Source organism: Aythya marila (assembly GCF_965140915.1).
Source record: "Aythya marila genome assembly, chromosome: 1".
Classification (NCBI taxonomy): domain Eukaryota; kingdom Metazoa; phylum Chordata; class Aves; order Anseriformes; family Anatidae; genus Aythya; species Aythya marila.
Genome location: NC_139042.1, coordinates 11,508,309 through 11,577,629, shown reverse-complemented (window position 1 = coordinate 11,577,629; position 69,321 = coordinate 11,508,309). Strand labels below are relative to the sequence as shown.

The 69,321-nt window shown below is 50.5% G+C and overlaps 1 protein-coding gene across 3 annotated transcripts; it reads right to left on the bottom strand.

Annotated features, from left to right (window-relative positions):
* Positions 1-12,234: 12,234 nt before the first annotated feature.
* On the bottom strand, positions 12,235-63,841 carry AMOTL1 (angiomotin like 1). Of its 3 annotated transcripts, XM_082777866.1 has the most exons (13): positions 63,729-63,841; positions 56,068-56,214; positions 52,941-53,838; positions 42,573-42,840; positions 36,827-36,971; positions 35,876-35,965; positions 28,949-29,094; positions 23,634-23,783; positions 20,403-20,593; positions 19,301-19,426; positions 17,193-17,419; positions 16,280-16,543; positions 12,235-14,954 (listed from the first exon to the last, which is right to left on the bottom strand). In XM_082777866.1, exons 1-13 carry the CDS (start codon positions 63,769-63,771, stop codon positions 14,851-14,853), a joined length of 2,799 nt encoding a protein of 932 aa, XP_082633992.1. In that variant the 5' UTR covers positions 63,772-63,841; the 3' UTR covers positions 12,235-14,850. The 3 variants fall into 3 exon arrangements, with proteins under 3 accessions (XP_082633992.1, XP_082633993.1, XP_082633994.1); XM_082777867.1 differs by lacking the exon at positions 19,301-19,426; XM_082777868.1 differs by lacking the exons at positions 56,068-56,214; positions 63,729-63,841 and having other exon boundaries at positions 52,941-53,610; positions 53,715-53,839.
* Between the last annotated feature and the right edge of the window lie 5,480 nt (positions 63,842-69,321).

The following is a 69,321-nucleotide window of genomic DNA, read 5'->3' as shown; positions in this document are numbered from 1 at the left end:
ATCTCCCCTCTTTCAGCTTAAAACCATTCCCCAGATGGAAAATCCCACCTGGGATCCCATCTGGGTGGCCCTGTTAGACTTTATGTTACGCATGTAGTTGGGTCTGTGAAGCATCGTGTGCTGAAGGACTGCTGGGGAGGCTGGTTGAAACCATCGTGATGTGCTTTGGAGGATGGCGCTGCACTGGAACATCTTTTTGGTTCCAAGCTTGTAGGGCTGGATTCATTTCAGATGAAGGCACACGTGAACTGACGGTGGTGACAACGATTCACGTTCCCTGAGTGCTTCAGAAATTATTCGTAGATGTTGCAAACTAGAGCTGCTTCACGCACGGCTCCTCTCCTTTCTTTACTTTTTGGTCATGGGCTTTCTAAAAACGTGTAGTTTCTCTTTCAATGCAGACGGTGAGAGAATGAATATTTTTAGAGAGTTTCAGAGCCAAAAAAAAACAAGAATAAAAGCAGATTACAGTCCTTCTCTGCATAATCCCTCTTTCTTCCAACAAGGACTGAGAGCTGGATGGTGTGTGTAGGTGTTGGGGCAGGAGATGGCACTCAGGACTCCTGGACCTTGTTTTCAGCCACCAGCCCGGGATAAGGGGCTGGTTTTCATTCCCCTGGATTGACTCACGCTGCAGGACTGCATTATGTGTGGGATCGGGATCTTCCACTTGTCAAGGCCCTCTGCCAATCCACCAGAAAATGGGCTGAACCCCATGCCACCCGGGGTGCTGGATGTCGCGCGTGTGGGAAGGGATTTGCAGAAGTGTAAATCCTTCCAGCCCTACCCCAGAAGTGAGCACTGCATCCAACCCCACACAGCCATTCTGTGCTCGCAGCTCTGTCCCGCTCCCTGTCGGGGTCATTTTAAAGGATCCAGTGTATAGAGTTAGGGTGAGGAGGAATGGGAATCCCTGAATGGCTCTGAAGAGACTGAACCCTGCAGGGCATCACCCAGCTGATGCTGTTCAGGCATTATAGGGACAAGGTGAGCTGAGAGGAGGCAGAACAAGTGAGAAGAAACCCTCTTCCAGGTCTCTTTGGGTTCCTGTCCTTTCCCAGACACACATTTGTCTGTGGAGCAGCCCCATTACCTCAGCTGTGGAGCCTGAGGGTGACTGGCCTGAGCAAGGGGGAGCTACGGCATCAAGATTTTATTAAATTACACACTGTCAAAGGCAATGGTTTTGCTTCCTTAGCACTGATCTGTCCCAAAAAGACCTGTCCCCAGCAGGAGCAGCTCTTCCCACCCCGCAGATGGAGGCAGATGAGACCAGGACACCGGGAGGCACCGAGGGGAGGTTGGGAACGGCAGCACTGGTGTGAGCGGTGTCACCCGTGGGACCGTGAGGAGCTGTCCCTGTGTCCCAGCCAAGCTCAGGAAGGATCTGATAAGGATCCTTATCAGATGAACCCATCCGGCCTCTCTTCGCAGCACTCGGCTACTGCGAAAGGTGAGCTCTGGAGCAAACCAACGCGCTCAACGCCTGAGGTGAGGGTGGCAGCGCTGGGACAGGCCCAGGGAGGCTGTGGGGTCTCCTTCTCTGGAGATGTTCAAGGCCCGTCTGTGATCTGCAGGAAAACGCTGAGCAGCTTCTGAACCTGCGGTCGGTCAAGAGGTGTCTGGAAAGGTGAACGGGAGGTTTTGAAGCTCTGATTTCTGCCCCGCGATGCTCAGCGAGCAGAAGGCTGAGGAACAAATCCTGTGGAGGCCTCAAGGCGTTGCTCTGGGTTTTGAGTGGTGGAGCGAGACCAGGATGCTCCTAAATGCTTGGAATTCCTTTTTTTTTTTTAGTGAAATGTGTTTCCTCAATGGAAATAACCATAAACCCGAGGCTTTCTTGGAATATCCCAAACATCCCAGGAGCCAGCTCTGTTCCTGCTGAGCACAGGGCAGGATCTGCCCCCACTGGCTGGAAATGGAGGTGGTGGCTCGGCTCCCGTGGGCTGCTGTGATGCCGGGGGTGGCATGGGGACAGCCCTCACCCAGCAGCTGCTCCTCCCCAGGAGAGATTTGTCAGCAAATCGAGATCTGTCCCCGAGCTGTCCTCAGGGATGCCCCAACACTTCTGCTAAGCCAGTCTCTGCCAGCAAAGGAGGGAGTCCGGGGCTTGGTTTCTGCTCCTCGCTTCAGCTCCTTTCCTTTCCTTTTGATGCCTAGATTTAAAAGACAGGCAAGGCACTGGATATGTCTTTTTTATTTTTATTTTTTTTTTCCTCTCAGCATTCAGTAAGACAGAAAATCAGTGCTAATTTAAAATCTATACCCAGACACCTCATATAAAGCTACTTCTCTTCTTTTTTCTTCTGAGCTGGGAACGGAGAGAAGCTGGGTATCTGCAGGCGATGCCTTGTGCAAGACGGCCTGAATTTTGGCACTGGGCACCATGGCAGGCTTGCAGTCCATATAGGTGCCTATAGACGGATGCAGCACCATGTCCAGTACGGCTTGGAGCAGCGCTTGCCTTCTGGCATCAGCAGCCACAGTGTGGGCCTGGTCCTTGCAGAGTCTCTGGGTTCTGCTGGGGAGCTCGGTGGTGCGAGTAGGAAGCAAAAGGGACAGTTGGTGTGGTTTGGGTGCTGCATGAGAGCCTCCAGGGCAGAGGAGGAGGAGAGACCCCCCCAGATATATGCTTATGATATCCTCTGCTTCGCTGAAGGTCTTTTATCGGTGCTGTGAGGGCTGGAAATCTGGATAAAACACCCAAGAAAAGGGACATGAAATGAGAGGAGGAGCTGTGCTACTCTCCTCCGAGACCTCCAGGCTGTTGTTTCAGCATCAGGAGCTGACCAAGACGGGGTCCTGGTACCCACCCAGCCCCCTGTCCTGCAGCTGTGCTCCCCGAACTCTTTGAGGCACTGCCCTGATGCCCGCTGTCTCATTTTCTCCCAACCACTTATTTATGCCCCTTCAGCAGGTTTCAAGCTGTGCTGCCCGAATTCTCCCACGTAATGTCCCTCGTTGCACAGTGCCTGGCTGCTCCTCAGGGTCACGGTGCCCAAGCTGACCCCTTCCCACCAGCCGAGGCTGCTCCCTCAGGGTGACTCCTCCCCGGCTGTGGGGCTGGCAGAGGGAGCCCAGTGCTCACAAAAGCAGCCCCCTGTTCCCTTCCTTCTCATTTCTGGGAAGATCCAGCTCCCAGAGCCGAGCCTTGCACTCCTGATACAGCACAGGGCAATGGCAGAGAGAGCCACCCCACGGGGGTCAGGGTGCCTCCTGCATTGACCCCCCTGCCGTGCCAGCTCCTACATCCTACAGGCTGTAGGGCACGGCGAGAAGGGTCAAGGCAAGGACATGGATTGCAAGGGAAAGAAATGAAAACAAGCCCGTTCAATATAAACTGCATGTTTTCTTGCCCCTGCTTAATTTACACGCCGCGTTTTTGCCTCCTCTCCGAGCAGCAGTGTTTATCTTGCAGGGCACAGCCCTCAGCAGCAGCAAGGAGCAGCATCAGATTTTTCTGTGCTTTGTTTAAACATTATCTCGGGCATGTGTTTTCGTTATAAAACCATCGAGCAACCGGCTCGAGAGCGATCCAGGCGTGCTCCCTGCAGGCCCTCAGCTCCCCGCGGCCATCCTTTGGTGCCCCCCGCTGCAAAACCCCTGCTCAAGGGTTTGGTGGTTTAGGAGTTTTAAGGAAAAGACAACACTGAGTCAAGCAAAACATCTCAACTTGCTGCTTCGGAAGGGTTGGGGTGGGAAAACCCACTTCCAACAAAAAAAAAAGAAGAAGAGAGCTTTCAGTTCTCCTGGAACTGCTGGCACTTAGGCAAGCTGCTGGGTCGTGGCAACACGGATATTTTGGCTCTAATAATATTTAGAATAACGTGTGTTTATGCAGCGGCCGTGTTTTGCATGAAGGTCACTTCTAGTAAGCGGGGAGCTTTCCCAGGAATAGAGCCCTTTTTCTTCAGCAAACTAGAAGAAAAGAGCAAAAGCTGTGCCTTGCCTTGAGGGCAGATGAACCGGGGGGAAGATTGGCTTTGTTGTGTTGGCTTTTGGGCAGAGCGAGCTGTATTCGGGGTGAAGGGGCTGCTGGATGCTGGGCAGCACACTGGGGGTGCTTTCTGGCCACAGAAAGGCACAGTCTGGTCCACGCAGCTCTGGAGATGCTCCACATGTGGGTCTGACCCCAAGGACCCAGCCTTTGGTGGCATCAGGAGCGTCCTCGGCCCTCCATTCCAAGAGGAATCCCCCTTGTGCTTCCGAGGTGGTAAAAGCTGTATTCAGAAGGATTCTCCCTGCAGTTTTTTAACATTTTAGCATTTCCTGGGTGGTTTTGCTCTCCGCTGACCTACACACCTGCAAAGCTCTCACCTGGGGTGGTAAGGCTGGAGCAGAGCCGTAGCACCGAGGCATTGTCCCTGGTGGCTGTGCTGGATGAAGAGAGGATTTCTTGTGGTTTCCTCCACCCCACAGCAAGGGCTGTGCCCTACCCCGCTGGGCTGGGTGCTGGGGAGCCAGGTCCTGAGGCTGCCTGGGGACACCGAGGGCCCATGTGGCGGACCCCAAACCCAGCACCTCTCCGTGTCCCCCAGCTGCTCTCCCAGGATGATTTCGCTGGCTCTGTGGATTGCAGAAGCAGCTCGTGATTTACCCACAGCAGGAGACAAGCCGAAGGGCTGATCCTCACGTCAACGCCGCCAACCCCCCAAGGAGAATGATTAAACCCACGGAGTCGTGGGCTTGCTTCCAGCCTCGCTGGCTGCCCCAGGACGTTGCTGGCTGCTCCGAGGGGTGCTGGCAGGAGCCGGGACCGACTTTGGGCCCCCAGGGGACAGCACGGATCTTGGGGTCTGGCTCTGAGCATCCTCCTCCCTGCTCCCAGCAGGGGCTGGGGATGACGGGGTGCTGCAGAGGCCGGTCCCTCTGCCCTGGGGAAGCACGGAGCAATCCTTGGGCGGATTTCTGCTGCGGCCCTGTTACACGTCAGGAGGAATTTGCAACTCCCTTTCCAGCTCTGCTCTGCCAGACAGCAAACTGCTTTGCCACGTTGCCTGTAGCAACATCTCCTGCTTGAAAATAAGAGCTGTGACCCGCGGCTGGGCCTGCTGGTGGCTGTGTGAGAAGGGCTGAGCTTGTTAATTCCTGCCATTACCACCGCCCCCGTTAATTACAGCTGCTGGGGCCCGTTTGGGTGGGATGCAGCCTGGGGAGCAGCCTCACCCAGATGGCACCGCTGCAGGCAGAGGGCACCGGGCGCAGCAGTCTGGGGCAAAGGCACAGCACGGCGATCGCAGCGGGGCTGGTTTCCCTCCTATTGCTCAAACAACTGCTTGTCTTGGCAGGGACCTTGTGGGAAGAGGCCTGCGGCATCAATAGGGAATCCTTTTTTCCTGGAAAAAAAGAAGTATAATGTACGTCAGCGTGGCCAGGGCAGCCGGGCAGGGCGGCGTGTCCCCAGGGCTCAGGCTGGAGCACGTGCTGCTGGCCTCCCGCGATGGAGCAGCTCCGTGAGGGTCGTGCTCAGCAGCTCACAAGAGCTGATGCACAAAGCACAGGGCAGGGATTTTGGGCAGAGGGTGCCCTCACAGGGGCTAAGACATGCACAAGTGGCTCAGGGGTTTCTGGGTGACTCCACTGGAGTTATTTGGGACCATGCAGGCAGCCCCACAGCTTGCAGTCACCGCGTGTATTTGCAGCTCTTGGCCCTTTCGTTCCCTGTTAATAAAGCTCTGTTGGGTTGGCGCATCCGTCGGTCCTTTATGGCCAGGGAAATGGGGACACAGAGACAAGTGCTTGCATCACAGCTTGATGCTCCATTTGAGGCTACCTCGGTTCTCCATCATGCTGATGGATCATCACCATCACCTCTCTCCAGCATTTGAAGAAAATATATATATATAGCCTGTGTTTTAGTGAACATTACCATTTTACACGAATTCAGGCTTTTTATCCCATTAAATTTCATCCTATTTCTATTATTCCACTTTATGATACCACAAATTCCACTAGCACGTAACTCATTGTGCCAATGGCATTGCCAGAAATATGAAGTGTAACCCAAGACCCATCTTTGAGTATCTCCAGTAGGCAGCTCCTTGCAGCCTGGGAAAAAAACTTTTCTGAAACGGAACACTGATCCCTTAGTCCATTTGCTACTTATCTCAGTTTCCTCTCACTAAAAGAGATTGTCTTCCCAATTTTAGCTAACAAATTCACGTGGGATGCCTTAAAAAAATCTGCTGAAATACAGAGAGGTTTGACTGAATGCCTCTCTTTTGTCTAGAAAATCAATTACTCAGGAAAGCTCACAGAGTTCTCGGGCAAGAATTTCATTTGGCAGACTTACTGTAGACAAGCAGAGCTGTAGTTGCTCAACGCATCTTTCTTGCCTTTCTTAAATTACTTTTTTCCAGTACCAGTTCTGAAAAGCCACAGATTAATTTCAATTACTTGCTGTTGGACTTGCAGTTTGATGGCCCTTTCTTCCCTGGCTCTGGGATGGAGCTAGTCCAGCTCCTCCAATTTGCACGCACTCAGCTCTTTGAGATTTTCTTTCCGTTTAGATGTGGTCATTTCCATATCCTGATGTCCCTCATCCATCTTCATTTTGTCCTGGGATTCAGCATCCTCTTTCCTCCCAAAGCCTGACACAGAACAGCCACCTCATTTGCGGGATGTAGTTTTAGTATCTTTAAGCTCCACCACATCCTGGGCAAGCAGAAGCCACATTTCTTTGTTCTTTTCTCATTTATGACTCACGAACATTTTACTAGTTGTTTTAATTTCCTTTGCAAGATCTAACACAGCTTGACTTTGGCGATCCTCATGTTACATTTCCTGACCTTTAACATAAAACTCTCTTTGCTGGTTAATCCCTTTTTCCATTCACTGCAGTCTTGTGGTTATTCCTAATTTTCTCTTTGTGGTAATTCTTCATCCAATTAAGGCTTTGGCCTTTCCCCTGAGAGTTCTCCTCTCTTGCCTGGGATATATGATCCAGATTGTTGTCAGCTCATTTGATTTCTATGACTAATTCCCTTAATTTCTCTAAATTCCCCCTCTGAAAAAGTTAGTGTCAAGCTAACTTCTTTATGATTTAAGGCACTGAGATGCCTCGAGGGCACTTGATCCAAGATATTTTCTATGACAAATTCCTCTCTAATGTCCTTACGTCTTATCAAAGACGTAAGAAAGCAAGAAAGAAAGTCTTCCCTTTTGCTGGTTTGAGGGCACTTCAGTGAGGAAACCAGCCCGTTGTGTCCAAGAGTGGCTGCATCTTGCAGCCACCAGCAATGGGACGGGAGGTCAAGGTCTTCATTAGGGACACTTCTCCCACACTTGGTGGCATCAGCTGTATGACAACAGTGCAGAAATCCCTGCCCTTATCCACACCTGACCCTAATGACCTAGAGGAAACTGCCACCCCACCCTTGTACAGGCTTTTGATGCTCCCGTTTCCTTCCCGTCACTGCTGGCACCCCCGAGACACTTCCCAGGCACAGCATTGCAGGCCGTGGCTCCTCTCACCCAGACCCGTGCTCTCGTGGGACCATGTTTCCGCACAGCCAAGACAAGGCCCACTTACTTCTCCATCCCTGCTGCTGTTTGTGTCCCTTTCATCTTTTCCCACACGATTCCCCAGCCTGACCCACACTTTTTGCCCGGTCTTCTGCAAACTCACCCTGGAAGTTGCCTTTAGAAGCACCTGGTTTGCTCGATACAACCAACCCCTTTGAGAATTACACGATCAGCTTTCCCTTTTCCATGATTCTCAATCAAACCTAAGCTCCTTCGATCACCATTTAGCTGAGGCCCCTAATTAAGGTGTCACTTTGAAGCACCTGTAGGTTCTTGCTTGGTATCTGGGCCCCATCTCTAACCCCGAGGCCAAGGACGAGGCCGATTCATTTTAATCTCCCCCTTTTCCTGCTGGCCTCCTCCTTTGCCTCTCCATTGCTCCCAATCCATGAAGTTTCCTAACTACCCCCATCTGCAGCAGTGAGAGTGAGGGGATTTTGAGACTCAAGGCTCTTGGAGAGCTAAATTCATCCTTCTTGGCACCCAGGTACAAACACAGCTGCGATGAGGCAAAGATGAAGTGAGCAGGGCAGGCCAGGCTCTCCAGCACCTTGTCTGTGCCAGGCCACAGCAGAGCTGAGTGTTTCTAAACGTGTTTCCTCCAGGGGAAGGGTTTCTCTGCCACTTGCTCCAAATCTTAATTAAGGAGAAGCACAGCAAACTGCACTGAGCTTTCATCATGGAGAGCAGGGCTCCAAGAGGAACGTTTTACCAGCAGAAGTTCCTCCCGTGGCCAGCTTTGTCTGACCAAATATACTCACACCTCCTTACCCTCTGACAACAGGCTTTCAAAAAATGCTGTGAAAAGGAAGGGTGACGAAAAAATACCTGATTTTTGGCCCTTTGAGATAGCAATTGCTGATGTCGCATGGGGTGGTGCTCCCCTACCCATGTCCCTTGTTCCCAGCCAGAGAGCTGGGGTGGAGCTGGCACGTCCCAAACATCTCCCCTGGGTAGGCCTTTGAGTGCATTTTTCACATGGGAAAAAATCTTGCCACCAGTGAAGTGTCCAAAGGGGCAGCTGACGTGTTTTGGGTCAATACTGCCAACTGCTAAAAAATGTTTGCTTTAAGGTGTATGACATTCCTGTCTGAAACCGAAATTATTCTGGTCTTCTGGAGCATTTTCAGTTCTAACCAGTCAAGTGGATGATGAGGCACGGAGGACTTCAGTGCCCAGAAGCTATGTAATAAAATAAAAAGTTTTAAAATATTGGGCAATTTCTGTGAACACAGCATCCCGTCCTCTGGATGCAGAATCCAAGTTCAATGCTCAGGCCTGGATGTTTCACCTGGGAGGGCCTGAATGGAGCTGGCAGCACCAGCCCAAATCAAATTCTTCATCTTTGAACCTTTCTTTTGCCACCTGTGATGGACTGAATTTCTTATTTGTATTCTTCCCCTTGCCCTTCTCCTTCTTCCTCTTCCTCTTTCCCTTGCCCTTCCTCCTTCCCTCATCCTCCCCTTCCCCATTCCCTTCCTTTTCTCCTTCCCCCTTCCTTTTCTCCTTCCTCTTCTTGTTTTTGTTTGTTTGTTTGTTTTGTTTTGTTTTTAATTTTCCTTCTCCTTTGCCTTTCTTCCCTTTTCTTCCTTCTTATTTTTATTATTTCTCTGACGTTGCTATTTATTGAGGATGGGAACGAGGGAGGCCAATGGGGTCGGGCGAGGCTGTAGGGCCCCGTGCAGGAGAAGAGCCATCGCAGAGATCATCATCTGGGTAACATGATAAGGAGCTCAGGGTGGCCGAAAATAGAGGCTCACCCAGCTGAAAAAAGCCCCGTGGTGGCACGGAGGGGCATTACTTAACACCTAAGTGACAGGGCCCGTACCTCTCTGCTGGATTTTGGCTCAGGTGTGCAATCTTAATATTAAATAGGGGAAATGGAGGAGTGGTGCGGTGATATCTGACAGCGTGGGCTTTCCCTGCCTCTTCTGGGAGGGTTTAATCAGAAAAAAAATAGGGGAAGCAGCAGGGTGAGAGGGATGTATGGGGGCAGGATGGGAGGAGAGCTGCAAGGATGCAGCAGTCGTGCAGGGGAGTGGGGTGGGGATGAGGACATTCACCTCGCTCATCCGCTTTGCCTACTCGTTTCTGGAGCAGCCAATAAATATAAAATAATAATAAAATAAATAAATAAAGATAAAAATAAAATAGATAATGAAAAATAAAATTGTTGTTGTTGTTGTTGTTGTTGTTGTTATTATCATCATCATCATCATCATCATCATCATCATCATCTTGAAAGTTCTCAGAATTAACCGGCCAAGGGAGCACACCCCATTTTCCTCACCACCCTCCTCTATTCCACTGCTTTATCCCAGGGGGATTTTGCCAGTGTTTGTTGATTAAAACCCCAATTAGCGACCCCACGGAGAGCCCGGCTGCCACCGTGCCCCTGGCCCCGGCCCGAGCCCAGCTGTCCCACAGGAAGTTTTGCATTCCCGCAGGGTCACCAGCTGCCCTCGCCGCTTCTGCCGAGCTTCCAGGTAATGGATATTTCAGCCTTAGATGGGGACTCGGCTGGGCTGGAGCCCGGCCACGCCAGCCTGCTGCCACCACAGCAGCCAGTGCAAAATAAATAGGGTCGCAGCAGGGTGAGGATGGAGGTGCTGCTGGTTGTGTTCCTCGCGGAGGGGTTTCTGCTCCTGGACACCCACAGCCCTGCATCTGTGGGGGCTCGTGCTGGGACCGGTGCTCTGAACTGCAAAATATTTGTGATTTTATTCATATTTCAGCTCAGTATCTCTCATTTGCTTTAGCAGGCAGTGGTGTCAGGTCCTCGGTCTCAGCTCCTGCTTTTTAGCCAAATCAGAGGATGCTCCCTGCCTGCCTGGAAAGGGACCGAAAGCAGGCGTAGGTTTTCAGACAGTCCTGCACAGACTTTTCCTCTGCCCCCCAGCAGCGGGGACTCGCTGCCCTGCTTCAAAGCAAGGCTGGCGAAGGACCAAGCATCGCGCCGCGGCAGGGCCACGCAGGGTTACTCTGGAAAATATGCACGCTGATATTTTATTCATCTGAAGCTGAAGTGGTTGGTATGAAAGAAAATACCCCGTGGGGCTTCATACCTCGAGTCAATGAATTCCTGGTCCTTTTATAGCTCAGGAATGCCGGGTGCTCTCTGTCGGTTTTACAAGGCCGCGAAGCCGCAGCTTAAGGTCTGGATAACTATTAATCACGGCGGGGACGATGACAGCTGCTCTTGTTCTGCTGAGCTTTCAGACGGGCACCGGACTTGTGCAGGCTGTGCCCTGCTCATCCCGCTGGTTTGAGACATCGCTGCCTTTGCTTTGGTCTGGGGGTTGTCAGCTTTGTGCTTGTGGGACCGCCAGTTTCGGGAGTGGTCGTGCCAGGGGTTCGAACGGGGCAGTCCCTGCAGGGCAAGCTGTTTGCTCAGCACTCTTGGAGCATGTGGGCAAGGATGGGTGCTTCCCAAATGACTGAGATCTCTGTCGTAAGAGCTACAGACCTGCAGGAAGATGGGCTTCAAGGTCCAGGCGCAAGGGGTCTCTCCTCCTGTCAGGTACCGCTGATCCACGGTGGTGCTGTGCATTTTCTGTGATAGCAGTGGCTGTGCTATCCCAAGGCTCGGTGTGATGAGCTCCTTGAAGTCCAGCTCCGAGAGTCATTTAATGACATAGGAAGTCACAGCTTTTCCTCGAGAACGCATCTCACCAGTGGCTGTGGTTGTTCCATTACACAGGGAGCAGAAAGCCCTGCTTTCGGTAACAACCCAGGACAGAAAGACGTCACAGCTGTGCAGCGCACCAAATCCAAGTGAATCCTAACAAGGTCTCCTAATTTTGGGCAGGGTTGACTCATGATTTTTGAATGCTTCTAAATGGCAATTTTGTCAACATCTTCAGCTCTTCTGAGCTCTCTCCCTGTGTGCAATAAAGCAGCGAGGACATTGTCCAATGCTTCCTTTTGGGAACACGCAGTAATCAGGGATTTTAACATTTAAACAAATCGTTTCTGGAAGTTTGCTTTTTGCACTATTTTCTTCCTGAGAGTAACACGGAAAATGTACTTATCCTGCAGACAGTGTTACAGTGATGTTCTCAGTTTTTGGCCAAAGGATTTGTGAAGGCACAACCCAAAGATGGGATAAAACCCCTCCTTGCCATATATCTTAACGCAGTGACGAGGCTTTTCCCACCTTCATACAGTTTTTGCCTCTGCTGGTTTCTTTTCTCCAGTAAGAAAACAAAGAAAAGAAAAGCAAGCTTGAAACCACAAGCTAAACCTCCAATCCTAGTGTTAAATCCTGACTCAAAGCAAGCTGAAAAGCCCCAATCTAAGCAATCACCCAATTTTTATTCCTGGTGGTAAGCAGCCAGGGCACTCCCAATACTGAGAGCTGCCGTGTCCTGCAGAGGGAGTGATCAGAGGGGTCAGACCGACCTGTGCTCACATGGGGAACATGAGGTACCACCACGTGGGTGAGCACGCTGCTGCTCAAGCTCCTGCAAACCCATGCTCACCAAAAGTGTCTTGTTAGCTTTTCAGCCTGATTTCCTTCAGATAAAGATGATCTTGCTAAAATCCTGCTCTTGCAGCTTGGCAAAGCTCTCTGCTTTACAGACTCACTGATTTCATGCCCACACCTTCTAACTGATGGCACCTACCTACCGTGGGGCCTTTCATTAGCAGCTGTGAAAAACACAGGAGATACAGCCTAAGGTCAATGAAGTACGACTTTTTCATCTTAGCACGGGGTGTGAAAAGCTCAGAAAACTGTTTAAAAAAATCCTCCTGGGGACTGAACATACTCACACTAGAGAAGCGAGGAAAGAAACGTGTTTATACATTTATTATATACAATATTAAGGCACAAGTTTCAACAGCAAAGAATGAGAAATCTTTGGCTGACCAACAATATCAATATTTGCTGTGGGTGACACATAACGTTCTTCGTTTACCCACCTATGTACAAATAACCCTCCAGCTGTACAACGCTGTACACCAACTTCTCTATACAACCAACAATAAAAAACGACAGTATTTTACAACTAGTCACCGACGTCACCTGGAATGGCTACAGCACGGTTTCTCAAAACACCACACAGGTCAAGGAGCTGGGAGAACCAGTACAGATGGAGCTGCACCGCTCTGCTGAGGGGCTGGTTTGTGGCAGCTGTGCTCCATGCACGTCCTGCCAGTGCTCAGGCTGCGGGGGGGACCCCTGCGCCTTCAGACCTTCCCTCCAGAAAAGCTGAAATCTCCTGAGGTCAGTTAAATTGAGGAGAAGGAACCTGTATGTTTATCTGAGCTGTGAATCTGAAAAATTTGCCCGCATTGTGCTTGTAATAGATGGTTTCCCCTATGTGAACACGTATGTGAGCAGCACCAGTTGGAAACGCACCTTTAGACACCCAGAACTGGAGGGCCCGTTGTCTCCACGAGGAGGAGGAGGAGTGTGATGCTCTAGCTGACTTTGAGGAGCAGAGCTGCACCGCTACGAAACACATCATGCACACTGCTCCTGCCGGACCCCTAGCTGTCTGCCTGGACAGGAATCATTAAATAGCATCATCAAAAGAAATAATACAGCCAGTCATACAACGCTGAGGGACTTCCAAGCAGCTGGGTATCCTCCTTTCTCGGAGAAAGATGGGGAAATACTCACTACTGTTTAACTCCTGTTCCTTTGCTCTGTCACCCTCCTGCCCAGCTCCCTTGTGGGAGGGTGACCGCGGTGGGTCGGGGGGTGCTGGAGCCTGCAGCCAGCCACAGCCACACACAGACCCGGCTTTTATGCAAACGTTTACAACATTTAAATTAACTTCAGAGAAAAAAAAAATAAAAATTATTTTACAAGGCATATATTAAGCAGGGTAACATCTTCAAAGGGTTTTACACATTTGGTTTTGCAGAGCTGGTAATACTCGGAACACACGATTCTCCTTACACAGCCTACTTAGCGCTACTGCAGCTAAACAAGTGCAAAACTCAGCGACACCGACGGACGTCTAACTCTAGGTACACACACGAGTAAGTGCATAGCTTTAGCACAGAAATTTAGTTTTTAAATAATGGTCTCTCTCAGCCACGCAGCATTGAGCGCAGGGCTCTAGCACCTGCCGGCTTTGAGCTTGCAAGGACTTCAGTTTTCAGCAAAAGCAGCGTTTAAAGTGCCTGGTGTGTTCACAGGAGTGTGTTCACTCTGTTTCGATGCCTACAGGAAGGGACGACCTCGAGCCGGTCCTGAGCACACGGCCACTTCCAGCCACATGAGCACCCATCGCTTCTCCACTTCAGGCAGCTTCACACCAAATCCCATCACCCTTTTCCCAAAGCCAAATTCTTCCTAATGTCATTGGAAGATTTAGGAAGACAAAAAGCAACATCAAAATCCCTCAAAGAGGAACATTTCCCTGTCGGCATTTGCAATATAGGAAGCAAAACGTGTTATGAGTAACACTGCCGGTGAGCTGGCTGTCTCACAGTTGCCACCTCTTAGAGAAATCAGGGACTGAGCTGAAAAGGAGCAATTGTCCTGGGTGAAACAAGGTGAAAAGAGACTGCAGCTCAGCACACAGAACGGGTGATGCTTCCCGGTGTACAGAAGGGATTGCTTCAGCCCCTGCTGAAGGAGCTCCTGTCCTCCCCCGCCTTCATCCTCCATGGGAATTCCAGCAAACAACTGCTCCTACCAAAAAAAGAAGCCTTAGCAAGCTCTGAGTTTGCAAGACCCGAATATTTGCACTGCAATCCAGCTCCAAGAGTAACATTTGTCCAGCCAGGAGCGAGGCACCTGACCTGCATGTCCAGGAAAACCACACCACACCACTTCAAAGGAATACTTACAAGAACCTGCCGTGTACATCTACAGACCAACGCTTCACTAAAACTCAGCAGTGAATACTTTTAAGAAATGAACCAATACTGAGGAAGATGCAAGTTTCTCCTGTTATTTTCAGAAACTCGTACGGCCCCAAAAGAGCCAAGATTTTGCTCTTGTCCTGGCTGCAGAGGCAGTAAACCAAAACGGCCCCATGCACCCAGTCTGTAACTTAGCCCCTTTCTCTTTAAACCAGAAAATGCAGTTTCCTCTTTCCTCGATGATCACCTTCTCAAGCCACCTGCAGTTTTCCATGTCCCTTTCTGCTCAGAAAGTCCCAGACATTCATTTCATCTTTCCTCTTCGGTGCTCTTTACTTCTCACCCAGTCCCAAGTCTCAACGTAGCAGACCCAAGCTTCATTTCAGGCACAAACTTTCTCCGTCCTTCTTCAAATTCTCCCAGTTCGTTTGTAAGGTTGGCACACCGACAACATCCTCGGGCCTGGAGGTATGCCCATGACACCCCAGAGACGCCATCCTCTGCTCAGATGAGGACTTCCATCATGTCTGTGTCTGGAAACTCGGGCTTGTGGAGCAAGCTGCTCACCCTGCCTTTGCTGTCGGGCGGCTTCCCATGGCTGGAGTTCTCTGCAATGGAAACAAGGGAAACAGGGTCAGTCCTCAGCTCAAATTCAACAGCAAATTGTTTGAAGCAAACAGAAAACCATTCTTGGGGGAACAATGGGGTGGAAGGCTTGGGGCACAACTATATGTCCTAAAGACTGAAAGCCAGATTTGCTCAGGAGGCCTGGAATATGTAATCCTGAATTCCCTGCACAATGATGAAGTATCACTGATAACAGCAGGTTTGTCGGTGTGCACAGACCCCAAGGTAGGCATAAAAATGGCATTTAAGAGAAACAGACAAAAGCATCCTTTAAAAAGTGTTTATGTATGTCCCTAGAGAGAAGCAGGCATCTGTGGAGAGTCTGCATCACTTCAGCAGCTTATTACTTATTATCTGATCCGTGCTAACTCTGCACGTCTGCATTCCTGTTCTGCTTCAGGTACAAAATCCGGGAGTTTGAAACAACATGAAGGCAGTACACAAATAATCGGGTGGGTGTTTTAATCTAAAATATATTATTTTACCAGTGAAACAGGCTAACTACACGTGTATGGCCAATTATGATAATCTATGATACATTTTGTCAGCTATTTATTTTTATCATCACAGTTCACGGCATTGTCTGCTTCACCAAGAAGGACTCTCATTTCTTAAAACAGAGAAAAGCTTGAAAGGCTAATTTATGGCTTCCTGGGAACAAACTCCGGTCTGAATGGTATGAAACACACTAATCCAGTGTTGCAAGTAATTAGAGGTATTTAGCTCTACCAGTGATATATGTGTAGTTCCTAGGGGGGGAGACATGTTTTTGAGAACAGATAAATACTCAGGAAAATGGCTTGTTCAAAACAGCATTTGTAAAATAAATGTTTCCCCTTGCTGTGGTCGCAAACCAGCAGTTTCCATTTTTCAAAAATAATTAAAATCATATTTCTTCACCAAAACCAACCAAACAACAAGACATTCTCTGTTTTCTCCTTGTATTTTCCCCCCAGGCTTCCTTCAAAACCTCGGTGGTGCTCTCACGAACAATGATTGAAGCTGAGAAACAAGACGGGGCTGACTGCATGAACAGGTACAGAGTGTTTTCAGGTGTGAAACCCTGTGATCTCGTCCATGATTGATTTTTATCTCCGGCAGCATGCGTAATTACTACATTTGTCAGAAACTCTGCCTGCCGCAGATGAGCAGAACCTTATAAAAGCTGCCAGGGACCGAACTCTGCCCGCCAGACTGGGCAGCGTTGGAAACTCCCCTCCCTTTAATTTTTCCTCCATCAACACCGGGGTGTCTCGGGGAACGTGCACATCCCTGCAGCCCCGCGGGGGGGTCCAGCAGCACTCACCCAGTTTCTCGCCTGCTGGCCGTGCCCCCGGGGGCCGTGGAGCAGGGCTGTGTGTCGGGGTGGTGCCCAGCCGGCCCCGGCCAGGGAAGGAGGCGGTGGCGGGCCAGAAGAGCTCGGCGCTTTTGTCGGTCTGGGTGCTGTTGTCTTTGCTGCCCGTCTTCGCGTGGGAGGCTGCTGGCACCGGTGTGCACGACAAGGAGGGCAGCGGAGGAGGCAGCGAGGGGCCCGGCGGGTGGTCGTGGTGCTCCTTCCCCAGGAGCAGGCCTGAAAACACACCCAGCTCAGTCACATCCCGGCCCAGATTCAAGTGCTGTCCCCACGTCCCACCCCACAGCTACAAGGTGCTGGTCTGGACATGCCTCCAGCCCTCTCTGCTTATTTCTTCCCTGCGTGATACTCTTTTTCCTGACACCCACACAGTACTTTCCCAGGCCAGATGTGCTTTTCTGCAAACACAGCCCTTGGGGAGCAGTGCCCTGTCCTACATCCCCTTCTGCATCCCCAGCAGTGCCCCCGTCCCAGGCATCCCTCTGCACCCCCAAACGTGGCCCCAAACCATTGCACTTGTTTCCCCACTCAGCTGCCACATCCCATCATGAACTCCTACCCAAAGGGATGCTCACCCTCTTGTTTAGCTTTAATCAAAACTTTTTTTCTGGTCTTCCAGAAAGTTTCAGACATCAACTACTTGTGTCTAGGAGTCTTTCCCCAGACCATGGCTTTCTATAATCAGTGCAGAACAGCTTAATATGATTAAAAATACAGTTAAGATATGAAGCAAGGTGAAAAATGGACTAGGTTTCGACTTTGGCACAAGGACAATACCACAGCCATGGGCACTCCTGCGAAGCTCAGGCAGAAGGATTACCACAAAGCGATGAATGAGCCAAAGCTTGCCCAAAATGACACTCACCTATGCTTCCCTTCCAGATCTTCTCTTCCTTCTTCTCCTCAGCTATCTGGTTGCTGGTCAGCGAGGTCTGGCGCGAATGCGTGCCCGCGGCAGCAGCGATGGAGGGCACGGACCGAGCAGGTCGCAGGCTGGCGCTGTCGACTTTTCCGGGATCCTTACGTGAGCGCTGCTGAAGGACCTTGATCATGGCATCCTTCTCGATTATTTTTGCATGGAGATTCTTTATTCTGCCAAAATACAAATGCTCTGCTTACGGGGATGGATATTGAGCTTATACAGGCAGTAGTTGGCACCCTAAGGGAGCAGGACCAGTCTGTAGGGACGTGCCTTGCTGCTCTGTCATCTCCACTTGTGAGTGACTTGGACAAGGCAGCTCCCACCAGGTCCTCCGAGGGCTAATGATGGGTTAAACGAACCCACCTATTGCTGTGGCTTTACCAGAGCAGCAGCAACGAGAGCAATATCCCGACTGCTCTGCGGATTGCTACCTCCACTGACATAATACAAAAACACAAGCAACATTCCCCCATTGCTGTCAAATCTGGAATCCCGTGCTTGGCGGGCTGCCACAGGGAGGGGTTTGCCTGAGTAAGTATTATCTGAATTAAAATCCTGAGTTAACCTCATAATTCGGGCCTGTTGGCAGCTGCAGTAAAGCTCTGCTGCTGCCGAAGCGACTGAAAAAGTTCCCTTTGGTTCCTGTAACAGCTGGGCTGGGCTCCTTGTTTCCACTAAACTCTGCAGAAACCATCTGCCTGTGGTGTGCAGAGCCGAGCAAAGCTCCCTGTGCTTTTCTAATACAGACCTAAAGACTCTCTAAGCACACAAAAATGATTATCTGAGACTTTTCTCCGGGCATTATTAACACCAAATCATACTGAAAGGGCCTGAAACTACATTAAAAACAAAACAAAAAACTTGTACGTATAAAATATGATAGTCAAAGGACTGTATCTTTACTGCGAAAGCAAACGCAGCTCCATTTTGTGAAGCAGTGAAAGCTAAAATGCCATGTCTGGAAAGCATATACCTAAAGGGAGATAGACAGCAACTTAACGTTGGCTTTAGTTTTCACAATCAGATGTCTAATTTGCAATGAAAACACCAGATCCTAATCTATCTTTAATGAAGCCAATGGCAAAATTCCATTGCTTCACTGGAAGCAGGATTAGCTTGCATGTGTGAGTGGAAAACATAAAATAAACCCAGTAAAAACAATCATTTACATTTTCCACAAGCAACAAATATTCTGCTTTATAAAATTGTCTGCAGACTTGTCATTCTGCGGCAAAGCCAAAAATGAAGAACAGATTTTAAGTAATTTTTCATTAAAAAAAAACAGGGAAATGCACAGCCATTCTCAAGGGATTTTTACTGATCAAAAGGCCACTTTTCACCAGAAAAAAAAAAAAGCAAGGAATTATAAATGGTGCTGAGTATGTAGCCACATGCCTATTTGTGTGCTGAAAATGGGGAAGTGTCTGTGCCAAGGAATGTTACTCTTGCTGATTGCCTGTATCCTAAAAAGTTTACTTTATACCTTTTACTACTGGAAAACAGCTTTTTTAGCAGTGCTTTTGGTGCTAAATCCTGCAGGCTTGTTCCTAAATGCCAGTGTGAACATCCCCCTGCTCGGATGTGTGAAACAGAGCATCGAGAAAACAAGCAGGCGACTTCCAAAGGAGTGAAGAGGAAGGAAAACGCAGATGCTTGTGTTGCTGATTATGTAGGAGTGGGATTACAACTTCAGCTTTTACAACCAGACCCGCTCGTTTCCAGAGGGGGATTTTCAATGAGATTAAGCAAGCATTTAGCTTCCTCCCAGGCCAACACATTTTAATATGAGAACTGCCTCTGTTTGTCAAGAAGGTGATTTTTGGCACAAAGAAGGCTTAACTGCAGTTAGGGGGGGAAATATCTAAGGACAGCAACTATTTAATCACTGCCTTTATGCTGAGGAGCCTGAATCATAGCGGAGCTAAGCCCATCCTTCCCAGGGGTGCATGCAGGAACCCGAGGGCATCCTGCCCTATTTGCACAACCCCCAGCTGCAGCCAGGTGGGGTGACCCCGTCCCCAACCCCACAGCGAGCTGGCGCGGGCCCTTACGTGTACTCCATGTCCTGGCACCGCCGGTTGGCCTGCACGATCTCCTCCTCCTCCTGCCAGCCCCGCACCTCCAGCGCGCTCTCGCCGTAGCTGCCGTTGCGCGAGTGGCTCGGGGCCGAGGCGTCCCTGGCAAAGCGGTGAGACACGGTGAGGGGGGAGGACCACGGGGTCGGGCCCTGCAGCCACGAGGGCGGCTTCTGCAAGGCAGCTTGGTGCTTGCAAAGAAAAAAACCCAATCCTGTGTTTGAAGAGCGAGCTAGCAAGGGTTGGTTATCAAACTGGACGGCTGCCTGGTTGTCTTGCCACGGTCTACTCTTGGCTGAGATCATTAATGCCATTCACAATTGGGATCAAGGGGACTCACTCACTGGGGAAATGGTCCCAAGTCTCCAAGACTGCATCGCAAATGAGAAGCAAAATGGTAGGAAGGTGAAAAATAGCACAGGAATTGCTGTCTAGACTGGAGAGCAAGAGGAACTATCATACCGGGACATGCACTCAATCACATTTAGTAAGGCAAGTCTCTTCCTGGGATGTATTCAGGGGATTTGGCTCTGAAGAAACTCAGCGAGAGGTTAATTATCCCGACCCCCTCATTGCTGGAAGCCTTGCTGCAATATGTTGTGTGCTTTGGGGCACCGTGCGTGCAGACAGACAACCTGGAGACAACCCAGACAAAAGCACTGGGAAAGGGAAGGGGTTTACTACATGGCTGAAGGAAGGGAGCTTAGCTCAGGCCAGGGAAGACACACGAGGGGATATGTGTCTTGCACTATGTACGAGGCTGTTACGAGGTCGCCAGTGATCTGTTGTTCATCATGTACACCTGAGAAGGACAAGAATAAATCGACCTAATCTGCAGCCAAGAGGTTTAGTTTCGATATTAGGAGAACCTCTTTAATTTGAAGCTTAATGATAAACTTTTGGATAGGGCCAGAAGGGTAAATCCTGCTGCATGTCACAGGCGTACCGCCAGGGACGGATGCATTCACCTTGCCGGAGCCTCTCAGGGGAAGGCAAAGCAAAACCCAGCTTGGAGAAAACACCCATCCCTTGTTTTCTACTGCAAACAGAGAACTGCCCGTTCCCGTTAACATCTCACCTCTCCGTCGCAGCCGTGGCTGCGGCGTTCATGGCGAAGTGCCTGATGGTGCTCTCCTCCAGGTACTTCTGCTCCCACTTGGTCATGTCGGCTTCCAGAGCCAGGATCCGCTCCTCCTTCTCCCGCACCAGCTCCATCAGCGCCGGGGCGTTGTGCTCCGGGAGGCTGTTTGCCTGGTAGCTTCCCTGCCTCTGCCGGGAAAAACAGCCATGGATACTCACCCTGATGAGTACAGGAGATACCAGACCCCTTTTTTTTCCCACAGCACACAGCTCAAGACTTACAGAGGGCTCCTCGTCCCACAGCGAATTTCAGAGACAAAGGGTTGCAACCATGGAGGTGTAAATGGCCCCGTCTGGAGTTCCTGGCACTGGGACACCTTGGCCGTCCCCTCAAAATGAGGCTGGTGCTACACGAGGGGACTGCCGTGCCTCTAAGAGCTGTGGTGTCAAAGTGGGCTCAGCTGTGCTAAAAGGGTCAGGGGCAATCCCAGGCTAAGCCCCAGGGTTGGTATCGGAGCCTGACCTGGTGTGCAAACACCAGCACCCACCTCTCAGGTGCCAGCTGCAGGGGCTTGGCTGCCCCCTGCATACACGTGGGTTTTGTGGGATGCCCCAAGCCAAGGGAAAAGGTAGGAAAAAGAAGCAATAAAAGAAGCAATAAAAGAAGCAATAAAGCTTCAGAGGGTATTCTTCTCGCTGGGGCTTCATCACACGGCTGGGTGGTGCTCGGCACGGGGAGGCAGTTATTACCAGAGGGTTTAGGTGTGAAAATATAACAGAAAAAGGTGGTGTGTAACCTAGCTACAGCACAACAGAGAACGTGAGTTACAACAGCAGCTGGGAAAATACCCCAGGCACGGATTCATGCCTGTCTCTTCTGGCACATTTCGGCTCTAAGGTGCCTTCAGGAGGTGCTCTGTGTGGGCAGCAGGTGACTTCCCACCCGGCTGGGCAGGAGATCCCCAGAGGCTGCGAGGTGGCTCCCGGGGGATGCTGAATGCAGCTCACCAACCCTTCAGATCTACACTGCGAGGGAAGCACTCAGCCAGGCAGGATTTAGCGCGGGCACTTCATTACAGCACCTCCGCTGCCCCTGTAGCTGCCTCGAGCTTCTTCCTTTGAAGAAGCAGAAGATCCAGCCCAGGGGAAGTTGGCTGGATGAGCCCACGGCAGAGGGACAGGCATGGAGCTGTGTCAGAAGTCAGCAGAAGGAAATGTTGTTTTTCAATAAAAATACAAGGGATTTGTTACTCTCCACGGTGCACAATACTGTGCTAGAGGGGAACCTGTGTCTCAGGAGCAGCAGCTTTGCATCTCTGCCCCACCAGGAATTTCCACTGGTGAAGCAGGTCCCTGGCACACGCCATCCCAGCAGAGCAGGGGCTGCAGCAGATATAACTCTGACAGCTCAGAGCAGACAGCTCTGAACTAAAAAGTTGGAGTGTTTTGAAGCAACGTGGTTTGTTGCAGCGTTGTGGCTCACAAAGTATAAAACATAAAAGTAAAAAATGCCCCAACACCTCCCCCTCGACACTGATGTGAGAGGTGAAATCAAAGAACCTTTCTTCTTAAAACTTCCTGAAGGGGATGGGTGCAGGCGTTTGGGAACTATGGCAACCTAAAATGCAGTTGCTAATTGCAGTTCTAAAAAAAAAACTATGAAGGAATCGGTAAGTTAGAGAATTTTGGAGGGGCAAAAATAAGCAGACAAAGCCTGAATTCCCATGGCAAAGACTTAGGTGAGAGTCCATCCCAATTACTTAATCTATCAATTTGTCCTTCTGTTCCAGCCCAGAAAGCAAAGCCTTTTCTAGTTCTAGTTTTACCCTCACTTGAATTTTAAACATATTTTCTCAAATGATCTTTACACCAGCATCAGCACGTTATATCCCCATGTGATTTCTTTTCTAAAAAGGAGAAGAGCAGGCGAGGAGGCTGGAGTGGATGAGACAGATGCAGAGCACTGACACGGCAGCAAGGGAGAGCCAGGACGGAGGGAAGTGTTCCCAGCGAGGGCCTTGCTGTGGATTAAAGCGAGGGGTGCTGGGGCTGCCCTGCCCCGGGGATGCCGGCTGCAAAGGGGAGGGTTTCAGGTCCAGGCACCCTGACTCTGCAGATCACTGCCTGCCTGCCCACGGAGCGATTTCCCAGCTGCGTCCTGCTGGCAGGGTCAGCCCCTCTGCTTTCTGGCACCGTGAGCTCTCTGTAACAGCTGCCTCGCTCTTCACTCATAGCTCATAAATAAGGCAGGGTGGCTGCGGCAGATACATTTCTTGACAGAGACAGGAGTGAGCCCTTCAGGAGTTACGGCAGCATCGTGCCTTGCTTGTGTTGCTGCTTCGCCCCAGGCGGTGGTTTGATATATGTAGTGCATCTGCTCACATCCCTGCTGCAGCCAGTACTCGTGGATTTGGCACGTGGTGCTGGCCGTAACCTGGAAATCCTCCCCGTGACCTCCTGGTGCTTCCCCTCCCCGTGCCTTTACACAGCTGGCTGGACTTGGGGCTTGGGGATGGGGGAGAGTGTAAGAACTGAGGTGCCCACCCAAAGGGATACCTGCATAAAATACAAGCTTAATGCCTCTCTAACCTATAACCCCTATAAATACCTCTAACCCTATACCTCTGAGGTCACAGGCTGTCAAAAAAAAAAACAACAAAAAAACAACAACAAGGGGACATAAAAAGAAATACAAACCTGCATTTCTAGCCCATTCTGGACTAGACTCAGATCTAATTAATTTATTGTTGATGATGGCACCATTTGTCTCCAGATCTGCTGTGGACAGAGGTCTCTGGAGCCTGGTACATCACCTTTGCCCAGAATTGAGCACAGCCTGAGCAGAGAGTTGCTCCCACCTAACCCCACTTCATCCCACTTTGCTTTTTCAATAGATTTCCCAAAGACCATGGGCTACATCTCCTGCCTGGAGGTACCACAACTTTCCTCTCCTCCTTCAGTGCGGACCTGATGTTGCACAACCTGCAATTTCTGGAGAGAAACCTCTGAGGACATCATCCTCCAGCAGGCAGGGGGAACGGGGACAAAAGGTAGGCAGGGATTTGGCCAAGCCGGCAGGACTTGGCCACATCCAGCAGCCCTGCAGCAGAGTTCCCAAACCAACCACTGAACACCTGGGGTTAAAAGGGAGCAGTTTGGTGAACTGCCCAACGACCTGAAGCCTAGGTCAAGGCGAGTCCCGGCAGGGCTGCCAGCTCCCCGTCCTCACCTGCTGCATCCGCAGCGAGTCCAGCTCCCGCTCCAGGCGCGTGCGCAGCCGCCGCTCCATCTGCTCCCTCTTCTCGCAGGCCGCCTGCAGCTGCGTCAGCGCCTGCTGCAGCTTCTCCACCTTCTCCACGTAGGCCTGCTTCCTGCGCAGCTGCGGGGACAGGGGGTCAGCAGCTCCAGGGGATGGGGCAACCCCCGTCCCGCAGCCAGGACCCCGCGCGCTTGCCCACAAGCAGCCCCCCGAGTGTTTCGGAGCAAGAGGCACCGTGTGGGACGTGTTTTGGGAAAGCACACGGGTCACCCCAGCTAGGAGGCATCACAGGATGGTTTGGGTTGGAAGGGACCTTAAGGACCTCATGGGGTGTCAAAGCCCGTCCTGAAACCAAGCCAAAATCTGGCAGCAGGAGCAGTGGGGTCAGTCTGCTCACCCCATGGGCTGGGGTCCCAGCCTTGGGAAACGCAGGTTCGTGCCTTCTCCTCCAACCTTTGGAATTCTGAATCACGAATTTTGTCACTAACACTGAAAGTTTTGAGGTTTTAGAGCTTCAGGCTTGAGGCTTGGCTTAAACCCCTAACTTGGAGAGGGAGGGTGAATTTGTTTGAACGCTGGATCAGATGAGCATTGCCACCTCCAGTCAGACCCTATCTAAAGTCTGGGGGATAGATTGGGGTGCTCAAGGTCATTGCAGTGATCATCATGATGCTCTTTAGGGCTTCTGGTCTCTTTTTTCTCATGTATTTGAGCACCTGTTTGAGACCTGAGGCTTTTCAGAAGCAAAACAGGAGGCAGAAAAATGCATTAACCCTCATCAGTGCTGGAGACCCACTTGAAATATCAAATGCTAGACATGTACTAGAAGCTGGCTAGGACAGAGCCAAGAAGATATTCTGGTGCCGACCTCTTTTTTAAGTACTTCAATTTTCTTAAAACTCTCCCACCATCCTAAATCCACCCATGTCCCAGATGAAGTGAAATCGTTCATAGCAGAAGAAAAGCTCGGTCAAAGCAAACCTCTGGCTCCCCAGCCAGAGCCAACAACCTGCAGCGTGACCTCCTTAGCCCCGCTGTAATCCAGGCTAATGCTCACAGCTCCTGGGGATCACCACGAAAATTAATGAGATTATAATCCCCACTGGCCTCTGGCAGCAGCAGGGAGATTGCATTCCTCGGGAGCTCCCAGCTTTGCGAGACAGACACGGCGGTGATTTCTTAGTGGACGTGCTATTTTGCAAATAGGAAGGTGCCTGCATCACCTGCCAGCTGTGTGAGCACAGATCTGAGAGCTGAAGTGGGCTCCCCCAGTCCCTCCTCAGCAGCAGACCTCATCCGCTGTGTCCTGCCTGGTGCTGGAGAGCCTGGCTGTACCATGGCAGCCAGAACTGGGCCTTGCAGCAGCCCTTCAAAGCCCAGGGTTCAGAAATTTATGTGTAAGCATCCCTCCGTGTACGGGGGTGAGGCCATGCACACATTTACTGCCTCAGTAATCAATTCAGTTGGAGATATGCAACAAGACAGTTCCCACATTCATAAATTTACAGGAAGGTTCTTGAGCCAATTTTGCCTTTTTTTTTTTTTTTTTTATCCTGCCTTAAGATCTGTAAGCAAATATTTCACCCACGTACATTTAAAAATCAAAGTGTAACATGTTGTCAGTGAAATTAATGGGCTTGCCAATTGAGTGCGCATCTGTGAGGGAGGGAAACTGCAATCAGAAACACATAACTGTAAGCTCTGTTACCTCGCAGAGATGCACTCAAAGAAAGAAACGTCTGGAAGGCACGTCGGGAGGTACCAGGCCACTCTCCTGCTGCCAGGTAGCCTCAGCTCTTCCTAAAACCTGTTGGATGCCTGCCTAATCTGTCTGCAAACCCTGCGGAGGTAGGGACTCCACAACCTCCCCCTGCAAACTACTTCACGGTGTATTTTCCTTTACTGCCTGAAAACTTTTACCCTAATGTTTAATCTGTCTTTCTCTTATGCAATTTACGCAAATTACTTCTTGTTCTGTTTCCAAATTGTGATCTGCTAGAGCAAGAAGCATTTAATGAAACAATTCACACGTTCACAAGATCAGCAACTTGCCTGAACATTGCCCTCAGCCCAGTGATTAGGAAAAAAAAAAAAAAAAAAAAAAAAAAAAAAAGATTAAGAAGAGCTAAGGCCAAAAAGGGGCTGATCCAAACCCGGTCTTGATCAAGCAAGTCTGAGTAGAAACCAGTGGGTCTCATGGAAAAATATCACTGTGAACATAACTCCAGTTTGAGTTACAGAACTCAACTGGAAAAAATCTATGGGTTTGAGTTAAAGATTGTAAGAGATGGAGAATCCACTATCTCCCTAAGTAGGTTGTTTCCATGTTAATTACTCTGACTCTTTACTTTTGGCTTGATTTGCTTAGATTCAGCTCCCAAACACTGCATCTCATTATTTGTTCTGATGTTAAAAAGCCATGTTTAATCTGGCTGACAGCAATCTCTTCTTAATGTTCATGCATATGGACTGGGGCTCAGCCATCCCTTAACTCTAATTGTTCACAGCAAAGAACATCTTCTGGGCCTCAAATAACTTCTACAGCTGTTTCCTGAACCTGCTCCAATTATTCAGTCTTCTCTCTGAAGCGTCACCCAGACACATGATTCCAGCAGCAGTCTCCTAAATGACATGTGGTGGTAATACCACCTACATATTTTTGAATTAAATCCTTCTACTAGCAGACACTCAGGATAATGTAGATTTCCATAGTATGCTATTTTATGTTAATTTGACTCAATAACTGCTGCTTGTTTCTCAAGCCCTGATTTAAAAAGCTTTTAAACTTCATTATTCTGATGCTAGAAGAAATCCGTGTGGATTTACAAACCAGTGCATGAGGCAGAACTCCATTATAATAATATAATTTTTTGTTTGAGAGATTTTTTGATCTCGTATCACAAATTATAGTAAGAACACCTGGTTTGAGAGGAAGGTTCAAAACTTCAGCAATATCTGGCTGCATATATGTCAAATTGAGCTCCCAAACCTGGGGTCTGTTAAAAAGGTGGTTGCATTCACTTGAACTCCCCCTAGAATGATAAATCAGTTAAACACTACCAGGTGGGTCTGCTGAGGCTGAGGCTCTCACTGATAAATTCTGGCAAATACGGTCACATCACCCCTGAATGGTGTCAACCCTTAGGTCTAACATGCCCTGGGCATGGAGTTTACCACCTCCATAGCACCCAACATGCCCCAGGCAGGAGGTCACCACCTCTGTAACATCTAAAACACCTCGAGCAGAAGGTTACCACCCCTGTAACACCTAACATACCCCGGGCATGGGTTTCCCAGGTCTCTAGAGGGGACCATTTGCCCTCTCCTCAGTTTAACTTCTGATCCCTATCCAACAGTGGCACATTTCTGTTGGATGACTAGCTCAGAACTGGCAACCACAAAGCCTTTAGGCACAGAGCCCTAAGGCTGCTGATGTGTTTACCACAGCCCAGCAAGTTCGGGGTAGTTTCTCATCCCACCTGCCTAGAAATCTGCATTTATGCTTCTGCTGCCTTCACCAGTTGCAAAGTGTCACACCACCAGTCCGTGGAGCAGCCAGCAGCTAACCACGCTTCTTCCCATCCCCTGCAGGATGCTGTGATTGCAGGAGCAGGTGTTGCTGCCTAAAATGTTCCTTTATTCAGCCACTTTATAATAAAATGCAAATTGAAAACCTCTGGTTGCCTTTAAGGCAAAGAGTATCAAATGGATAACAAACAGATTAAAGCTACTCCAGCTCCTGCAGCTACCCCAAAGGGACTGCCTTAAATACACAGGGACGATGACCACACATCAGCTTAACAAAGGAGCACTTAAACTTAGTGTGATCCTCTTCTTACTGCTAAGTGTATCTACCAGAGGCAATGGGGTTTTTAAAATGCTTCCAAACAAGAACTCAGAATGGTCTAGTGGTCAGGGACAAAATAGCAACCACCTTTATATTATACTTTAAATCATCCAGACTGCGAGTAGCCATTAGTTAGCCTAACTGGGGGTCTGTCATGCTGGATACCCTCATAAAAAAAAATATTCAAATATCACAGAGTTCAATCCATCCTTTCCAAGACAGAGAGAGAAAATGAACTGCACTTCATTAATTGCATGCATTTGATAAAAGACCTTGCCTGCTCCGCACAAGACCCCTGTGCACACAGCAGGCTCCTGTGGATTCATCCCCAGGCCAGCCTCAGGGAGAGTGCAGGTGGGAAATGAGGCATCAAGGGGAACAGAGCTGCCCAAGCTCATGCCAGCAGTCTGTGCCAGAGCATGAGCCTCTACCTAACCCTGCTAGGTGAGCATCCTTCCCCTCACCAGTGGTCTGCCTGCTCAGACAGTAAAGACTGCATCTATTTTATTCCCCATAAAACACCCTCCCTCTTTGTTGGTCACAGGGACAGAGATTTCAGGGCCAAAATGTCCTGTTATGACAGTCATGTCTTATCTGCCAGAGAGCATAGACTTTTGGCTAATCATTGAAGGTCCTTAAGGAATGCACTAAATTCAGATTTAGAGACCTCCAGTAACAAAGAACTGACAACATCATTCTTGGTTATAGCTAAAACAGACCATTACTTCCACTTTGAATTTGTCTAGCTTCAGCTTCCAGCTACTAGATGTTCTGTATCTGTCTGTCAGTTTGAAGAGCACTCCGTTCTTGAGATTTCTCTTCCCTTCTGAATACTGATTTTCTCTATCAGGCCTATAGGAACATTGCCTAAAAACATCTTGAGGGTTTTGAATAGCTGGCACTCCCTGGATTTCGTTGTACAATCGTTTTTTCAGCTCTCATAAATCTTATAGCTGTAAATCCTGGAGGTTTTGCCTCTAGCCAGATCAGCCTATTCTTCTAAGACTACCGCTGACATGAGAAGTTGCCAAGCCCTGCATTGCTGTGCACAACACCCCAAAAGCCCCCTGGAATTCCCTGGGGAGAAATGGGATGTACCAACACCATGTTTATATCACAGCCCTGAATCAGTGAGTAGTCAGCTTTTTGCCTGATATCTCTGTTAAGTCCTACCAATACCTCAGCCACCAGCTCAGTCCATTTTGATGACGGTCCTGGTTACATGTTGAAGACTTTGCTCTGGAAGTATCTGTGGCTGTGGTCTCCTTTGCTTGCTTGTCTGGCTCGGTGTTGTATAGCTATGTGTTTGTTTTCCCTGTGGGAGGGACATTGCTTGGGAGCAGGAAGACCTGCCACACCATGGCCAAAACAGATGTAGGACGTGGATGGAGCAAGGCACTGTTAGCCTGTGAGCAGAGGAATGATGCCCATGCCTCACCTCCTCTTCCAGTTTGATGACCTTGGCTTGAGCATTGTTCAGGGCCTGGTCGAGGATTTCGATGTGCCTCCGCTGATCCTCGTTGGTGGAGCGCATGGCTGCCAGCTCCATCTCCAGCTTCTCCTTCTCCTTCAAGTGCTCCTTGTCTGGAAGAAAGCCAAGAACAGGAACAGCTCCATGAGAACAGCTCACAGGCCCTGGGCCACACGCCCGAGGTAAGCTGCCGCCTTCCTAGAAAAGTAAAAACTATGTGAAGCAGCAGCGAGTGGATCCATTACAACACGTGCTGAGGCACAACAGGCAAGGAATTTCTGCAGCCAGAGCTCAGCCTCTCGCTGCCCATCCTTATGCAAGCACCAGAGACAGAGATGAGTGGCAGCTCGGGCTGCAGCTGCACTAGCAGAGCTTGTGAACCCTTGAACCTCACTTTTGTCCTTACTGCTGAACTCCTAGCATCTTCCCCAGCAACATTTTGGCTTGCACCAGTGATCCCTTCACCCCACACGATGCCCAGGCACTGCTTGAGGACAGCCTGCATCAAGGATGGTTTGTAGCTGCCAGCTTGCATGTTGCTGCCCTGCTCTAAGGGGCAAGAAACCTTGGTCACATGCGTGCACCAGTAAGGAAGGATAAGATAGGGGACATCCAGATGGGCTTTTTCTGTCTGTGCAGGGAAAGAGGAAGCTGAGATGTCAGCCCTGAGGGGGCCTTCGGTGGCTTTCATGTCCTGCCTGCATGATCTAAGTATCCAGCATTTGGTGCTGCTCTCCTGCTAAGCACCTTAATGGATCAAGAGCAAGCAGATATCCAGCAGATAATCTCCATGCCAAGAGTTATCTCCTTTTTGGACAAGATTTAAAATAACACTTTAAAAAATGGCTAAATTCAGCCAGCTTTGCTCACGTTTTTCCTTCATCAATGAACCTCGGGCCCATCACCAACTTTACTGGCAAGCTACATGTTGAAAGGCTCAGCTCCATCCATCCCTGCTCTGACAGTGCTGAGGAACCATTTCAGGGAACACAGACATCACAGGCTGGTTGTTGGATCTCCAGCCTCAGGCTGCAAACAGTTAATGATGGGAGGAAACAGGGGATGGAGGTTTCATTCAGTGAAATCTGAGATTTCAAAATCTGGCCTTCGTTTTGGATCACAGCAAAAATAGAACACTTGGAAAGCCTCCAGGAAGGAAAACTTCCTCCAAAAATTAATTTGGCGCCAATTAAACATTATTTTGATTTTTGATTTTTTAAACACAGCATTACGGAATTTATTATTTTTTAAATGAAGCAAAAAAGTTGTTCCAAAATCATCCAAGTGTGGAAAATCTGCCCCTGACATCTATCCTCAGCTCCACCTGAGCATGAACACTCAAGTTGTGAGGCCCAGCAGTCCCTGAGGAGGGTCAGGACATCTCACATGGATGAAGCCAGCCTATTTCGGAACTGAACTGCCCCAGAAGGGCTTTATTCTTAAAATATATATATTCTTAACCTTAATTATAGGTGGAATGAGAACAGCATTAATTTACAACCTACTGGTACTCCTCTGCAGTGAAGTGAGATGAATATGAGCCGAGCCATGTGGATCAAGGCACTAGTGGCCCAGGTCACCCCAAACCCACCTAGGCATCTCTCCATTTGTCCTAAAAGGAGGAACACCACACCACCAAAGCAGACCCTGGCAGCAACACCAGCACATTGGGCTCTGGGGAGCCTGTGAAAGAAGCACAGCGACTGCTGTGTGCTCCACATCGCCAGCTGGCACCAGGACCAGATGAGTAGGACATGGCCTTCATCTTCCCACGCAGGCCAGGAATTCTAAATCTGACATGTAGGCCTCTTCCCTTGACACAAACACATTTACTTCAATCTGATTCACCAGCAGAAACATCAATATCTATTGTATGAAAGTGTAAATCCAGGCAAATTAACAAGCAGCTCATTTTGTTAGAGGGTGAGGAGGCCAGAAGACAAACACTATTTCAGTCCTGTGGCATTCAGTCGTCTCATGCTGGGACCATTCTTGATGTGCTCTGGACTTGAAACCTATGTTAAATGAGGACAGTGTGTACAAAAGCAGGATTTGGGACCTTCACTTTCAGGTTTCATCCAAGAAACTCAAAACACTCGGCTCGCCCTGCTGCAGCAAGTTTTCTAGTGCCCCCTGAAAGGAGGACAAGATCACACTGTCCACAAAATGACTGCTGAACCCACTAGAAAGCTGGCAAGAAAAAATTACTTAACAGCTCTAAACAATTTTCCATGTCAGCTTTTCCCTGCAAAATGCTGGAGGTATACTTTATAAGCACTTTCCTACACTCCATTAATTTTTAGTAAAGAAGAACTTCATCAAACATACCTTAAATTCTCTTTAAGTACTTACAAGGTACCCTTAAAGTCTAAAAATCCTGTTTTACTGTATTACACCGTGCATATCCCTTCTATTTTGGCATGTGTTTTTTACCCAGCAGACTCCAGCTAAGAACTGTTTCCATTTTCTGACAGGCCACTGCCACATCCCATTAATAAGGAATTCCCAAAAGGCTTCTCTGCTCTGGTTTGCAGCACAGCTTTCCACCCACTGCCTCCGAGTGGCATACTGAAGACGTCACACCTACGCTCGGGCTGGGTAGAAAAAAGGAGAGAAAAAGCAAAGAGTGAAGCTAGGGTGCTTCACAAACAGGCATTTTGAGTTGCCAAGCTGGGTAGTTCCACCAAAAATAGGCCTGCTTCTGCTTTGAAGCAGAAACTAGAATTATTAGAATTAGAATTAGAATTAGAATTAGAATTAGAATTAGAATTAGAATTAGAATTAGAATTAGAATTAGAATTAGAATTAGAATTAGAGAGATTCAGCCCATCAGTTGAACGCTTGCCCTCAAAGCCACCCACACCTAAATACAGCATTATATCTAAGTATCAACTTATTTGAGTAATTATGTGACCATATCAATACATCCCAAGCTGTTTTTCTCCTTGCTGTGATATTGCAAAGTGGTACAGCTGACAAACACACTCCCTGTTCCTGCATTATGACCACTGGTGGAAGAAATTACATCAAAGGAAGGCCTGAGGCAGCGAAGCAGAACTGGGGAATGAAGCAGTTCTTTGCATCCTCACTGTCAGGTCCCAGCAAAAACAAACCAACCAACCCCACAACCCTCTCCCCCCCGGAACAAAAAAAGGCGATACCAATGGCCTCACAAGATTTATCAGGCAACATGCATGAAAGAAGCCTACCCTGGATGGGAGGCATAACCAAATGCTCTGTCTCAGGAGAGCATTTTCTGAAAAGCAGTAGCACAGTCTCAATGGGTTACCATTTCTTTTTAGCTCATTCCTGCATCCAGAATGGGTTGGATTAAGGCTCTCTGTATGTTCACCCCCATCACTTCTGTGAAGATCACCTTCCCACCAAGCAGGCTGAGCCCTGGCCGTTGTGCACACACCAGTAATGCAGCTCCAATCTTACAGCCTGGGCTCCCTCACTGCAGAAAATGAGACAGCACAGGACCCCCCTGCACTTCATAAGTGCTGCATTAACCCCTGCATCCTGTCCAAATGCCAGCAGAGTTCATTACAAGTTCCTCCTCCTGCAGTTTTGCTCACAAATGGCACGCTCCTGATAGCTCTTTCAAGTCTTGGCCATGCAAAGACCAAGGAAAGGCTGAAAAGCTGCAGGACTTTGTGCTCTGAGGAGCTGAAGTCCCTGGGTTAGTTTTCTCACATGGTGATTAACAGGGATTTTGTGCTGGAATTAATCATTATGATGAATTTTAATGTACTTAACGAATGGCTCAGTATGTGCTTATTTATGGTCACCGACTTACGTAGGGATGCAGAAGGGTTTGAAGTTCTTTCCTCCTTTGTCAGAGAAAGTCACCACATCTCCATCTGCGTGTGCTTTTCCTCACCCTACAGAAGTATCACTGGCAGCTTAAATGTGCTTTGATTTACAGCTTGGCCATTGCCAGTTGCATGGCATGAGGTTCAAGCCAGGGGAGAATTTGACCTTCACAAGCTGAAAACTGAAATTGGATTTCCCATTCCCCTTCCTCTAATAGGGTGGGGGGGAATCATGCAGAACAGATGCATTTTTCAATACAGAACTGTTTCTTCAGGCTCCTGCCCTTGGCACTGGGTACACGAGGGCTGCAGCTCTCCCGTCTCCCACATGTGAAGCTCACTGTGGTGAAACGACAGAGCTAGGGCCTCCTGTTCACTTGCCCCTGAAACTTATGACTCTGCATCGATTCTTTCTTTCTTAATACCAAATGGCTCTCGGTCTGCCCAAAACACCACTCTCAGAAACATTTACTGTGAGCGTTTTCTTTGGCTGGGCTCATTCGATGGGAATATTTCTTTGTCTGGGATTTTTGGGACAGAGATACATGCACAAGTACTACACAGCATATCAGCTGCACGTTCCCATGAAGCACGAGGCTCTACTAAGACACTATAAAAACTGTCTGCACATTCCCCCTAATGAGTCCAGAGCTGTGCGGAGTTAACCCGGATGTGTACAGGCTCCAGTCTGCCCCAGACACCTGAGAAAACAGTCCCTTGGAGGAACCCCTGCTCTGACAGAGTGGCTCAAAGTCCAGAAATCCCAGAAAAATACACAAAATTCTCAGACTCCACCAGAACAAATGTTTCCTCTGACACCCTGTATTATAACCTTTCTCTCCGGCCTGTGTCTTTGAAACCATCAGTCTTTCTGCCTCTCCCTTTTCACAGCATCTCTGCCTCCTGCCTCCTCTGTTGCCTGTATGGGCCCACACACCTTCATCAGTTGCTGCTTCGTGTCTTTTTTTTTAAAGAACCTTTTCCACTGACAAAACATCACATAATTACCAAGGAACTAACAGGCTATGAGTTCTCTAACTGCACCCGCCACAACAGCAGCATTTTTCATTCCACACAAATGCCTAGCACTTAATACTTCGAGGCATGCAGCCTGGCTTTGCCTATCCTTATTATAAAGAATGAGAGTTTTTGTCACTTTCTGTCCCCATCTCAGAGCACACGACTGCTCCGTGCTGCTGCACTGCTAATGGAGAGAGCTGCCAAGAACTGAGAAGTGATCCCTGCATGCCCGCCTTGCAAGACTTCTTTCAGGGCATTCATCCTGTTACTGGAGTTCTACCACAGTATTAATTCTGTATTTGCAGTATTTCCAAGGGCAAGTGTTAAAAATACTCAGAACTTTTGTCTTTCTGCCTTCATCTCACCATGAGACTGGCTTAAAAATGGCAACATTTAGGAAGCTGCTAACGTTGGAGTCTTTTTATGTACCGTTTGTTTTGGGGATGTTAAGGGTCATGTTTTCAGGTTGTTTTCCAAAAACTTTCTGAGCCCTCGGAGGAATGTTTGAGGCTGACAGCCTGATATCGAGCTCATTGCTGTGTGTGCCAAAGCAGCCCAAAGAACACGACTGAAGAGGACCTGCTCTACATGTGCCCACTTTTCTATTCTTGGAAGCACTCTGCCTCACATTGGTAACATTGAGCTCTCTGGGCTAGACAGGAAACACTCCAAGTATCCAGCCCGTCTTATGTGATAGGATCTGAAAGGCTATATTTATATTTGGTCGTTAGCTGTGAATTGATAGCAGCAATATGCTGAGTGCACAGCACGGAGTTTTACTGCTAGATGTTTCACATTAGAAGCACAGAGTGTGCTTATGTGCTGGAAAATAACTTAAATTCTGTCCATCCTGGGGATTTACCTCACCCTTGCAGTTACCATCGCATGTGAACACCGCCAGGCTGCCTCTATATGAAGACAGCAGAGCTCAGTCTGCAGCTTGCTGTGTGCAGCTTACCCTGTTTGAACTCTTCCCAAGGCAGACAAGACTCACACAGCACTGCTGTTTTCTTAACAGAGCAGCCATTGGGATTCACAGCAGTACCTACACTTGCTAATATGGCCAAGCCAACACAGTCAAGGAAAAGATAACGAGATTCTCTTCTTGTTTGTGCACTTACACACCAAACCATCAGCCATGTTGCTGTGCTGGCATCATCGCCGCAGGTGGGAGCTAGGAGAAGGCTCTCCTGCGTTTGGAGCAGCTGGTGGATGTTGCAGGGCTGGCAGCAAGACACAACGAGTGCTGGTAATGGAGATGGATGGCTCTCCAGCTAACCACTTGCAGTTGGAGCTCATCTTCCAAGAAAGCTCTCAGAGCAATAAATAAAACAGAAGAAATCAGCCGGACGCAGGGTTTTGCTTTAGTGGGATTTGAGCCCACAAGGTAGTGCACAGCTCCTGGGTGGTCAAAGCCCTTCTGGAAGCATACTGAAGATGCTCGGGATACACAAGAGGCTGTCACACAGCATCCAGCTGCTCGGGTTTCGGTTTGCCTGGTCACGTGCAGCCACCAGCACAAGGTGGGGAAATGCTGTAGTGCTGTGCTCAGTCATTATGGGAGCCTAAAATTGGATGGGAAGGGGAGTTTTGCATAGCAGTAGAAACTGTAATTTTTTTGTCTCAGCAGTCCTCTGTGAAAACGAAGGTCCAGCTCTTCTCTGCCTCTTGCTCATCAACCCATGGCACTGACAAATCATCAGAGGCTGCTCTAGACTTTTCCCAGCCAAGAGAAGAATTTGGCCTCTCTAAAAAACATGTATTTTGAGAGATGATCCCTGCAAGCAACACTTAGCAATTTCAGACAAATATTTATAAAAAAATGAGCTAAGCTGTGTTACCATTAACTCCCACTGCCTGTTTCTGGTGCTCAGAGAAAAGAACAGTCTAAACAATCCAGTTTGCAGCTTAAATAAGAGTGTATTATGAATTAGCTGAGGAGAACCAAGCCATAAGGACAATAAAATTAATAGCAAAGCGTTCGCCTCCACTCCCGTACATATATGTGTGTGTGCATATATATATAGGCACCTTGGAAACAGATTAACACAGAACTCACTCTGAGTGACATAAAGGCCCTCTGTGGACTTATCCTCGTGCCCATCGAAGTCTCTGCTGGCTAGCTGCCTGTTGGCTGTCTCCAGTCGTTCTGCAAAAAACAGGAAATACTTTAAGTATAAATATATGTATATAAAATTGTAGGCCAACCAAGAAAATAAGATGTGTGCCAGCAGCGCAGTATAAATAGACTCTGAAGGAGGGCATTTAAATGGAGGCTGACACATACATAAAAGATGAGACCTTTGACCTCTTCCTTGAAGCTGTGTCATTCAGATTTCCAGAAGCTGGAGGAAAAAACTCTGCCATCTGCAGCTAACGTGCCCAAGCAGTTCATTTCTCATGCTGTCCGAAACGTGCAATGCACTTGCAGCCTGCCTTTACCCAGCTCTGCAAGGTGATGGATGCCTTCCCACGGCAGAGTGCAGCCCCTGGTGCTGCCAGATGGTCTGGGGCAAGGCGGCCTCCACCCTGGTGTCACTGATCCTTGGGACTTTCATGGGAAAGGAGCAGCTTCTGCAGCCAGGGATGATTTCCCCTGGGAAGGGCGGCTGTCAGAGGGATGAGACTCCCCTGCCACCAGCCTGCAGGGACACTGTGGGCAGTTTCCCACTGCCACCTGCCTTTGGGTGTGCTCCCCACCATCACCAAAAAGAGCAGCCAGCCCCCTCGCCTCCTCTTAAAAGTAGGAGGCTGCTTGCAGAGAGCATCTCACTGCACGAAAAGGTACCAACGTGCCCCATCAGGCACCTGGACAGCCAACAGTTACTCCTCCATTATTTATTACTCCTCCATCCTTGTCTTATGCCAGTGAACAGGGCCTGATTTCTCAAGAAGGTTATCTAAAACGGGTGAAATTAATCCTCTAAAGCCTGCTGCTCTGGAGCTTGTGAAAAGTGAAACTCGTGTCAGCTGTGGAAAACAAACAAAGAAACATGCAAACTTAACATACCACGGAGATCCCTGTTGAAATCGTGAAGTCTCCTAATTTCTCCTTCCAGTTTGTTTCTCATCGCTTTGTCCAGAGACTCCCTTTTAGTGGTGGTCTTGACCAGGCCCTCATAAGCTTCTGAAATCCTCTGAATCTCTATTTCAAACTGAAAGGAGAGAGAGCTCCCATGAAAGCCTAGCAGGGAAGTGTCCCACCTGGCATTCACACAGAGCGTTGCGATGGGGCACGGGTGTTGGGGCAATGCCTGTGCCCAGTGTCATACCTGCCTCTAAAATGAGAAGTTCTGCACACCACCAGGAACGTTATAGCCTTGACTCTAACCTCATTTCAGCTTTAAACCATTGCAGTTCACTCCTTTCTTCCCTTGACTGCAAACTGCTGTACACAAGAACAAGTTCTCTATAACAGGCCAAAACAATTTTAGGGGGTGTTCAATCTTCCTAACATCATCTCCTTGAAACCTGGCAAGCTTGCAACTTAAAATCTGAATCCAGAAGACTGACAGGAAGACAGTCCCAGGCAGGCTTTTGTTGTTCAGGTCATTTGGATCCAGCTCTTTTAATTAGCTGATTTCACGTCAGGTATTACAGCTTGGCTAAATCACTGCTGAAGGAATGATCAGCACCAAGGTGGGAATCTGCTCCTGCATGCCTGGCTCTCGTGTTTGTGGAGAAAAGCTCGATAATGTGCATGGGCTGGAAAACCAGGAGATATATATAGCCTCCCACATACCTTTCTAAATCTGGTGCTTTCTGAGCCTCTTGAGTCACGGGTGGGACAGATTCGTGATTTGTGAAGCCAGGGTGCGAGCCCACCTCCACTTGTTGTGGAGGCAGGTCCCTCTCAAGGGCTCATGAAGCTTTAGGTTTAATTTGCCAGCTGCAGTGCTTGCAGAATACAAGCTCCAGGACAAGGGATGCTGGAGCAGTCACCTTTGCCATTCGTACAATTGTTTCAGCTAACAATTCCCCACGGCTCCAAGACAAGGATGACATGTTGAACCAGCTGTATGCCATGCTATGGCACTTTCTTGGGTGAACTACAAATGATTATTCTGACTTTCCTTTTTTTTTTAATTTTCTTTTTCAAAGCAGGACCCGCAGGAAGCCCTGTTACATTTTAGCTAATCACTCCTGGAAATGTGGGTCCCCAGGCTGCTGAGACACAGCCAGACACCAAGAGGGTTCCCACCATGGGGACAGCATGCTCAGAGGAACACTGCATAAATCCTAACTGCATTGCAGCAAAGTGTATGCAAAGATTTGTTTTATACTTCCCTGTACTCATAATGCTTGGCAATGAATTTACTTCCCACAAACAGGAAATCAGTATTAAAAATATCATGCACTGGAGAATCTTGGTTTAAAATTCATCCTGAACATTACTGTTGTTCAAAAACACACGATAAGTTTTCTTTTTCACAGAACCACAGAATGGTTTGGGTTGGAAGGGATCTTAAAGCCCACCCAGTTCCAGCCCCCTGCCATGGGCAGGGACACCTCCCACCAGCCCAGGTTGCCCAAAGCCCCATCCAGCCTGGCCTTGAGCACCTCCAGGGATGGGGCATCCACAGCTTCTCTGGGCAGCCTGTGCCGTAAGGAATTTCCTCCTTATATCTAATCTAAACCTCCCCTCTTTTAGTTTAAAGCCATTCCCTGTTGTCCTATCACTGCCTGATAAAGAGCCCCTCCTCAGTTCCTCTCCCGAGCTGTTACGTGTATTTTTCCTCATACACAGAACAACGCAAGCTCATACAAAGCCTCATCCAAAAGTATGATGTATTTCATGAGAAAACCCATTTAGTGTGAATTTTGCAGAATCAGAGCATACCAATTAGTTACTCAAGTAACAGCACGGTTGCAGTCACTTGATCCTCTTATGGCTTTTTCTTTCTTTTTTTTCCTTTAACATGACCTCTGCTAGCAGAAGTTCTCTTCCTGTAAGTAGCAGAGGCTGTATTCAAGCTACCTTGCTCCTTGACCATTTACACACACTGAGTTTCTCTAACGCTCCCCTTGAAAGGAAGGTTTGGCTCAGCAAAAATCATCTTTAGGGCACTTTCCTGAACCCTTAACTACAGGATACTAGCCAAACATCATGCTCAGGAGGTGTCCCAACACCCTCCTGCACCTCCCTTCTCCCACTGAGCTGTTCCTGCAGGAGATGCCTGCAGATGCTGCAGGAAAATTAAGAACTTCCATCAGTGATGAACAAAATTAAAGGAGGGCAGAACAGCAAGAAATTATGCTGATCCTTCTCAGGAGCTCTGGGATTTCCTTTCCCTTCTTCTGCTGGTGGAAAAGAACGATTCAGCCTCCTCTCTCCCTGGTAGCATCTTGAGCTGACCTACTCAAACAGCCCCCACAAAACAGCACGGGAAAGAGCCAGCCCAGCCCAGCAATTAAACTCCAGCAAGGTAATGTTGCCCAACAAAAATACAACGGCAAAAAAACATAATGCTCTACTTTAGCAAAAAAAAAAAAAATAAAACATGCCCTTCCCTCCCAGTTCTTTTTTAGATAAGAAAACCAGACAACACATCAGACAGCACAGGGATTAATCGCTGCCTTGTACCTCTCTGCACAATGTCTGTTCAGACATGACTTAGAATTTGACAGCCCTCCGGGCTGATCCGTTCAGAGGAATGCCCACGGGAGCAATCTGCGTCAGGCTGATTTTCCCTCTCTAATTTCTTCTCCTAATTCTGTTATGGGAATACAGAAGAGCAGGGAGGGTTGCCCTACCTATAATAACCTCGTTACACGCAGATGAGAAAGGAGTACTTCTCATGACCCTTCCACTTCCAACAGCAGGGAAGAGTTTCCACACCCAGCGCAAGGAATTTAACTCACTGTTAGGTTTTTAGGGGTGGCATTCAGCTCAGGCGGTGGGAACACAGGAGGACCTGCCCCGTCCATGTGTTCAAACATTATAAAAAAAGCAGGGCAGAAATGATAACATGCATTAAGATTTTGGTTCAGGAAATTTTCCTGAAGCAAGAATGCACTTGAGCATGTGTTTTGCTTTAAGAGTCTGCTTACATTCCCCTGAAGTCAATGGGATTCGAGTCCACGCTCTGTTGACTGAAGTGAGACTTCAGCCCCGTGCCTGAATACCTTTCTGTCGGTGTCTGATGCAATCGACTCGCAGGGCATCCAAGATAAAGAGAGAGCCGTTCCTAAGAGTGTGAAAGGAAAACTGAACATTTTTAGGGCATCATACCTCTTACTGAACAACAAGGCTTTTGTAGAATTATTAACTGGAATCCTTACTTTTGCCCACAAAGGCCACGGGGAAGTCAGCCTTAAAATCCTTACAGCCATCTTCCCCAATAATGCTGCTGCAGAAATTTCCTGGCTAAGTTTAGGAGATTCTGTGAATCCAACACAGAGGAGGAGGCTGCAAAGATGAGGGTAGCGACAGTACAACAGGTCTTCTTTCTAACCTTTTTGAACCTTCTGGTCACAGACTTTCCCAAAGCTGAGGCTGGGACATGGTCTCTCAGAGCTGCCTCTCCTCCTGTGAAAGGTGGCTCCAACAACACCCTGACAAAACACAGCACGGGAAAACTGAGCTGCTCTTGAGACTCCTAAATTCAGACAGAAAAGACCTGAAGCCTAAGCCCACTTCAGTGGGAAGTCATAAAATGACTTGCTGAGGGTGCCTTCCACTCAGAGCACGGATAAAGGGGTTGCACAGGACTGGCCTTAGAATTGAGCCCTGGGGACACCCCTAGTGACTGGCCATGAGGCAGGACCATATTGCCATGCCTGATAACTGCTTTGCTTTATGACTGCCTTCCAACAGCACTCAGGATAACTGTTTCCATAACTTCTCCACACTGAGGTCTGTAGTCTCCTGGGTCTTCTCTTATACCTCTTTTGTAGATGCCTACAACATTGGCCAGCTTCCAGTCAGCAGGGACCTGCCTGGGCTCCCAAGACCTTTGGTAAAGGTCCAGCTACGACGTCTGCTAACTCCTTCAGTAGGCTGGGGTGAATCCCATCCGGCCCCATGGACTCATGAACATTCAGCTGATACAACTGACCATTTTGGTGACCACACATGGGTAGACTCTGCTCCTCCAGTCACGATCCTCCAACTCAGAGGACAAGGCAACCCAAGATCTATCATCAATATTAAAAACTGAGGCAAAAAAAAAAGAAATTTCTCCACCTTTTCCTCACCCTTACTTCTTAGGTGACCATCTTCATCAAGTATCTGTCCAATGTTTTCCTTAGGCCTCTTCTTGCTGTTGACATACTTGAAAAAGCCTTTTTGTTGTCGGACACCACAGTGGCCAGTGTCAACTCAAGCTGAGCTTTGGCTTTTATGTTATCTCCCTACAAATGTGAACCGTAGCCCTGTACTCTCTGCATGAAGCCTGACTTTGCTTCCAGAGTTCATATACTTTCTTTCACTTACCAAGTTCCAGGAGAAGTTCCCTGTTCAGCCAAGCCAGCCTTCTGCCCCTCTTGCTTGACTTGAGGCAGAGTGGGATCGCCTGCTCCTGGGCTTTTAAAATATGGCTTTTGAAAAGCAACCAGGAACTTTTGAAAAGATTTCCAGGCATGGACTCCTAAACCTTCTACAGCAGATTCCCAGGGGACACTGCTAACTAGCTCCCTGAGAAGCTTAAAGTTTGCTCTCCTACAATCCAGGGTGCTAACTTCACTGACCTTTTTTCTTATTACATCAAACATTTTGAACTCAACTATTTCATGATAGCTGTGGCAAAACAGCCACCTGTTGTCACATCTCCCACAGGGTCTTCTCTGTTCCCAACCAGCAGGTCCAGGAGGGCACCTTTCCTCTTTGGCTCACTAAGTTGTGACAGAAATTACCTTCAACGTGCTCTAGCACTTCCCCAGACTTCTTGCAGTAGCTTACGTGTTGTATTTCCAGTTTGTATAAATAACTCACACAGCCTGGGCCCTTGGGACCCAAAGCCTGCAGACCTGAGGAACATCTGCACTGACTTCAGTGAGCTCCCAGCATCTCTCTTGTTTAATTTCCCCTTCTCTTTCCTTGTCACTCCAGGCCATGAATGAGGCATCATCCTTCTCCAGTGAAAATATGCAGTGTGCATACAGAAAAAGGGGGAACAGAATCTCTGCAAACATGTTTTTGAGTAAAATCTTTACCACATAGTTCATTCAGCTATGGGGGCAGTGCTTTTTGAAGCAAGATGTCCAAACATATGTGTCTAAGATCACCTTTTAGAAACTCAGAGCAGTCACTGAAGACCTCTGTGACAACCATGTTGTCCAAACCTCGTCATTTTGGTTGTTCAACCCCGTTGTTCAAATCACATCAACCCCACTGCCAGCCTTTATGGTTCCAGAGGGACATGACAGAGGATTGTGTTGAATAAGACAGCTCAGGACAGAAGTGGCCAAGCTCTTCAGCTGCTCCTCACGTGCAGCCCCGCTGTCTGTGCAGGACTTGGCTGCCCTGGGAGCAGACCCTGCCTGCACAGGGCTTCTGGGGCATGTTCACGAGAAGCTGGCACTGATGGGTGTATGGGGAAAGTTTCCATTTGAAGGACACTCGATGGGCTGCCCCATTAAATGCAGAGGGACCTTGGGGCATGGGATTACACTTTTGGGACACCACCACGGAGAGGCGATGGTCAGACATGACTCATTGATACATCCCCATTGCAGACATGACTGCAAACATCTTGAGGGACCCGAATGCACCGGGGAGCACGGAGCCCAGACCCCATCCCCACCCCTCCACGTACCTTCTGCAGCTTGTCGGCCTTCTCGTAGTACCCCTCCAGCTCCTGCCGCAGCACGTGGTTCTCCTCGGAGAGCATCTCCACCATCTGCTGCGCCCGCTCCACGATGGCGAAGGCGTCGGGCGTCAGCTGGGGGCCCGGTGGCGCTGGCGGCTGGCCAGGAGCTCCCAAGGAGCCCGGGAGCAGGGGACCGGCGGCGGAGGAGGCCTGCGAGGACATGGGGCTGTGCTGCTGGGCCGGCGGCGCTGGGAAGGGCGGCTGGCATTGTCGGCTGCGGGGAAGCACAGGCAGGGGAGGCGTCAGAGCCGCGCGGCCTCAAAACGCACGCGGGGGCCTCCGCGTGGTTTATTCAGCGGGTTGTGGCCGTACGGGTGTGATTCCGGCCCTCGGTCACTCCTAAATACGGGGAAATTGTCTCGCCGCCGGCTCCTGACAGTGATGTATACATCTGGCACGGCGGGATAAAGGCAGCATTGAGTGCAAAGCGGCATTTTGGCCTAGGTGCACAGCTAATATTTCAGCTCGGGCGGCCTCTCCCTGCCCCCAGCTCACCGCAAACCCCACCGCCAAGCGGCTTAAGCTGACGGATGGGGCAGCAGCACAAGGGACACGTTACTCACCCTTCCAAACCCGAGCCGAGGGGCTGAGCGGCCGAATTCGGCCCCACCTGAAGTCCATCAGCCAAGCATTTTCCAAAAAGTGCGTTTTAGCTTAGCGGCCAGCCGTCAGGCTTGCTGCAGCCCCCGCACAAGGCAGGGGATCTGACAAATGGATGCATTTATGCCGTTTGGCCTCGCAGATCCATGAATGCCGTTTTTCAGGCAGACAATTTTGTGCTAAATGAATACATAACAAACATGATGGCTTGTCTACACGGCTCCTCAAAGTGGGGTTTTCAAAGGCTCTCAGCGCTGGCCTAATTCTACTGCTGACAATAACAACTTGTCCCTGCCTGCCGTGGTGGCAGAACAAGAGGAAAAGCCAACAGGCTTTTGAAAAACCTGCCCTAAAAGATTGGGAAAACCTGGGCCGAGTTCATACCAATTGGAGAGGATGCCCCAGCAGCTCTTTTCCCTGCACCCACTGCAGAGCTTTGCAGCGGTGCTTGATGCTGCCTGAGCCTGGAGGAGGACACAGCAGGGGGAGCACACCGTGTGGGCTTGTGTGCTTGCATTTGTCACCGGCTCCAGTGCCAGAAAGGAAAGGAGTGTGCGGAGCCCTTCCCACGCTGACTTCCTGGCTGCTGCAGCTGCATGCAGCGGCCTTCTGACGGTGCTCGGCAAAGCCCCAGCTGCAAAAGGAAGCAAGCCCCAACTTCCCCTGAAATGTCCTCAAAGCGAGGGGTCCGAGGCGGCTGCAGAGCTCCTGGGCACTGGTGCTAGGTTAAGACATTGGTCCCTGCTCACCCTCCTTTGACTCCATCCTTTTTGTACCCTGCTGGCAATGCTTTGGACCACGTAACACAGCCCAGAAGACCACCAGCCTCCTTAGTGCCAAGGACACATTGATGGCTCATGTTCAGCTCGGTGTCTACCAGACTCCCCAGGTCCTTTTCTGCAGAGCTGGGTGGTCCCCAGCACGTGCTGGCACCCTAAGGCACAGATTTTGGTGCTGCCATCACTGCTGGGGACCATAACGTAGGGACAGGGCCTGCCAGAGACAGGCAGGGACTTCTCCTCCAAAGGAGCTGGATCTACAGAAGAATACATGTAATTGCTTGTGGCCAAAGTACCCGTGTGGAAACAGACCCGCAGGTGGGCAACAGATCAGCATCTGATTCGGGTGCTGATTGCTGGGAGCATTTTAATCCATTTTCCCCATAAACTCAGACTGCTCAGAGCACGGGAGGCTGAGACAGTGCTGAGGCCACCAGGAAGACGCAGCCCAGCACAGCAGCCATGAGGACCGTGTCAGTGCCGCTGCTTGGCTCCACTCCCTTTTGTATTCGCAGGTTTGCAACTGGGGAGCTCAAAGGATTCATCTCCCCATTGTTTTGCTTGAAAATGCAAAACCCCTTGCAGTGGAGCAAGGGATGTCACTTGCGATGCAAGAGGTGCTCCACATGTGTGCAGAGGCAGCCAAGCACACCGCATCTCCTCGGCGCAGCTGGCAGCCAGCCTGCACTTACCTGTTGTACCACCACAAATAGCTCAGCTAAACGTGAGCGAGTGTGTCCTAAAATAAATATAAAACAAAAGACACAGGTATATTTTATGCGGGTTAAAGCCCTGCTGTCTGGACGCAGTTATGCTGCCCCAAAGACACCCATTTCCTACAGATACGGGTTTTCTCACTTCTTTCTGGGAACAGCTTTGAGCAATATAACACATTTCTAAATTGATCTCTGAAACTAAACCGGGGGAGATGAAGCACTTTCTCATTTTCATTACAAAGCAGTGCAATCTCCTGTTGTAGATACACCCTTCGAATGCTTGCAGAAACTCTTTACACTGTACTTTTGGAAAATCTCATCCTCCCATCAGTTTGACCTTTTCACATGTTTCAGTCTGTTTTGCTTTATACTAAAGAGGGAGGAGAGGTGCCCAGCATCTCCTTTTTCTTGAACTGTGAATTGTCCATCGAGCTACTAAAGACTTACACACTGTAGCAGCAGCTGGGCACCAGCATCCTTATAGCTGGGGCCACAGGAGAGATTCTCCAAAGCATTTCCAACTCAGACACAGAACCAGCACAAATGCCACTGCTCCTTTTGAAGCACAGCAGTTCAATGAGTATTAACTGTTTCTGACATTCACAGGACCACAGAATGGTTTGGGTTGGAAGGGACCTGAAATACCACACATTTCCACCCCCCTGCCATGGGCAGGGACACCTCCCACCACACCAAGTTGCCCAAAGCCCCATCCAGCCTGGCCTTGAGCACCTCCAGGGATGGGGCATCCACAGCTTCTCTGGGCAGCCTGTGCCAGGGCCTCACCACCCTCTGAGTGAAGAATTTCCTCCTTATATTTAATCTACATCTCCCTGGCTCATGCCAAGCTTTCTGTCCACCAGAACCCCCAAGTCCTCCTAATCTTTTTAAAAACAGGATGTTTCCCTTTTTCCAGTCACCAGGGACTTCAACTGACTGCCAGGACTTTTTAAATATGATGGAGACTCTTGGCACCTCCATCAGCCACTTCCCTCAGGGCTCTGGGATGCACGGCATCAGGCCCCACAGACCTGGACCTGTTCAGTTGTATCAGTGGGAAGGATTTTGTTCCCCCAGCCCTCATCCACAGGTTCAGAGATTTGAGAGGTGTGGGAAGCCTGACTATCAGCGAATATGGAGGCAAAGAAGTCATTGAGTACCTCAGCCTTCTCCATGTCTGTTGCTACCAGTTCTCCCTTCTCATCCATCAGAGGGGGCACACTCTCCTCGGCCTTTCTTTTCTGGCCAATGTACCCAAAGAATCCCTTCCTGTTATTCCTTATCCCTTGCCAAGCTCTGTTCCATCTGTGCCTTGACTTTCCTGATCCCATCCCTGCACATCCAAACAGCATCTTCAGTTCTCTTCCCAAGCCACGTGTCTCTGCTTCCTCTGCCTGTGCATTTCCTTCTTGTGCCTCCATCTCACCAGCAGGCCCTTGCTCAGCCTGGTTGTCTGCCCTCCCTGCCCGCCTTCTTATCATGGGGATGGAGATAAAATAATCATTTAATCTGTCCCAATTTAATTATGACTTAGCCAACTGTAAAATCTCTGGCTGTATATATCCCATCAAATCAACACAGCGAGTCACGTTAACAGATCAATATCTGTAGGAACACAAAAATTAAAACATCGGCTTTGTTCACATCCAAGCTCTCGTGGAAAAACTCCAAAGAAACAAAGCAATCAGGATTATCCTGAGCTCCTTTGGACTTAGTAAAGAATGACATTCTCCGAATGTTTCTACCGTATTTTAAACATTGATCTTACTCTGCCTTAGAGCAGGTTAAAATCTTCCAGCCCATCACATTTTCATCAAAAATTGTCCTTCTTAAAAGCATGCAACTGTGGAACATTGTGAGTTCTGAGTATTTCTGCGACACTACTGCAGCATTTGTACTAAAAACATGTATTTTTGTTGACATGATTCTAGAAATAGGGCTCCCATAGACTTCTGCGATGCAATACTAGAAATGAAAAAATGCAGGAAATAAGAGAGAAACACAGATATAGAGAGAGCTTTTCAAGGGCTATCACGCTAGGCTCACTATTCTGCACTCTTAGATGATATATGGATTGCAGTATATAAAACCTGCCATAGATAACTTGCAGTACACTGTCTTCAGCAGAATACTTGGCCATGGATCTCACTTTCATAAGAAATCCCACAGAATTCAGCACGGCCATCCACAACCCTAAATTCAGGCACGGTCTCAATACACCTGTTGGACTGGAGCCCCTGGGAGAAAGAATAATCAACACCAAGGAATATCAAGGGCAATCTGCAGCTGTATGTAGGAGTAGGAAACCAATTAATGATGAAGCCTACTTGCCATTGACTACCAGGAAATTGTAACTACAGAAGAGCTCTTGCTCAATGAAGCAGGGCAGCATTAAGAAGCAATGAAACTAAAATCCCTGTAAATATTCTGGAAAGTCCACCTGTGCACGGTACAGGTACATCTCGGCTCTCTGTGCAGGGACAGAGAGCAGCCAGCTGAGTAAGGACTTTGGTTGCAACATACCACGACATTTACATTCATAATTAAAATGCCCTCCTCTAATCTCTTTAGCTTATCTTTCTCTGAATGCTTTGCCTTCCTCTGCCTCCGGGGCAGCCTGGCCTGTTTTATCTCCCAAAGGACTTCATCTCAGCTTCACGTGTCTGCTGGGGATGCTGTACCTGAGTCAGCGAAGAGAAACCAGCATCACTGGGGTGAAGGTCTTTGCCTGAAGTTTCTGCCTTACAATGAGAGTAGAAAGTGCAATAAAGCTGCTTGTTTCTGCCCAGCGACTGAGAACCTTGAGCCTGGATGCTAATTTCAGAGCCAGGCGTCCCCTGGAATCGAGTTCCAGCATGATTTCTGCAGCATGAAGCAGCCTTTAAATGCAGTTCTTTGTATCTGTGGGTAACATGGAAGAATCGGTGATCCTAACATGTGGGAAAAGGGCAGGGTTACAGAGAAGCCAGTAAGCCCAGTCTGCAGGTCATGGTGCAAGGAAACACAGTTATATGCCTGTTATTAAATGCTGATACAGCCAGAAATGGGAGAAGTCTTTCAGTAGCCAAGACATAGCCCTCGTAGAATTCCCTGTTTTATGGGAAGAGCAACAGCCTAAGCACCTTGCAGACACAAAGATGCATTTCAAACCCATTTTTGCACACCTGGACTCACCCCTCCAGAATTCACCATTTTGATAGTGATGTTTATTAATGCTGGCTGGACTTGGTCCAACTACTTTGTGGGTGACTACATTACGATTTGCAGGGGGAAATTATCTGAGAAGACACACGGTATTCAACATATACATAGTTAAGAAAGGGAGGGGATATATTCCTTCCCAGGAAGCCACACAGAGAATATTCTTTATAAGGCCAGCTGATATTCAGCAGAGGAAAAGGTGTCCTAGAAGAATCACCTGAGATGATAACACAGAAGGAGAAAGAGAAGTGACACTGGCACCGCTGATGCTGCTGGAACAGCTTCATTTTTCTTTTGTTCGTTTTAATGAAAGCCAGACTGGGCCGGGAGATGATACAAACCCCTTCTGCAGTGGCTGGTGCCACAACCTCCATCAGCCTCGGGGACGTGATGCAATGCTCCAGCCTTCCTTACGGCCGCCAGCATCCACGTCAGCTGGCGGTGCTACCTCGCCGAGAAGCATCAGCACACGTCAGCATGGGTGCCTGACAACGATGCCTGCCCCAGGGACATCCATCAGCCTCCCCGGGGTGTCTCCGGGAGAAAAAGGACCTCCTTGTAGCCCCCTGGCTGGCTGCAGACATGTGGTTGAATGAGTAAATATAGACAGGTTGTCTGAAAACAGCAGCGGTGTGGGGGGGTTAAGGCACAAATAACCAGAGAAGCCGCAGACTGTGCTAGCAGTTAAATATAGGCTTGCAGATCCAGGCCGGGGGGAATTTTCTGAGGCACATAAAAAACTGGCCTGGCTTTAAAACAGCCTAAATCCACCCTTCGGTTTCGTGCCATCTTTTAACCACACGGATTAAATCAGGTGGCCGCACGGAAGACTTCTGCACGTCGCCCCTTGCCAAGCAGTGGTGTTTGCAGTTCCAGGCCTCCTTCACATCACGTATACTTTTTATTATTAAATTATACATTTATTACATTACTTATTTATTAAATACTTATTTATTAATTAATCATTCTGGATAAAGGACACTAGGATCTGACTAGGGACACAGGGAGCAACGGGAAGGAGTCACTGCTCACTTTGAGCAATCTGGATCACTGCTTAAACGGGGCACAGAGAAACAATATGTACTTGAGCAGCTCAAACAGTCCTTCCCCCAAGGAATAAATACAGCAGGCTACAGCAAGAGGTGGGAATCCCTGTCCTGGGACTACCCTCACACGTCTGAACAGGTAACGAGGTGGAAGGCGGGCTCCCACGGTGCCGATGTCTGACATGGAAAGTGTTTATGAGGTCCATAAACAAGGACCATGCAGTTGCATTGCAGAGGTGATGTTACATCTGATCTGCCTTGCGTCTAGTTCAGCTTTCCATAAGGAAAAAAGTTCTTTTTTCTTCCCCCTCTCAACAGTGAAATAATGAAAGGGCTCCCGGCTCCGTCTGTTTAATGCATTAAAGAACTGACAGCATGGGGCTGCTCGCTGTATCTGAGGAAGATATTGCAAAATCCAAACTGGTAACTAGAAAAAACAGGCTGAAACCGAGATGCAAGTCTGTGCCAGAGATGGCAGCGAGCGAGTGGAACAAGCCTGTAAAGGCCGTGATGGATTCTCCAGCTGGAGACTGAACCATCAGGACCGAATGTTGTGCAAACTGCAGTTCATTCACGGTCTCCTGCCACCAGATCAGGTTATTTCAAAGCCCTTTTACCTGACAAGCTCCAGGTCTCTGAATATGCACCTCAGGAATGTTAGCAGGCATCATTAAGGAATAGCTGCGCTCTAGAAGCTAGCATCTAGGAAAGGAAAAGTTGTTTTATTTTGTTTTTTTTAAAGATTATTACACCTGGCCAGCTTCAAGCATTCACGAGTTGTGAGTCAGGGCCTGAGGCACCAGGCAGCTGACTGAAAAATACGCGTATTTAACAACAAGAATAAATATTGCTTCTTTTTTATTTGCCTTCTGTCTTTTTGGATTTTTAAGCTTCAGGTTTCAAGCTCTGCTCTACAATCGTGATGTCCATGAGGTAGAGATCACTGAGCCTAATTTATGTAAATACACTAATTAGTGCAGTATCATATAACTAAGAGGTGTCTAGGATAATACCAAATATTTTGATATAGGATAGTTCATTTGGAAGGGATATTCAAAGATCATCTAGTCCAACTGCACCACTGTTATTTGTAGTATCAAATCCTACCTGAACTGGTATTTACAGGAAAGATGTGAGATTTTACCACCATGATTATTAAAGGCAGTCTTCCCTTTCAAAGCCAGCCACATTAGAAAGGAAAAAAAAAAAAGTTCAGCAGCAGCTGCAGTTATTCCATCTCCTTCAAAAGCTACCTGCCAACATCTGTGGGTTTCCAGTCGCAGTTCCCTCATCACACAAAAGAGGAAAAGGGGAACCAGTGACCCTACAGGCTTTTTGCATCCCTGATATCTGTGGGTATTCCCTCCAGACCGATGCAGCTTTGTGCTTCTCTCCTCTCTTTTCTGGAATGCAGAAGCCTTTTGCGCAGTCCCTCCTCCTCAGAGGGTGCCAGGACGGATGGGCTGGGGAACAGACACCGGCCAGGACAGAGATGAGATGCTGGGCACAGTGAGATTCCCACAGGCAAAGCTCCATTTCCATTAGGTTCCTTCCCGGGCCCTCCCACAGAGATGAAAGCTGGAATTTCTCACCTCAGTGAGAAACAGAAAAACCAGCATCTCCAGACCCTACCCCTTTTGTCACCCAAACATTCCTGGAGACCAGGGCTGTAAGGAGACCCTGCAGCCCAGGGGGGCAGATAGGAGCTGGTATACAGCAGGGGAGAAAAGAAATCAAACTGAAAACTCCAAAATTAGGAGAGGTACAAAGACCTCAGGTGCGTACCAGGACACGGAGCAACCCCAAAGAGACCGACCGTGTGCTGGAGGTGAAACGGAGCACACAGGGTGGCAGAATCCCCTCTGCGGGGTGATTTGGGGTCAAACTGTGCTGCCTTACCGGGAACTCAGCAGGACTGGGGATTGAATCAGCATCTCCCAAAAGCCATAAACTCCAACCAGCTCCTTTCAAGTGTGGGTGAAGGCAGTGCTGGAGATGTTTGTTAGCACAACCAACAGCTGCTGGAGCCCTGCTCGGGCTTCCTGAGAGCACAGCCTCAACTTGACCCCGCTGCGCTCGAGTTCATGTAGCTGTTTCTTTGCATAAACAGAGATTTTCGCTTAGCTCTTTAAAATATCATTTTGCTCTGAAAAATTACAGGGACTCCACACAGGGAAGGCTGGGAAGCAAAACATCTCACTGGGGCTAGGCCAGCAGTGCTCCCTGCTCGGAGGGATAGCGAGGGCCCTACCCTTGTCACAACTTGCAGCATTTACCAAAGCCACGCTCCGAATTCATCCCTGTTCTGAAGCAAAAGCAAAACTTCTCCGAACGCTGCCAGTTTGAGCATCCTCTCCCTGGTTTTATGCCCCAAGATCTTCATAAAGGGAGCAGGGGGGGAGCTGCACCATCATTTCCCCACAGCAAAACAAGTGCACGCACCAAGTTACACACCCAGTTAAAACCTCGGGGCATTTTGGGGTCAATGAAGACCTAATTAAGCAACTCCCTGAACGAAAACCACGTTCACACGAGACACCTCCAGCTGTCCAAATCCAGCGAGGCCGGCAAAACGCTGCCCAACAGGTCAAAGAGCGGGTGGGGTGGCACAGAGGGACGTTTGCATTTAGGGAGAGCAAGAAAAGCAGGTTAACGTGGCGGTGCTGGGGACAGAAGAAGCCATATAACCAGGCAGAAGCCATATAACCCCACGGGCCTGCCTCTGCAGCCCCGGGCAAGTGAAAGCACCCGGGCGGTGCGGTGCTGGCAGGAGCCACGCGGCTCTCAGCAATCAGCTCACAGGAAATAAACACTCGGGATTATTTTTAATGCAGTTGGAATAAAACCACCCTCACGCAGAGGCCCAGCACGAGGGGCCAAGGACCATAAAAGTCTCCTGTAAGCTTTGTTTGGAGGATTTAAGTAGGGCATAAGTGATGTATACACTTTATCTGGCCCTCTTCGTAAGGGGAAGAATTTCACCCTGCTGGTGGAAGCATCATCGAGTGATGAGAAAGGTCTGAAACAGAGAGGCCCCTGTCTCAGAAATCAGCCTTGTGCTGATTTTTCCACATATTTTTCAATTTGGGGTTTCAAAGATCTCAGGGATACTGGGCTCCGGTTATAACCTTTCACATTTTTAGAAAGCAGCCTTTCACTTGCACTCAAGTACAGACCAAACCTCATCTCCAACCTTCTGCTCTTCCACGTGAATCACAAAGCACAAAACCCCAGCTGCTGCTGAGGTACAACACAGCCTTGCGTTTCCTCACTAAAATTCAGTGTTACAGCAAGAGCCGGATGCCACATCAGGATAGAGATGATTTTTTTTTATCATGGAATCAAAGAATGGTTTGGGTTGGAAGGGACCTTAAAGCCCATCCAATTCCAACCCCCTGCCATGGGCAGGGACACCTCCCACCAGCCCAGGTTGCCCAAAGCCCCATCCAGCCTGGCCTTGAGCACCTCCAGGGATGGGGCATCCACAGCTTCTCTGGGCAGCCTGTGCCAGGGCCTCATCACCCTCTGAGTGAAGAATTTCCTCCTAACATCCAATCTAAACCTCCCCTCTTTTAGTTTAAAGCCATTCCGCCTTGCCATTCCCCCTCCCCAGCCTTCCTGTAGCCCCCTTTAGGTACTGGTAGGCCGCTGTAAGGTCTCCCTGGAGCCTTCTCTCCTCCAGGCTGAACAACCCCAGCTCCCTCAGCCTGTTTTTGTAGGAGAGGTGCTCCAGCCCCTTAATCAGCCCTGTAGCTCCAACAGCTCCACGTCCTCATGCTGGGGCCCCAGAGCTGAACACAGCACTCCAGGTGGGCTCTCACAGCTTTTTAGGTGAAGAACTACAAGCAGGTCATGAACGGGGAATCCCTCAAGGCAACTTGGCCCAAAACACCCATGGCCACAAGCCACCAGCCCCACTCCCACTGCCCGCCACGTCCCGAACAAGGCGGCGCGGTGCCCCGAAGCTCCTACCTGGTCACCCCATACTCGGGGGGCGGCTGGTATCGGACAACAGCCACCTCTGTCCGGGCAGGCTGGGGCGCCACATAGGAAGCCTTGAGGACGTCCTGTGCTCCCGCTGGGTGCTGCTCACCATAGAAAAGCCCGTGCTCGGGCACCTTGCTGCCGGGGGACGCCGCCACCGCCGCCGCCTTGGCTTTGTAGGGGTATTCAGGCGGCGGGCCCCGCGGGTCCATGCCTTTGTTGGGCGCTGGGGTCGCCTTCAGCCCCTTGCTGCCCGCCGGGGCTGGTGGGTGCTGCTTGGCCCCGTTCCTCTCCAGTGAGAGCTGCATGATCCTCTCACTCAGCGAGCGCACGTGGCCCTGCTTCAGCTCCTTCAGCGCCTCGTCCTTATGCGCCTGCCCGCTGCCGGCCCTGCTCACCGTCGGCCTCCCCTCCGTCCTGGATTTCTGGCCGGAGGCGCCGGCGACATAAAACCCCGGCCCCGTCGGCGGCTGGCCCCGGAAAAATTGGGACTGGGCTTTGGCTTCCTCGTAGGTGGGGAGCTCTTCGCTGCTGTGCGGGGGCTGCGCGGCCCGGGGCTGCTTCTCCATCACAGCACCGTCCCCCTGGTGCTCCTGCCCCTGCGGTTCCTGCCGCGCCGACGGCTGGACCATTTGTGGGTCCTCTGGCGCGAGGTTTTCTGTGGAAGAGAGAGTGCTGGCAGTGCTGTTGGAGGGGCCGGCGCTGCCCGTGGCTTGGTGCTGTATGGCCAGCAGGTTCATGTTCTCGCTGGGGTTGCCATACCTCAGCTGCTCCTGGATCAGGCGCTGCAGGACCGTGCCGGCTGCCACCTCCTCCGAGCCTCGCATCTCCACCTCTGAGCTCCGGAGGAAGTTTGGAGGGTGCAAGGTGCAGAGGGCTTCCTCGGCTAGGTGGGGAGAGAGAGGCAGCCGTTAGTGCTCACCAGCCCGGGGGTTTGCTCAAAGATCGAGGTGCCTGGAACCAGCACCATGCTCTTCACAGGGAGGCCTGGCACCCCTCTGCCCCTCCGAAGCCCCATGGCTGTGATCCTCACCCCCCACCCCAGCTCATCCCTCATTCTGTGCGCAGTGACCCCAAAGAAACACACACTCGTCCCCTCAATACCCTCCCTGTGCCCCACGCTGACCCCAGTCAACAGAGGCACAGGGAAACGTGATCTTTTCTAGGACATGAGTTGGGTAAATCCCTCCCTGGAGATGCCTTGCACAGATTAGAGGCAGTCTCCGTGGTAATGCCAAATCAGACGATGCATTTTTGACAGCTGAGGTTTGATGAGACGAATCCCCTCACAAGTGCACTGCTTGCCACAATAAAATCTAACACAGAACGCATCACATAAAAACTCTAAAATTATGCTGAAAAGAAAAGGGCTCAAAGAGTGTAATTAAAAAGGAATCTGTGCTCTGGCATCTTGTCTTAAATCTGCAACTTCCCCTCTGGCCAACAACGCTATTTCTATGTGAGTCAATACCAGCTTTTGTAATTTTGCTGGGGGAGTACAACGACGATGTTAAGGTCACGGCTGTGATATCAGCATTTTAAACATCACAGATCAAACCACTGTAGCAGAGACTACTAAAGTAAAGCAGAGGAAATAGTGTAATTTTTTCACCCAGTCTCCCAAGCTGCATTTGCATGGGGCTAAGGTGTTACTGATGCTGTACCAAAGCTGCACAGCTTGGGGGTTGGTGGCAAATACTGGAGCAGGCTCCAGCTCCCTTTTCCAGCTCACCCCTGCTTGTTGTGTGTAGCAGCACAGGCTTCAAAAGCCACAGAAAGTGATATATGCAGTGAAGTTCGTCTGGAGCAAAGCATCTAATGGCATAACCCTTCCTTCCAGGAGCCCAAGGAGGAGTAAAGACCTGCAGGAGGGCTGCCTGCACCCAGAGGGGTGCTCCTGAAAGACTCTGGTGTAGGCAAAAGCAAAAAGAAGCCCTCAGCTCTGCTCACGGTCCTCCCAGTTTCCTAGGCAAGAAGGAGGTGCTGTTGTGAGTTCAGTTTTTGAGGTCATTCTTGGCAACTCTTTTTCTCTATCCTGCTGTTTCCAATTCTCAAAGGAGTTCTGCAGCAGTGCTTGCATTTGTTTTTTTGGCATTCGAAAGTAGTTAAAAAGCAAAACTTTCTCCTGAGGTCTGGTATTTCCCTGAGGTTTCATCAGTTATTGCACATGCTGTGGGATAACTTCTATACAATCCGGATGCCAGAGGGGAAGAGAAGCCTTTGACTCTGAACTGTGAGAATAGGTCATTTCCACTAACATTTTTTTTTTTTTTGTGGCAAAAGCTTAAACATGATTGTAGGGCTTGAGAGAGAGAGAGAAGATTCCCAGGCTGTTCCACTCCACGCCTGCTCTGCAAAATATATTTCTCTGCTTGCCCTGGGACAGTATTACCTGCCTGTCAGCCTGTCTTGGGGGTGGCAGCCTGGCCACCAGGTTTCTGAGGGTCTGCCAGCTCCCCAGGCTAGTGCTGGAGCCAACAAGAAGCAGGTAGGTGCACAGCCACCTGTCTGCACACCAGCCAAGCATCCACCTACATTCTATGTCCCCACAGTTACAGCAAACCCTTACTGCTCTATTTGCATTATCACAGCGCACAGAAGTCTTGCCGTAATGGACATTTTTGCAGACTTGCAATAAAAACCTCCCTTACGTGCGAGAAAGCTCGCAGTCTGGTTATTAGGCTAGGAGTGAGGGAAGTGGATAAAGCCAACGCCACGCACTCCAGAGAGCTCTTTATCATACACCACGAGGATTTTCTCTCCTTTGCTAGTCACCCGTCGGCATCTTTCTATTCAGGAGATGCACTTTAGGTACCTATTTTTCAGGTCCAGAAGGACTTGGTGGCAAAAAGCTACAGACTTTGGTCCAGCTGTTCAGAGAAGAGCAGCCACGTCCAGAAGGACGAGAGGAAATGTTGCATCTTCCACAAGCACAGGTGACAAACAATTGTGGGTTGTGACACTCATGTCAAAGGCAGCTCTACTTTGGTGTTGTGAGGATGAGGAGCTGGCCTTCAGCTCTGTAAATATTGCTTGGAAAGGGTCCAAGCTGTTTGGTTTATGCTCAGGGAGAAGCCTGTGATGGGTTCCTGTGGAGGAGTGGCCAGCCACTTACCAGCTTTTTCTTTAGTGCTGATGGCTTCAGCTGTTAGTGGAGGAACTTCATGCCTGCCTGCAAACAGCTGGTGGTCCTGGTAAAGAAAGCCGGCGTCTTCCAGGAGCTGGCCCGGGGTGGTAGGCTTGTAACAAACAGCTGTGGAGCCTGCGAGGAAGAAAGATGGGTTGTCAGGAAATAAACCACGTGCATGACAAAATATAAAGCCATGATTAACGACAGAAGACCAAAAAAAGTAATGTTGAGCCTTGTTAGGCGCTTGAGAAGCCCTGCTGGGGTCACCCAGCCAACCATCTCTGCTGTCCTCACCACCACATCAGCTCTGAGGAATGAGTGGCAGCCACCAAGTCATCAGTGCCATTACAGTGAGGAGGGTGAGGAGGAGGACAGACGGATAGGTGAGGACCCAGCCGCACGTTCAACAGGGCCGCAGCCTGAAAGGCTCAACCACAAAATCTGCTCGTGTCTAACAGCTCAGGAAGACAGAAAATTACCGAGACATAAAATACAGCCAACGCTATCAGGGGAGTTCATAAATCACTCGGACCAGATGTTCTTAATATGGGACAGCGAGGATGTAGCTGGAGAGCCCCCAGAGTGTGCTCGGCAGGAGCTACACGCCCCAGCTCCGGCATCCCACGGACAGGGGAGGCTGGATCAGTCCCGCAGCAGCAGGCTCTTTGGGCACGCACTGAGGCCATCCAAAATCTGCTCTCAGGTGCCTTTTTCTAGCAGTGCTCGATTTAACGAGCTCACGCAAAACACCTCTTGGCCGTGTCGAGGTGGGGTTGGTGTCTTCCCCTCCCGACCCCTTTCTCCGAGCGCTGCCTCAGCTTCCCAAAGAGGAGTCTCGTTGAGGCCAAACCTTGGAGCTGAGCATCTCAGCAGGGACACAGCCAAATCCCTCTGCACAATGTTCCCAAACATTTGGGGCCAAGAAATGGCCATTGGCCTCCAGCATTGCCGAGGGAAGTGCTCAGGCAGCAGGCGAAGGCTTTGTGGTGGCACCAGCGGGGCATCTGTCCATCCTGGCAGGGTAGGAAGCCCACGAGCACGGGGACAAGCTTGCAGAAGCAGCTCACACATTTTTACATCCAAATCATGGCTGATCCCACACCCCTGCATGGAGCAGGGCAGCAGGAGGAGGCAGGATCTAGCCCATGGGTATTTACAGCCACGAAGACGCAGAAATTATTTTCCTCTGAGTGCTGAGGAGAGGAACCAGGCATTTCTGCGAGATGTTGATGAATCCAGCACTTCACCATCCACATTATGCACGGATCTGCGTGGCGGTTAGCTATATTTAGGGAGCAAGGAGGGAAGAGTGCTCACTTGAGTAGATACGAGGCAAATCTGTTCGTCAAAATTAGCACGGGAGACAGCTCCAACACAAATGCTGACGCTGATGAAAATCTCAGGACCCAGTTTCCAACACTACCCCCGTGATCTGGCGCAGACCATCCCCACAGCCACCCTGCCCTGCTCCCGTACACACACAGCCCTGCCCTGGAATTGGGGGCTCTGCCCGAAACAGAGGAGTTACGAGTCTGGGCTTGGTTTACGAATAAAAGCTGGACCGGGATAAAACAAAACCTGCACACACAAGGAAGAAAAACGGTCCCGAGCATTACAGGCAGCCTAAACCACCAGCCAGGCCTCACCACTCACCAAACAAAGCCTAAAAGAAAGAAACTGCTACCAAAATTTTGCTTCCTTTCTTTTGCCTCCTGCATTTTGAGCCAGCAGACACCCTCGGGTTGCGCCTTCAAGTTTTTCTATGTGCAAAAAAAGCGAATAAAGACCTGGTTTTCTGAAATGGCAGCAGAAATCCTCACCTGGACGCTTGTCTTTGGGGGTTGTACCCGTGGCAAAGGGCACAGGTGGAGGATTGAGAGACTGAGCAACACCAGACGCTTGCTGGGACACCTTGCACAGGCTCCTTCAGTCACAAGAGAGAGCTTCATCCTCAGGGCAGGACTGAGCCCTCCAAACAGGGAGGAGAAGCTCCCCAGCTAAGACCCTGGTGTCGGGCACTGCCCAAAAATTGCATGTTTTTGACCAAATACCTTCCCAGCACAGCTCATGCTGCTCTGAGGCACTGCTCCGAGCCTCTCCTCCCCATGAGACCTCAGCCCGGCCAATTGCACTGCCATCAGGTTCACCTAAAATGTTGTAAACTGACACCATAAATTAAGATAAAACCAAGGGAGCCATGTCGCATCGCTGAAAGGCGCAGTTTTATGGAAACCCATTCGTTCAGCCAGTCAAAACCTTCCCACAAAGCAGCTCCACTCCCCGAAAACCTGAACGCTCACCATCCGCAAGCGTAAAACTTTAGGAAAAAAATAAAAAAACACAGCTGCAAGTGGGCACCAAGGGACCACCACCCCTCCCAGGACACATCCCCAGGGAAGGGTTTTAGCCCGGAGGATGCACAGACATCACCCTTTCAGCTGCTGCGTTATCCCGGAGCCTCACCACACGGCCGTGCAATTCATTCGAAGATTCCCAACTATTTTGGTGAATCACTCGCTAAGATTAACGCCAGGGACTCGGCAAGGACCCGCAGATGGAGGAGCGATGCTCGAATACTTCCCGTGTGTGATGTGGTTTCGGTCTGGGTTTGAGTGGGAGCTGAACCAAAACCCCAAAGGAAGCGCGGGGCCGCGATGTTACGGGAAAGCCACGTCTGTAGGGCAATGCCAGCACCTCCCAGCAGCACGTTTCCTCCTCACACCGTATCTGGAGCGGGTGGTGGTCCTCCAGCCTGCCTGTATGTCTTCACCCGAACAGCCCAGAGCTGGCAGAACACAACCGGCAGCGTTTCAGAGCCCACATCTGTCCTCCTGCCTCGCAGCCGAGCCAGCAGGGAGTAGAAATGCCTCATTCCACCTTCGAAATGCTTCCTCCGTGGAAGTTTCCCAGGTCAGCGAGAAAGGAAGAGGATTACCCAAGGGCTCTCCAGCCCCAAAAGAGCTCTATGAGCCCCTCCAGCATGGGTATCATCATTTTCCTCTCCAAAAACTGCATCATCCAAGCAAGCACCGAACTACAAAGGCAAATAAAAGGAGATGTGGGTGTCCAAACCCCAACACTGCTGAGGAATCGGACGAAAATACCCAAATTTAAGGGCAGCTAAGGCAGAACGCTCTCCGTTTCACTTCAGCCCGATGTGCCGATTCCCAAACATGTTTCCCCTCAGCAAAAAAAAAAAAAAAAAAAAAAAAGCAGCCCAGCGCCGAGCTCGGCAGAGAGCAGAGCAGCCACCCTTGGAAAGCAGCTCCCGGAGCTGGCAGAGGATCAGATGGATGCGGGAAGAGCGGGGCCAAGCCTCCCTGCCTGGATGCCCACAGATCAGGTGCACGGGCGTGCAGGGGCACACGGGCGGCGGCAGAGCTTTCATCTCGCAGGGATAGGAGTTGTATGAAATTTTAATCACTCACGGGTTGGTTTTTTGTTGTTTTTTTTTCTCCTCTTCTCCATCTTCCCAGGCTCGCACGCTGCGGAGGAGCGGGATGCACAGGGGGGGTAACAGCAGCGGGATGTTATCGCACCTGCACCGCCAGGCGGGGCGAGGAGACACGCTTTCATGTGGCTTGGGCACAGGTTTGCAGGAAAAGACGTGCCTCCGTTTATTACGAGCTGCGAATTCGCCTCTAAGGCTCCGGCAGCGATCTGCAAAACCACCTGGGTTTGTAACGAGGGAACCAGAGCAGGAATTGCACGCCGTCGAGGAGTGGAGCACAAAGGCTGGTGCATCAGAGCAGCGCCCGGACCGGAGGCATTTCACCGCCCTGTCAATTCCCCTTCCCAAGGCATGAAGAAAGCCTTTCATCCACGAGAGGAGTCATCATGCAAATTCTTAGGGAATGAAAATGCCTTTTTTTTTTTTTTTTTTTTTTTAGCAGGAAATAATATAATCAGGCTTCGGCCAGCCACAAGGCATCGACAGAGCATCAGCGGAGCCGGAGTTGAAGCCAGGGTCAGCTGTGCTGTACTTAAAGACACGATGGCACTGCAGACAGGCCCTGGCCCGGTTTCACAGGATATTTAAGCCCTTCCATTAATTAAACAGGAGTGAAACGGGACCTAGGAGGGCACAGACACTGCGGGTCATTAGGTCTGGTTCCTCTGTACTTCAAGCAACCGCGTTATAAAACTCCCCTCGCGCTCTGCTTCAACGGCACCTTAAAGAGCAGAATTTTTTAGTTTTTGCCCCATTCCTCCCATGTGGAGGCTGTTTAGGGTCCTGTTCCTCTGACACACACAGAAACCCTTCTCGTTTCCCCGCCATGGCTCTCTACCCACGGATTTTTGCGCCAGTGCCGTCCTTTAGGTTAAATAGCTTTCTCCCTGAGTCATTCCCACAAACTTGCGAGCGTACAAAGGAGCCTGGGAGCCGGGCAGAACAAAAATAGTACAAAGCCCGTACAGTGCTCTTGAGCGGAAAACGCAGCCATTGAGCTCTATCTGAAGCATCTTCATATTTCTCGAGCTTTTCCTTTTTTAAACGCAGCCAGCGCGCCCCACTCCAGGCACCTCGTTTGATCCACGGTGAGAGCCGCTCGCGATAACCCGGCCCCGAGCGCAACGCAAGGGCTCTGCCGACCTCAAACGGCACGTCTCGGGGGAAAAAAAGACACCAAGCCTTCCTCCCGCCCCAATATATATTGAGACGATGAACCTCCCGTTATTAAATCATTACACGCAATTTATATGCGGCTGCTTTCGAGAGGCAGAAGCGCTAACGAGGTAATTGCCTCCCGCTCCGGCTCACGAACGGCTGAGCTCAGATTTGCAGCGGGGAAAATCGCTCCAACGGCCCACAGCGAGCAGCCTGCGGCTCCAAAAAGGTTCAGAAATGGCCCCAAACCGACAGATGCTGCAGGCAGGGGAACATGGACCCACTACGGGACACCCAAATGCCCTGCTTGGCCCCAGGACCCACTGCCCACCCTGAGCAGTGCGCACCCTGGTGCCTCCTGCCACCTCGGGGGACCCCAGTAGGGTCCCCAGTTCCAGCAGGGATTTCCCCTAAATAAACCAAACTGAAACACATTTACATCTAGAAATTCTAGTCCCGAGAACTGCTCCGTTGTTTAATCCCAGGCTCTGCTTTCCTGAAACACAGCATCCCACTGCTGCTGCTCTGGGACGCCTGCGGAGGGACTTTGTGCTGCTGTTCCCCAACTTTACACCCCAAAAATTCAGTGCTGGAGCCCACCCACTGAAAAAGCCCCATAAAACACCACAGAAAGAGATATGCTTTCTAAACACCTGAAGTTTCAATAGAAACAGTTTCCCTAATGATTTTTTTTTTTATAGAAAAAGGTGATGTTGTTCTGGTTATTAGCATTATTTTGTATTTCTCCTCCTGATGAATGAAGGCCGTTCTATTTTAAAACTCGGGGCATAAATGGGAACCAGATGACATCCACCCCAAAGCTGCCAAAAAGAAACTGCTGTAGGAAAGCACAAATCCTCCCGGGGTTTTCCCAAACCCACCCAATATTCCCCAGCACCGCAGTTTCCACTGGGACCCCTCGGCCAGCCGCTGGGTGAGGAGCGCTCAGCCCTCCTCTTCGTGGTTTCAGGTCCAGGGGGGCCACGAAAGGCACGCTGTCCCTCCTCACCCCAAGGAATGCTGCCCCTAAAGCCAGCCAGCTGCTGGAAACACCTTCAGCATCGTCCCCAGGTGCCCACGGCTCCTCCTGGGTGATCGGATCACCAGAGCCCTCCCCGGTGAGGCCGAATCCCCGCAGCTTTCCGAAATCGGGTTGGGTTTGTCCGAACGTCAGCGAGGGAAGAAATGGTTTGAAATGAGCGAATCTGGAAGAACAAGGACAGAGCAAAGCAGCCAAAGCTTCTGCAGGGGAAACCTGTGCTTCGATCCGGTTTCACACTGCTTTGCTCCGGCCGCTCTGGACCTGGTGGAGAGGCAGGGCACGGCCCCGAGCTCCTCCGCAGCACCTCAGTGGTTATTTGTGGGTATAAAGGAGGAATAAGTGAGAGCAACCCCAAATCCTGCCAGCTGAAGCTGCCCTCTCTCAGTGCTTCCCCAGGGGAAAGCCAAGCCCGGGGCTCATCCCTCCCTCATTATTTGCCATCCCAATGCACAGCATCACCCCGACATCACCCCCTTCTGCCCTTTCTCCCCTTCACAGCCTCGCTCCCCGGCAGGATGGGGACAGGATGCTCTTTTTGTCCGAAACACCCCCTTGCCAGCCCCGAGGGCTGGATCCCTTTCAGAGATTTTAGACCAAAAACTCATTTGGAGTCATTTCCTAATGAGAGGTACACACACCCACGGCCATACACCTACGGGAACGGCACCCTGGAAAAACAAGGGGACACCCTGACTGCAAAGCCTCTCAGAAAGCCAAATTAGCTTACTTTGGAAGGGGAAAAACACACAGATCCCTACACAAATACCAAAGCAGAAAGCCCCGAGCTGGCTGCACGCAGCCCGAGACCCCACAGATACCCCAGGAGCAGCTCTGGGTCCCCACAGGCGCGTGGCAGCCCTGCACGGCACCAGGAAAAAGGAAAAAAAAAGTGAAAAACACAAAAAAAAACACCACTGCACACCACTTTTTTTTTTTTTTTTTTTTTTTTTTTTCCATGGGCAGAGGAAAAGGAGCGAGCGGCGACCTTCCTGGATGAAAAACCACGGAGCACAAAACCTGCCAGGAGGACTGCGATGCCGGGGGGGGACTTGGAGTAGGGTTTGGGTTTTTTTTGGGGGGTTTAACTCCTCTTTCGATGCATTTTGGGCTCGGACATGAGTTTCTCTTTGCTCTCCCCGCAGGGGTAGCGGGGTGAAAGCTCACCCCTCCCTGCACCACCAGGAGAAGCAGCGGCAGGCCCCGGGTCCCAGCCGCAGCGAAGCCCCAAATCCCACCAAATTCCCCCAAAACATCACTTTTGGGGGCCGCCCCGGTCCCCTTTCCCTGCTCCTCTCCCGGTTTTCGGTGCTGAGCGGGGAAAACTCGCCGGGGTGCCCGGGGAAGGTGCGGGGGGGACACAGCCGGGCTGGGTGAGCGCGGCCCCAAACCCACCGGAGGGGTCCCCACGGTCACGGGGGGTGTCCCCACGATCGCGGGTGGGGTCCCCACGGACACCGAGGGGGGGTCCCATAGTTATGAGGAGGTTCCCACGGTCACGGGGAGGGGTCCCCACGATCATGGAGGGGTCTCCGCGACCACCGGAGGGGTCCCCACGGTCACGGGTGGGTTCCCACGACCACCAAGGGGGGGGTCCCATAGTCATGGGGAGGTTCCCAGGGTCACGGGTGGGGTCCCCACGGTCACGGGGGGGTCTCCGCAGTAACGGAGGGGTCCCCGCGACCACCGGAGGGGGTCCCCACGGTCACCGGGGAGGTTCCCACGATCACCGAGGGGGGGTCCCATAGTCACGGGGCGGTCCCCACGATCACGGGTGGGGTCCCACGATCACCGAAGGGATCCCTATGACCGCCGGGGGGGGTCCCCACGGTCACGGCGGCTTCCCCGGGCTCCCCCCCGGCACATCCCCGGGCGCACACGTGGCCGCGGGCAGCCCCCCCCCGGAGCTGGGGGACGGCCACACGGACACAGACAGACAGACGGACAGCCAGCCGCGGACACACGGCCGGAGCCGCCCCCCAATCCCCCGTCGCTCACCTCCGGCTCCGCACCCCGCCGCCCCCGGCAGCCCCGCGGCCATCCGCGCCCCGCCGCTCCCCGCCGCCAGCAGCGCGGGGCCGCGGGGCGGGGCGGGGCTTAACCCGGGGGGCGGGGCTTAGCCAGATGGGCGTGGCTTGACCCGGTGGGCGGGGCTTGGTCCAGGTGGGCGTGGCTTAGCCCGGTAGGCGTGGCTTAGCCCGGTAGGCGTGGTTTAAGCCTCTGGGTGGTGCCCGGCGTAGTGGGCGGAGGTGGGTTGTGGGCGTGGCTTGTACGAGTGGGCGGGGTTATGGACTTGGGGGCGGGGCTAAGGGTAGGGGGCGGGGCCTGGGGAGGCTGCGGGGGGAGGGGGCGGGGCTGGGAGCTCCCCCTGGGGTCTGTGGGGTGCGGGCAGGGACGAGGCACGGTCCCTTAGGCCCTAGGGCAGCCTGCCCAGCCCATAGGGCAGCCTGGCCGTGTCCTAAGGCACCCTGCACACCCCCTAGGGCACCCTCCACATCCCTAGGGCATCCTGACCCTATCCCCTAATGCATCTTCCCCATCCCCTAGGGCATCCTCCACATCCCCTATAGCCCCAGCCCCTAAGACGTCCTCCCCGTCCATAGGATATCGTCCCCATCCCCTAAAATACCCTCCCCATCTCTAGGGCATCCCCCCCATCTCCGCAGGATATCCTTCCCATCCCCCAGAGCATCCTCCCCAGCTCCTAGGGCCCCATCCCCTAAGACATCCTTCCCACCCCTAGGGCATCCTCCCCACCCCATAGGACACCCCTCCAACACCTAAGGCATCCTCCCCATCCATAGGACACCTTCCCCATCCCCTAGGACATCCTCCCCATCCCCTAGGGCCTCATCCCCTAGGGCATCCTCTCCATCTCCTACGATATCCTACCCATCCATAGGATACCCTCCCCATCCCCTAGGGCATCTTCCCCATCCCCTAGAGCCCCAACCCCTAAGACATTCTCCTCATCCCTAGGGCATCCTCCCCATCCCCTAGGACACCCCTCCATCTCCTAAGGCAACCCCCTCATCCATAAGACATCTTCCCCATCCCCTAGGGCCCCATCCCGTAGGGCATCCTCCCCGTCTCCTAAAACATCCTCCCCTCCCCCAGGGCATCCTCCAGCTTCACCTCGAAGCCTGGAGCAGGGTGCCACAAACTCAGCCCCTTCCCCTTGCTGCCCACCTGCTGCATCGCCCAGATTCATGCATGCAGGGCGCTTCACGCCGACCCCAGTATTTATGGGGCCGGCTCTGTGGCAGCTGGTACAGGCTGGGTCTGTGCTTGAGCAGAGCAGGGAGCTGCAAATCCCTTCTGCTGGCCAAGGGGGAGGCAGGGAAAGCATCGCAGCCTTGGTGCACATTTAACTTCCTCGGGGAAAAATAAACAGATCTCGGGGAGCAGGCTTGGATGAGAAAGGGATGCTCAGATCCCTCACCTGCTGCGCATGCCCTGAGTACCCCACAGCAGGTAATTTAGGTCCAAATTCAAGCTTTTCAGTGACTAAATCCTCTGTGAAATCAAGGGAAACCTTGACGATAGATAATTAGGCACCTTGATCCGATGGATGAAGGGGTCTTTGGTACCCCAGTTTTCTGGAGCATGTTTCCAAGGGACTTTTTCAATTCCATTTTGATTCAATAAACCCAGAGCTGGAGATCTCTGCGCTGCTGTCCCCTCCAGACCTGGGGCAGGACATCCCAAACCCCAAGTGCCCCAGGAGTGGATGCTCGTACCATTTCCACCCCCCAGTGTGTACAAAGCACTCAGATTCCCAATGCCACGAGCAAACAAATCATCCTACCGCCTGCCCCACGGGGTGGAAACAGCCCCAACTTTCCTATTTATCAGGTCCCCTCGGGTAAGTGCTGTATCTGGAGGCAGCAGAAAGCGCTCTGCACATCTGTTTTTCCCGTTCTGCCAAAGATCCCTTCATTTTCCCCCACGAGCCTGACCTGCCTGGCTCCTGGCAGGCGCAGTGCTGCTCCCTGGACTCCCTCCAGCATGGGATGAGCTCAGGGCAGCAAGGAAAAAGAAACAGCTGGGGGGCTGCTCGGCACCGGGAACAAACACAGCAGGGCCCGGAGATTTTTTTTCCTTCCTTCCCTTTTGGTTTACCCAGTGGGATTTCGTTCCTGGACCTGGGGGAGCCTCCTGCTGCAGGCCGTGCTGCAGGTGCACGGAGCACATGGGGACAGCCACTGCTGTGCCCGCTCATCCAGCGCGGCTCCTCGGGCTTGCCACTCGTCCACACGAGCGTTTTGATCCTGATTTCCCTGGGTGGCTTTTGCACCTTGTCCTCCCGCTCTATTTTTCCATTTCCAAATGGAAATTTTTTTTTTGAGTTTGGAAATTCCATTTTCCAAATGGAAAAATTTCCAAATTTCCCTTCTCAATCACATTTTTTTTTCCTTTTTTTTTTTTTTTTTTCCCTGTCTTTCAGGCAGATCACCTACAAACAGCGAGCAGAAACATTTCCAGAGGAGAAGGGAGGACGTGGAAAAGAAGGGAGGGATGAGGGAATGGAAGAGGAGGAAGGAGAGAAGGGAGCAAGCAAGGGGGAGAGACAGAACAGCCATCTGCACGTGTTCCTCCGCAGGGAAAGCTTCTCCCTCCCTGACCTCACTTTCTCCAAGGCCAGAAATTCCACCTCAGGCCTTGCCAAGGAGACAATGCAGGGTGTGAAATGTTCTGGTTTCGTCGTTTGCAGAACAAAAGGGACGCAAGAGCCACGGCCTGATTCATATCTGCTGCAGCCCAGCAGCCAGGCCGCCGGAGAGGAGAGGCACAGAAAGGAAAAGGAGAGGAGCTGAGGGCTGCTGGGGGTTGTTACTCACGGTTAAGCACCGCAGGCACACGAAGCACCACCTTGGTTTGTGCTAACCTGGTGCCTTCTCTCTGACATGGCCACAAAGGGGGCGACTGCAGGGAAAATACGAGGCAGAGGACAAACTGTGCTGTTTCCTCCAGCACACGGACCCATTCTGCTGCAGTTCCTGCTCTCTGGGAACTTCCTGAGCCGGGGCCTGCAGCCACACCGCGGGGTTTGAGAGCCCTTCGCGGCCCTTTCTTCCATGATGTTTTCTCATCACTTTTTGAGCCCATTCATGCTTTTTGGCAAGCTGGACATCCTGTGGCAATGAGTCGCACAATGTGATTGTGCACTGCGTGAAGACAAACTTCCTTTGGGGTGTGCGAGGGCTTTCCTTATTTACTCCCAGGGCATTCATAACTCCCATGTGTCCACCGTATCCTCCTTCAAGCACCTCTTTTCCACCTCGGCGAGCTGTGGTTCACCCAGTGTCTGCTTTCATGGAAGCTGCCCTGTCCCTTGGTCACCGTTGCCTCCCTTGCCCTCTGCTTAGAACCACAGAATCACAGTATGGGTTGGGTTGGAAGGGACCTTAAAGCCCATCTAATTCCACCCCCCTGCCACAGGCAGGGACACCTCCCACCAGCCCAGGTTGCCCAAAGCCCCATCCAGCCTGGCCTTGAGCACCTCCAGGGATGGGGCACCCACAGCTTCTCTGGGCAGCCTGTGCCAGGGCCTCACCACCCTCTGAGAGAAGAATTTCCTCCTAAAATCCAACCTAAACCTCCCCTCTTTTAGTTTAAAGCCATTTCCCCTTGTCCTATCACTGCACCCCCTGGCACAGAGTCCCTCCCCAGCTGTCCTGTAGCCCCCTTTAGGTACTGGCAGGCTTCTGTAAGGTCTCCCCGGAGCCTTCTCTTCTCCAGAGAAGCCCAGAAACGGGCTTGCAGCTCAAGGTACCGTTGAGCCATGCCCTGGTTACTCAACAGCAGAGCAGGGAGGGGTTTCCAAAGGTTGGGCATGGCAAGCAGAGCCCCAGTCCTTAAGAGGCAGAGAGAAAGAAGTGTTAGGAAGGGATTTTCCAGCCATTGTTCATTCCATTCTTGGAAACATCGGAATGATCAAGGGCTTTGCAAATGTGCAGGAAAGGAGGATGTGAGTAACAGCCAGCGCAGACTCAGCAAGAACAGAGCTGGTCAGACTAATTTCATCTGCTGTGATGAGGTGATAAACCTTGTAGATGAGGGGGGAACTGCAGATATCATTTATATGGGCATATATGTAAGGACTTTAATGCTGCATCATATGGTATCACTCTAAGCAAGACAGAGAGAGGAACCTGGGCTAGAAGAAAGAATTAATACATGGCACCACGACTGGTCAAAACCCTTCTCAGCTCTTAGTTACTAATGCCATGAGGCTACACAAAAACCTCTCCTAAATCTGGTACTGATCAGCATTTCCAGGAATGACTCAGAACCCAAGCACAGCTTTTTATGTTTGCAGTTGACATCAGGCTGGGACAGACTGCCAGCAAGCTGGACACAGGACTGGAGTTCAAGGCAGGCTTGACAAGCAGGGAAAAAAGGATGCGAGTTGGTGATCTGCAGCTGGGTAGTGCCTGGAAGAGGAGAAACATCAGCTGAAGTGGCAGTTGTGTGTGACCTGCAGATCCCTCACCAAGCATGAGCCAGAAGCATGCTCTTGTGAGAAAGGAAGACCTTGCAAAGAGGTGTTGGCACTGCCCTGGCCCACAGAGGGGCTTTCTCCAGTCCTCCTGGCCTCTGTCAGCCTCAGCCAGAGGGCCTCTTCCAGCTCGGGAAAAATGAGAACCATTTAGAGACAAAGGAGAGCAGGGGAAACCACGACAGGTCTAGAAAAACATCCTGTGGGAGAAGGGATCTGGGTTATTTAATGCTGCCAATGGAAGGATGTATTAAAGGAAGAACAACCTTCAAGCACAGAAGGCACAAAGAAACATAAAGAGAAAACGAGTAAACTCTTTGTGCTTGTTTTTGGCAGCACAACGCGTCACTGGCTTAAATTACAGACATTTAATTAGATATCAAGAAAACCTGCAGCGTCTGGGGCAGTGCGGTGCTGGAGCAGGCTCCCTGGGAAGGCTGCTGGAAGTTCCCGAGACAGGTTGCTCCACCACGCCTCGGTGGTTTTGTCTGTGAGCCGTGCCCTCGGGCAGAAGGGAGGTGTAGCTGACCTCCCGAAGTCCCGCTCAGACCTGCCTTCCTGTGACTTTGGGGATACCGAAGCTTTGTTACCGTACTGACGTTTTGTCCCAGGATATTATTATTGCCATGCTGCTGTCTTCTCTGCTCCTCTACCAGGCGGCTCTTTTCACAAGCACCGCCCTGGTGCTGCCAAGCCCTGGTTCCACCAGCAGCAAACGTCTGAGGGATGCTCTCATCCGCTCCCCCTGCACCCCGTGGTTGCTCTTACCACCCCGCTGGCCTGGCAGAGGAGCTCGTGCAGCTGTGCATGACTCAGGTCGGGAGGCTGATCCAGCTGAAAATTCACCAGCCAGGAGGGAGGCAAGGACAGGGCTCGGTTTTCCATTACTCCTCCTGCTATCTCACACGCTTTTGTCTGCTGCGTCTACCTCGGATGGAGCAATCTCGTCTTGTGCTGTGCTTGGAAGGCAGAGTGGAAACGTAAGGTGAGACGAGCACTGCTTTCAATCATCTTTTCCAGACTGAGCGATGTCTGATAGCTCGACGCAGAGGGAAGTGGTGGCCGAGGAGCTTTTGCTGCCCCTCAGCT

Coding starts and splice junctions, on each gene's coding strand:
- AMOTL1 (XM_082777866.1), bottom strand. CDS start 63,771: ATGGCCGCGGGGCTGCCGGGGGCGGCGGGGTGCGGAGCCGGAG. Junction 29,095..35,875: donor GGGCCTTTATGTCACTCAGA/GTGAGTTCTGTG, acceptor GCTTTCTTCCAG/ACAAGGAGCACTTGAAGGAG. Junction 14,955..16,279: donor GCCAGCAGGCGAGAAACTGG/GTGAGTGCTGCT, acceptor TTTCCATTGCAG/AGAACTCCAGCCATGGGAAG.